The 72,089-nt window shown below is 39.4% G+C and overlaps 2 protein-coding genes across 2 annotated transcripts in view; both read left to right on the plus strand.

Annotated features, from left to right (window-relative positions):
• Positions 1-10,057: 10,057 nt before the first annotated feature.
• LOC140232419 (uncharacterized) lies at positions 10,058-58,295 on the plus strand. The gene is made up of 14 exons (XM_072312552.1): positions 10,058-10,161; positions 21,795-22,019; positions 23,042-23,132; positions 23,767-23,803; positions 43,921-43,953; positions 44,838-44,926; positions 45,742-45,853; positions 46,400-46,500; positions 47,158-47,330; positions 48,387-48,490; positions 49,264-49,428; positions 50,556-50,616; positions 51,507-53,529; positions 54,158-58,295. Exons 2-14 carry the CDS (start codon positions 21,854-21,856, stop codon positions 58,098-58,100), a joined length of 7,098 nt encoding a protein of 2,365 aa, XP_072168653.1. The 5' UTR covers positions 10,058-10,161; positions 21,795-21,853; the 3' UTR covers positions 58,101-58,295.
• An 11,692-nt stretch (positions 58,296-69,987) lies between these two features.
• The window catches only part of LOC140231598 (cytochrome c oxidase assembly protein ctaG-like), a 6,518-nt gene continuing 4,416 nt past the window's right edge, over positions 69,988-72,089 (plus strand). The window contains exons 1-2 of the mRNA XM_072311747.1: positions 69,988-70,512; positions 71,486-71,641. Of these exons, the coding sequence (XP_072167848.1) occupies positions 69,988-70,512; positions 71,486-71,641 (681 nt within the window). The remainder of the gene's footprint in view (positions 70,513-71,485; positions 71,642-72,089) is intronic.

Genomic DNA, 72,089 nt, shown 5'->3' on the forward strand with positions numbered 1-72,089 from the left:
AACACACACAAAAGAAAAGAAAAGAAAAGAACACATTGTTTTATAGTGAGAAGGATAATAAGAATCCAAAGGGGAAAAGAGCTAGGATACCACACCCACACAGTTTCACAAGCATGAATGAACAAAACTCCTCAACCATGATCTAAAATATGTAACATTGGGAATCAATAAAAATTTGAAGAGTTTGATAGCAAAAACCGATGAGTCCATTTTTGAAGATTTTGAAGTACGGTCTCTGTTATAAAGTACAAAATAATACCTTTTAAATTATATATTGGTTACTACATATATAAAGGTACATGTTTGAAGTTATGGTCAAAAGAAGCAAATATTTTCTTATTGTTCTCTTTATATTTCTTGACCTTTAATCGCAAATATCTCCATTTGGCAAATATGGACTTATCGGTTTCTGCGAACAAACTCTTCATTTACACTTTTTTTTTAAAAGCAGAGCAACAAATTCATTAGAGTAAACTATATACAATGCAGGCCTAAAGCTGAGGTATGAATTTGCTGTCCTATAACCTGCCTATGACAATTATATGTTGTTAGCATTTGTCATTTTGTTCACCAAATTTGCCAACAGTCTTTTAAACACCACCACCACGTACATGTACATTTTGTATTTCTGCAAAAGCAATATAAACTGGTGACAAGAGGTGCATCAGTGCTTTGAAATAAATTACATAATCTTCAATTCTCTACACAATATGTAATGCCTGCGTGGGTATAAATGCAATAAGTTCTACCAGTCTAGGTGCAAACTTTAAAAGTGTGCAGAAATCGACCACACAATGACTGGAGAAGTATAAAGAGCATTTTCCGTTTGTGCTTTTTAAGTTTAGGACTATGAATGACTCCACTTCTCAGATTAGCATCTGGTCTGATCTCATTACGTCTACTAACCCCCCCCCCCCCCAATACAGTTGATTCAAAGCTGTTAAATACAAATTATAGGAAAACATTATCACTGGTACATTGCAAGTTGCAAATACTGTATTGGGATCGTAACAAAACATATGTGACCCTCCATCACACAAACCAACAAAAAGTCGCCAGAAATGAATATTTGGTTGACGGCAGATTGAGATTCTGAAAGAGCAGCTATAAAATACACTATAAGTCAATGCAAACGGACTTACCTACCCTATATCTACATATTTCTCAAAGGTTTTCTCTGGCAGCATCAGTGTTTTTTCTTTGACTCAGCTCATTCTTGGCTAGCGTAGGTTTCTGGTCGATGCTGTCAACGGGCTATCGGGCTAAAATTGTCATTCTGATCTATGTATTCTTTTGGTCACCCAGCTCATTCTTGACTAGCCCATCGGTTCTATTTGATGCTGTCAACGGGCTATCACAGGCTGTCATTCTGATCGATGTATCGTCTTAGCCACACAGCTCATTCTTGACTAGCCCAGGGTTCTGGCTGATGCTGCAAATGGGCTATCCCGGGCTCTTATTCTGATCGATGAATTCTTGTGGCCACCCACCTCATTCTTCGCTGATGTTAAGCCTACGGTTCTGGCCGATGTTGTCAACGGTCTGTCACGGGCTGTCTCTCTGATCAATGTAGAGTCTCCCTTTTTCCCTAACCGCACCAGCGACCCGAACACGTACGTACTGCTTCATCGTCCCGGCCAGAGTTACTTGTTTCCTGGTTTCTGTGCATGTTGGTGTGTCCACTTCCCTGATATATGAATTGAAAGATACAATAGACCTACACCGCGTTAATAAAACAATGTCATTGCTATAATTCGATAAACAGAACACGGCATTACATGACGTGACTCGTCACTTAGAACAAGCCGGAAAACATACTGCAAAGAGATTTTGACCTAACAGTTAGGCCTACTGGGCTGTAGACAGACCTCTATTGGCTCTAACGTTAACACTGACAGTTATAGGGAGTATAAAGTTAACGTTAGAACAAATTTCCTTCAATGCATGTCGACGGTATAGACCTTACCCCGGGGCGCTCCTTGTACACAGTTATCTTTGCGTTCGGCGTTTGGGCTATGTTTCGGAGTCAGTAGACTCTATTTTTAATAGGCATAGAAATGTGTAAACGTTACATGCATAACTAGCTAAGTAACTTAGCCCTGCCCAGTCCCTGTGAAAACGTGACAGCCATGCTCCGGCCCCGCACGGCGTCTGTTCGGGCTAACTAGCCCATGAGCCATTGCTACCGGTACGCCAAATTTCTAATTGGGAGAAGTGTCAGGCCTAACATGTTATTTTTAGATCTGGATCTACTGTACCTGGTAAACATTACACAAGATAGCAGCTTCGATCAAATTAGATCTAACAGTTAGGTTAACATTAGGATCTAGCTAACCGTTCAGGTTAATCATTGACTGAAAACGAAAACTGAGTGATGAATCTAACACGTAACATTCTAACTTGATTTTAACGAATGTCATCTAAAAATGAGATAAAACCACATTAAAATTAAAAATCTTACCTCTTCTCCTAAATTAGTGATGACTGCCATGGCGAAAATGGAATTGACAGTGACACGTTTCCAGTCCACTAACGTTACCGGGTGCCGCTCGTTATGTATTGCAGGTTTGGGTGTGATGTGTTATGTGTACACTAGCCGTCTGCTGCTGCATGCTAGCCTATGCATGGGTATTGCATTGGCACTCTGCTACATATACCTACACCGCACCACCGCTGTGCGGTGGCCAGGCTAGGCAGGCAGCTAGCACAGGGCTACATAGCCGCGGCGCATGCCGCCGCGGTTACATTTTATAGTCCTACAGTGCAGTACTAGTACGTGTACGTTTACGCGTACGCATATCTGATCGAGCGCTAAAATTGGATGGTGGCAGCTGTCAGTTGGCACGCAGCCAAGAGAAGTCATTAGTCTACGACAAAAACAATATGTACTTTTTATTATCACAGCAGTAGAAACACATACAATATCTTTGTACCAATACCACAGTTCTGGTGACTCTTACATCTGGCATTCGAATATACAGCAAGGGGAAAAATGAAAGTGGACCTAAAAACATTGTTTGACCTGCAGGAGTACCACAAATAACACTCGGGGACTGGATCGCATACTAGCAAATGGTGACGAACGGAACCATTTCGATTGGGAACCATTTATAGGTGCTCATCGGAACCATTTTGCGAGAACCATCTGATGAGAACCATTTTGGAGCCGACGAGAACCATTTGAGAACCTTTTTTTCTTAGAGTGTACAAGAACTAAATCTGTTTGTATGATTCAAAGGATTCAAGTGATTATGACCTTATTTCCATATTAAGTCATACAAAGTATACACATAACGCTTACATGAGTACATAATATTTTAAGGAACATTGAATCACAAAAGTTTCAACAAAACATGTAATCGGGTGAACTAACAGACTCCATTTCTCCCTGTCTCCCCTCCCGTCTCCCCCTCCCCCCCCCCTTTTTTTTGGGGGGGGGGGGAGGGGGGTGAGCGATCCACTTACAATTTGCTTAGATAGGCGTATATAGTCCGTTATGTTTGTAACTTCAACATTTTTACAATATCTTTTCCATGAGACTATAAAGCGAGCCATTATAATAGCTCATAGCACCTCACGACACAAACAAGAAAAGTTCCGAAGAATATCAGCGTATGGAAGGAGATTCCCATGCGCAGGCTTACGGTTCTATGGCCAATAACAACGCACTACCATTAACTTTTTTTTTTTTAATGCCTATTCGCAAGATGTCCAATTTATATAACACTGAGTTCAAACTTAAATTCATGTGTGTTTGACTTTGTTTGTGGGTTACAATTCGTTCTTCCGAAGATTCGTTCATTCGAGACTCAACGTTATGGTTATTACGAAGGTTCGGTAATTCGAAGGCGATCTATAAGTTCAATGTAAAATTAATTCTGAAGTTCGATCGTTATGATATAATATGCCTACGCATCATGATTACTTTCATTTCCGGAATCTTCCGAATTTTAATCTTTTTCATGTTCGGATTGTTAGTACCTAATTTGAATCTTTGGAATGAACGAACTTTATTCTATTTTTCGGATTAGGCCTGCAGTGAATTATATTTTTCGGAATAACGAACCTTCGGAATCTAAAGCGTCACAAAATATTTGAATGATTATATAGGGAATCATGTGTTTCTGAAGAACAACACACTAATTTTCGGATTAATGAACCACCCCTTTATGTGTGTATGGATTGTTACTTTAACAGTGTTGAGTACAAAGACGAAACAAAAGGAAATGTCAATAGTAGTGGTTGTGTGCACTGACTCTAAGTAACACAGTGCGCCACTTACGTTGGTTCACTTTATTTGCAGGGTGGGGGTGGGGGGATTGACATGGGGGACACATAGTGTTGCAGCTTCGTTAGTCCCGACGTTCCTTGTCACTCCTACATGGCCGGCGGAACCGTGGGGGCCGTGGGGGCTCGGGCCCCCACACTTTTTGTTCACCATACAAAGGAATACGGGTATAGGTGTCATCACTTTGGGCCCCACACTTTTTTAACCCGGAAGTATACGTAAGTGGTACTAAATGATAGAAATAGATAGAGATCTTGAAATGTGAGCGCGGTAAGGTTATGTTTTTCCACTCAAAGACCTTTTGTTTGTTTGTTTGTTTGTTTTTGCTTGTCAGCTGAAGAAACCCGGAAGTGGAAGGGGAGAGAGGAGCTCTGAGGACCTTTTTTTGTGTGTGTGTGCTTGTTAGCTCATGAAACCCGCCGAAGTGGGCCCCCACACTTTTGAAAACGTTCCGCCGGCCCTGTCCTATACACCCTGAACCCAATTTCAACTAAATTTGATGACTTTTCCTAAAATTGTATTTCGAACATGTTCATATGATTTAGCTGTCGGATGTTGTTGGTTGCCATGGCAACCGTAAACTGACAACTATATGAGTCAGATTTTCCGTGCATGTTCTTCTGCTCCAATTTCATTCAAAAATATGATAGTGGATAGATTGTGGTCTTCTTGACTGTAATTTGCCGGATAGGACAAAAATATGATGTAATTATGATTGTGAATGGCCCTGAAATTGTTTTCTTATTTCTTTTATTTTTCATGATGCATAGGTATCAAATTATTAACAGATATAATTGAGATGATTGAAAAAACAGTATTTTCTGAAGATTAACCTTTTTATGATATTATTTGTCCTATGTATATTTCTCATGTTGATTTATCATCCATCTGAAAATTTATGAAAATATGAAATGTGAACGTAACAGTGAAATGCTATCCCAAGCAATGCACCATTATGAAAAAAGGGTGTTATATATTTCTTTATATTCTAACAAATAGCGGACACATTATTGTGATGACCTTCAGAAATTTCAACCGTAACAAAGAGTGAAATTGATCTGGTATACCTTTTATAAACAAATATTAAAACGACTGGCATGGTCTTTAATAAATTAAGGCATGTATAATCATATTATACTGGGGATACATTGTATAATAAAAAAAAAACATGATTCTATTGCATATTATGTATTTCTCTTTTTATAGTGCCCTCAGTGGGTGGCCTTGAGAAAGTTCAAATGTAGGGTCATGTAGAGTTTGAGTTACTCTGCACAGGTGCCATAAATGACGGTGATGCATCGAATAATGAAGAAGTTTATAGGCCCTTGAGGCGCACATGATTATCATAAGGACAATCAAAAGTCAAAATAGTTGGACTTTAGGGATATAAATCTCCGTATATCGATATAAAGTGTACGGCCAAAACGTATTCTCTGGATCCAACCCAAATTCTTACTTAATTCTATCAGCGAATTCTGATTCTCATCATTGTTTCTGTTATGTGTGTGTGTGGTGTGTGGTGTTGACGGGAGGGGGGTCAAGGTCAAAAGACCCCCCCCCCCCGATAGAAGGGAATAATCTAAGGGCGGAACTATTGGAAACTGAAATTCATGGTGCACTGTTGTATCTTTCTTTCCCTATATATTTGCAGCCCCTTCCAATTACCCCCCTCCCTTCCACGGCCCTTGAGACACTGCATCATTATCATGAGACACTGCATCATCATCAATAAAGTACGGCTACGAGAGGGACAATGAATAGATGGAAAGACTGTCTCGAAAAGGTGGACACACGACAAAGGGTATAATGTTCAACTTCGGCTCTGGTGGTAAAAAACATCGGTATACGTGAGGGCCATTGTATAACCAGGGAGGTGGAAGATAGCTCTCTGGGTATATAATCGTGAAGAGTGTCTCAGGCTGCTTAAAAAGATTGTATTTGCGTTGGCTTTCGATCGACTCTTAACCAAATTCGGGCCAACCTCGCGCGAATTGTAATTTCCCATATTATATAGGGTATACTGCATACCGATAGTGAATGATGAGCACAGCCTTCTTCAATGTTAATTATTTTGGGACAGTGTGGCGCCATTTATACATCGACACAGCCTTCATAGGCCCTATTTAGCTCGGCGACGACATGTGTTTCCCGCGCGGAATTATATCGTATAAGTAAAAGGAAGCACTAAACTATACAGACTGAAACCAAAATTGATAAACTATTTTTTTGGGTCAAGTTTCAAGTTCATTAGTTTCATGTTTATCATCAATATTAACGATTAAAACCCCGAAGGAGTGAACAAGGGCACAACAATATAGATGAATATTAATGTCAGCCAACGATCACACACCACAGAGGTATCTGATATACGGAACACACTGATCTCTAACATACATTGTTAATGACAGTATTATAACCCATATCACCCAAGTAATGACAGGTTAGTACATTACAATGCAGAAAAGGCATGAATAAATTGGGATGTATATGTCAGAGGTAAAATGTGACAGGTATATGTGGCAGGTATAGAATAGGCCTTAAAAATTAATGGAAGAGGTGAAACTGTCAAGAGGTAAATAATGACAGAAGTATTATGGCCTTGCATAATGTAAGTGATGCAAAATGTCTGAAGTAACGTGTCCGTCATGAATGGTTTTCAAGAGACCCTTATCGGATGCAATGACTTCTATGTCATTTCATTTAAATTTCCTGCGTATCAACTGGAAATCACCTTTGCTATTATATACGAAGTGGTGATCGTCGTTCGAAATACCACAGACATTTGATTTGTGATGGAACCTCTGCAGAGCGCGCTCTTCTCTGGATTGTGTTGCGCGGTTAAATCCTTTGATTTAACATCAATAATGTAGCTGGTTCTATTCAATGTGCTTTGTTTCACTCATTCGATAGAGTACTTTGTACTTGCATTTTTGGTTGTATCACTTTCTGTTTCTTTTTAATTTTTCCACCTTCTTGCATACCAGTTTCATGATTGTTGCTTGTTCTAAGTTGTTCCTGTTGCTATTTCATTCTTTTCCTATTATTTACTTTTCTTTTGTTCCTCATAGCTTGTTTGATGTTGCCTCCCTATTCATCTTTATCCTTCACAGGTTGCCGGCCAGATTCTTGGGATCATCACTGGCCCATCTCTGCTTTTTCTCTGTTCGCACCCCAACTTTAATCCCCCTTTCCTATATACAGAGCTTCCCTCCCTGCCTTTGACTTCTACAACCCCTTTTGTTTTCACTGTTACTGTGCCTATGTCCCTATAGAAATATATAGCCCTCCTCAGACTTTGTTTGTTGTGCGTATATAGTTATAGTCCAGACATGCTATATAGGGCCTATTGCTTCACCTATATATACGGCCCCTGCGTATGTCATTTTTGCCTCTGACGGAGATTAAAGGCCCCTTTTGACTCCATTTCACTTCATTGGCTCGCCACTATATTGGAGAGGCGATTTTCATGGGCTTTTTTTTTTAGCGTCTATATACATAATGAAATAATTCACACAATGTTGAAACCAGCTATGTACCAAAAACAAAGCAAAACAAAAAGAGAGAAAAGCAGAAGAACAACAGCAGTTGAAGAAGAGGAATTATAGGGCCTATAAGAAGAAGAGAGAAGGTGAGATTGAGATGCATAAATGGCACCAGCAATCAACTTTCAGATTCTGAGAGTGTAATAAACCTTCATCTGACATAAAATTATGAAGTAAGACCGTACATACTTTATACAGTGAAAAATAATACATAATTATGAACAGATTACTCCATGATACGTTCACGAAATATACATGTTGTTCAAAAGCTAATGACCAATATTACTATTGACAGAATTTACCAGATTTAAAAGAATCTGATCTGTTTTCTGACTTTTTGTGGCACAATGACGGATTAAAGAGTTGATTTCAAGGAGCTAATGAAGAGCTTGCTTCCAAAAGGCGCTGAATCCACTGAAAATGATGTATTTAGCGCCTTTTGGAAGCTATAGCTCTTCATAAGATTATTTGCGAAGGACGAGAAAAGCAAAATCCAACATTATTATTTATTATTATTATTTATTTTTTATTTATTTATTTATTATTTTTTTTTTTTGTCTGCAAAAGCTCGCCGAAAGATCGCGGGGGTTCGGAAGTATTTTCGTCAATTGCTCGCGGATGTCGTTTTCACTTCGGCAAGAATTTAAAGAAAAATGATCCCCCCCCCCCCCCGCACACTGGGTCGTGTGGATGTATGCTTAGTACGATTTTATAGAAAACGTAGGCCTACATGCGGATTCGCCCCCAAACATTGCGCCAAACGTTCGTGAGAATGTCTCAAAAGATACGCGAACAATTTGTAGTTAAAGAGACTAAACAGTTCTGGTTGAGGTGAGGATTTAGTAAACGTTTTGCGAGATATTCAGAAACCAATCTATGAGGTGTCAAAGAGCATGTCATATTAAGGGGTATCAAGAGTTTATTTGATGAAAATCGGTTTTGAAATGGCTGAGTAAGGTGAAACAAAGAGATCCTTAATAAAAGGCGTGGCCTGTCGCCTTTTATTATTATCACTTTTTTTTTGGATATCTCAGCCATTTGATAACCAATTTTCATCAAACATTGAACCCTTCTTAAAATTACATGCTCTTTCATATTTCATAAGAGGTTTCTCATTTTATTTATGCGTCACTTAGGAATGTTATAAACTTGAATCCTCACTTCAACCAGTCATACTGTACAAAATGATCGGAAGAACTTTCGCGAAACATGCGCGAGACATTCTGAAGAGTTTCGGGGTCTGTTCGAGAACAAAATCACGAGCAAATCACGACCCAGTGTGCGGAAAAGGTTCGCAAAAATGTCATTTTTTCATATCTCGCCGAAGTAAAAACGACATCCACGAACAATCGACGACGCTTCCGAATGTTGGATTTTGCCATTCGCGTCTTTATTCGCAAATCGCTCGTGTGCTACGTGAAATCAGCCCTTTAGAGGGCGTACTTGCACAAACTTTACTGAACTTTGACTTCACCATGTACCACAAAACCTTGCTTGTGCAGCCAACACACACGCCACTTTTTAGTACCTAGGCCTGTGCATACAATCAAACGTCTACATGCTGCACGCTTGCGATCAAATTGTGAAACCCGTTTGTCGCCATTGTATGTACGTGATAGCAGAATCGAGTTTTCGGACGTCGTTGTCGAGTCGGGTGTGTATAAGAAATACGTACAATGTATGCGTAGATTGCCTACGGATGCTCTATGACGCGACGGTTTTTGTGAGAAGACAGATGATGAGCTGTGGTGCTTGTGTTGTTGTAGGTCCGATTACCGCTCAGGAAGACCTTATACATTGTTATGGCATTTCATTTCCATCAGCTAACATTGTACTTCTAGAATATTCCAGTTGAAAATATGTGACTCTTGCAAGATATGAGAACGTGGAGCTCGGAGGAGCACGGATTGCATTCTTGCATTGCATTGCATTCGCTCGGACTGCATTCTTGCTGGTTGGACCTTTTTGTCTTTCGACTCGGCTCAGGCGATGATAAAACCTTGTCGTGAACCCTTCGACATGAGACAAGAAAGCATTGCTGCCTATTGACTTGGACAACTTGATTACTGTAAATTACAGTTGTAGTTGCTTACGTTGATGTTTGTTCGTGTAACTGACACATGACTCGACATTTTGTATATTTTGGGAGTGTAGTGCTGGCGGATCAGGTGTTGCTTATCTCCTAACGATTGGGTACAGGTCAATCAGTAGACTTGGGCGGTAGGCCTAGTCTTGTCTAGTCGCACTCACGAGGCAAGACCAGTAGAATTCTACAGCATTGGGATTGGCATTTGCCTGAGTGAACCTCCAGAAAGTGGAGTCAACCCAGCGGTAAGTGTCTAGACGGTGAAGACCAAAATGCTAAAATTGGCAAAGGCAATGTCGGTCTCGGAAACCCGCTCCATTCTCATGTATGTCATACAGTGTTAGCCTAACGTTAACTGTTAGAGCCCGTTTACACCGACTTTTGGGCCGGCCTAAAAGTCGGTGTAAACGCACGCTGGCCTAAGGCTGCTTTCACATAGAAGTATTCGCTATTCGCTATTCGAGCACCGAATACACCATCACCCGCACCGTCAACTCACCATCCCATGTAGTGAGGATTTCTTCCTCCTACATCGCAGCAAATCGTATTAACAATTTCTAAACTGCATCAGAATGTCGCTTACCGGTCATAACGTCCCCACGTCAAAACGTCCCCAAGCCAAAACGTCCTCGGGTACGACCAAAACGTCCTCGGGTACGACCAAAACGTCCCCGGGCCCAGCTGGCGCTGGCACCAAAACGTCCTCGGGTCAAAATGTTCTAGGCCCCTATATCATAAATTTTTATAAAATCTAAGTAGGGCCCCTATCACTTATCAATTCATAACGGTAAATGTGAAGAAATTTTGTTATTTAGAGCAGCATTTAGGTGGCTCGCTGCTAGCTAGCTGTGCTGCCGTGCGCGCTGTCTGCTCCTATGCAACGCGAATTCGATGCAACGCAGTGATCACCGAGCGAGTAGTTGCGATCAAGATTATTCCCATAAGTAGATAAGTGACAAAAAAAAAAAAAATGCTGAAAATTCCATTTCTACTGGACTCGAATCTCATTCAGATGCAAGTATTTAGGTTACTGGATAACTAAACTAGGGTGAGTTTATGCGCCAGAGTGTATTTTCTTCATGCATTTCTATCGAGTCCGCTGGATTATGCGCCATATAGAATCGCCGCTGCAAGGCGAGACCCTCCGCCCGTTGGCCTGGGCCTGCCTAGCCTTTTGTCAAGGCCCTCTCGCTGTATGGTGAAGAGAGCCCAGCTGAGTGGGGTTGCGCGAGGGCCTTTTGAGATCTGCTTCGCATCCTTTTGTTAGCCCTTTGAATTACCGACTTTTGCTCCCCGATTTCGGGAGCAAAAGTTGGGGTCCAATCAGCGTGTCTGTCTGCTCGAACCCGATTTGAATAGAGCAAATGCACGCCGCTGCCGCAGACCTCACAGAACTCTACACACAGAGTGTGTAGAGTTCCGTGGCAGACCTCCTCAGGTGGTCAGTGATGCATGCGAACAGGCATGACCACCAAGGCTGAGGATGCGGGGAGCGCGCCATTCCATTGGTTGACCGGAAGCCATTAAAATGAGTATTCAGAAGGGTTCACGTGTCATGAATAATAATGTGTGAAGCAGATCTCAAAAGGCCCTCGTGCTGGCGCGCTCGGCTGGGCTCGCTTCGCTCGCCCATTACAGCGAGAGGGCCTTGACAAAAGGCTAGGGCCTGCCTGGCATGCAAGCGGAGGCAGGGCGGGGATTGGACTGACGTTTTGACCCACAGAGCGCGCGCGGACAAAAGCGGGGACGTTCTGGTACTTGACCCGGGGACGTTTTGGTTGGAACACGGCGGGGACGTTTTGACCGGATTCGAGAATGTCGGTCTACATGCTTATATTTGCTAATGGGCAAATCCAAAAGTGTCATTATTTCATAAACAAGAGACGGTATACGCTGCAAGAAAATCGAACAAGCTCGATTCCCACTTTGCTATACTTTTCGCAGGTATTCGGTGCTTTCGAATAGTGCCCTCTTATGTGAACCGGTGTGAGGAAATCCTATCGTTCGATTCAAGCTATTCGCGTGCCCTCGAAAAACGAGCCCGAATACCCGAATAGTATACTTCTATGTGAAAGCAGCCTAAATGTGGTACCCAAATTTGGACCCGCATTTGGACAAGCTCCGGAGGTTGTCTCGGGCGGGCCCTGGGCCGACCTATTCTCGGTGTAAACGCAAGCTGGCCCAAATGCGGTAATTTACCAAATGCGAGTCCCGCTTCCTTTCCGCAGCGATCATGACATAATTGCGTAATGTTATGAGTGCTTACATATCGTGCATGCTGTCTTGTCTTGTCATGAAGGAGCGGAGAATTCTGTCCTGCAATGTCTCACAATGTTTCATCTCTTTAATTTTTTTTTTTCCTCCAGAAAATTTGTGCATTTGGGCCATAGAGTGGTCTAGGTAGAAAGGTCCAAGGATGGTGAGAAACTATGAAATTGATTTTTGTTGGGTAGTGGCGGTGATGTGACGTTATTTGTGATTTGAATTATCTCAAAATCCTGCAATTTTGATGGCAAAATTCGCATTAAAGTCGGTGTCCAAATTCTGGAGGCCGGCCAAAAACTGGGGGTATCACTCTAATTTAAGAAAAAATAAAGTTCTATAAAAATTTTAAGTTGAATAATCATACAGAGCACTGTCTAAAGTACACATAGCATGAATGATATCTTTATTTTTTGATTAAGGTCATTATTGTGCATTTATATATTTGCATAGATTATGCAGAAAATAGATTGTATTAAAGAGGCATTCAAGACGATTTTCATGAATTCATATCATGTAGTACATAAATCAACAGCTCCATGTATAGATTTGTAGAATTTATTGTGGTTCTTAAGAAGAGAAACAATACTTTGAAAAACCTTGGATTACACTGAACAAGGATGATGACATACAAACAAGGATGCTCACATACTTCAGAAATGTACACTAGTAGCTGAGTAATTCCATTACAATACCGCTTTTTTACGAGCTCACCTGTGTATGATCTACAGATGTACTGTATGCATGCCTTCTTTTATTGTGCTGCTTCCGTGAGTCCCAACCCGTGCATTCTTATGACAATGGGAATTGGGAAGCTGCACCTCATCTATCCAAATATTTGCCAGCAAATTAATTTTAGCAATGAAAGAATTGATAAAGATACAGTACCAGTATCTGAGAACAAGGGCATCATTATTTAAAGTGTTACTCACTGCTAACAAATGGCCATGTGTGTAAAAGACAGCATAACAAAACCAACCTGTCCTATGCGTCTTCATTGTTTAAATATTCTATATACATGCTACTCATTTAAAAGAAATATTTCTGCAGTAAACACAAACTTCATATGAAATTGCAAATGTTTTAAAACGTTTTATGAACTTCAAAAATATTAAAAGTTTAGGTCTTTTCTTGTGTCTTTACTTCCAAAATCGGCTAAACTAAATTTTCACATCAGGTAAAACCATTGATAGCTGAAACTATGAATTATTAGCTAATTAGGTGATCCAAGTATCCTCTCGGATCACCTTCTGTTTTTGTACGGATTCTTTCTTCTTCTTCTTCTTCTTCTTTTTCTTCTTATTTCTCCCCAAAAGTTGTGCATCGATTAGCTCAGAAAGTCCTCTTCCTATCAATTTCAAACTTATACCATATATGTATCGTCTCCCAAAGACGGCAATCGAACTAAAATCAAAGTGATCAGTCGACCGTGACGTCACTATGACGTCATTATATGAAAACACATTCTCAATCATATCTCATTAATGGAATAGAATTTTTCAATGAAATTTACGTCACATATATTTCAAGTCAAGCGCATTCTACTCATATTCTCAAAATTCATCTATACCTTAAAACGTGTGCGTACGCGCGCGTTGAAATATTTGTATGCTCAAATCGAGCTCAAATTTTTTTTGCACACGTTTCAGACCATTTAGAGCATTTTTTGAAAAATTGAAAAAAAATTTACGGACGCGTACGCGCGCGTGCATATACGCACGCACAGCTCATATGCAATAGAAATTTCCCGTTTTTTCACACTTATCGCCTGCCTGAAATGTCATGGAATACGTCTACCAAGTTTCAAGTCAATCCGACTCAATATGACGTCATACGGGCCCGTCAAAGTTGAAATTCCGCGCGCGCGTCAATGGCGATATACAGTGCAACAATGCCAAAAAAACCGCCAATTTTAAATCCGATTTTACTCGTCGGGATGAACGGTGACCTCCCATTTTCTTTACATATTCTGAAAGCTGATGAGTTGTACATGTCATTTCATGGGTTGACGATGCTGGAAAAATGATTAAAAGATATCAAATTTCTTAATAAAGTAAAAAAAGTAAATTTTCAAAATGACGTCATCAAATTACAAGTTCACTCGAGCGTATCTCACTTATCCTTTGCCAATTTTCACCCAGATTTCAGTATGTTGTAGCTTACGAAATGCTCTTTCATTAATATAATAACATTTTGATTAGGTGACGGCATCACCTCGTAATATTGGATTGAATGTAATCTTGTCAAATTTGACCAGTTTACGTGTTATCTTAATGGGAGTGCAGTTTTTCTGGAAATGAAAATTGACATGACTATCTTTTTCGAGCACTAGCTCACCTATGCTTCGGTGAATTTCTCTAAGATTTTAATATGTTGTAGCTGAGACTTTGGGCTATCGTGAACGTGCCCTTCATTTTTTCATACGGTATCGGGATCACGTCCAAAAACTTGGTTGAAATCAAAGCCTATCTTCGATGTATTTCCATATTTCTTTCTTTTTCCAACTTTCTTTGCAATAACTCAAGAAAAACATACTTTATCACCACCATATTTTGCACATGTTTAGTTCATGTCATATACATTATTTCATAAAATAACAACTACTTCATCAGACGCCATCTTGGGTATGTAAATTAGGGTCAAAGGTCATAAATGTTTCATCCTGTATCTTGGTGAATACATGTTCTATCTTCCCCATATTTTGCACACGTAAAGACAGTGTTGCAAGGATCATTTCACAAAATAACCACTTTTTGCTCAGATGACATCTTCTCTGTGCAGATCGGGGTCAAAGGTCATATACTTCTTTCTTTATCTTCGTTATGACGTGTTACCTCTATGGGAGGGAATTTTTATAGATGTGAAAATTGACATGATTGTCTTTATCGAGCACTAGCTCACTTACCCTTCGGTGAATTTCTCCCAGATTTTAATATGTTGTAGCTGAGACTTTGCGCTATCGTACGTGTTCCCTTTGTATTTCATATGGTGTCGGGATCACGTCAAAAAACGTGGTTGAAATTAAAGGTTATCTTCGATGTATTTTCATATTTCTTTCTTTTTCCAATTTTCTTTGCAATAACTCAAGAAAAATAACCCCTATCAACCCCATATTTTGCACATGTTTATTTAATGTTACGTACATTATTTCATAAAATAACAACTACTTGACCAGACACCATCTTGGGTATGTAAATTAGGGTCAAAGGTCATAAATGTTTCATCCTGTATCTTGGTGAATACATGTCTTATCTTTCCCATATTTTGCACACGCAAAGACCATGTTACAAGAATCATTTCACAAAATAACCACTTTTTGCTCAGATGCCATCTTGGGGGTGCAAAGTGGGGTCAAAGGTCAAATATACTTCATTCTGCATCTTTGATAGTGTACATCGTATACGGAATTCGGTACCCAAGATGGCAGGTCTGACTCCATTATCAAAATGAGAATCCAAACATCACACGACCAATGTCCCTAATCTCAGGTGAAAACTCGAATCATTGATTTTAAAAAAAATCGGATCACCTAATTTGTCAGTCTTGACAAATTCCGGGTCTAGTTTAGTACAGGTTTTCTATCATTTCTGGTGACATGTTCTTCGAACCAGCCATTCACTCATCAACAAGAGGTCATAAATACAAGCTCTTCACCAAACGTTCGAGATTAGAACTGCGAAGTACATTTTTCAGCCAGAGAGTAGTTGCCGACTGGAACAGATTGCCGCCTAGTGTTGTTGAAGCTTCCTCGATTAATAATTTCAAAGATTTATTAGATAGACATTGGAGGGGGGAAAAATTCAAAACCTCTGCTCCTCAACGCACATAAAGCAAAAAGTTGAAGATAATTCGGAATGTTGAGACCGGAATACTACAGGACCAGTCCTGTACTTCCATATCAGATGTGATGTGTGATGATCATGCAATGTTCCCAGATTTTCTTGGTCAATATCATGTCGCACACGTGACCATACATCAACACATAAAGTAGTACATCAGAGAAAAAGATTACCGGTAATACTGTTCGTTGCTCATTTCCTATTCACAAAACTTGAATGCATATCTGATAGAATCATTAACATTCTAGCTTTTAACCCTAACCACGCCGGGCTTTTTTGGTGTTCTGTGGCCGAGGGGGGATTGATTCAAACCCCCCCCCCCCCAGATCTCGGTCGTCGATCGCGTGATCACCATGAAAATTGGCACATGCATTACCTGTGGCAAAATCTACCACTCTATACAAAAAGAAATAGAAATTTTCATTATACTAATTATGCTAATATACTATATGCATACAATCATACATTTTGCTCTATTAAAATCAGAAAGTAAAGCTCCTAGAAACCTAACTTTTGGTGATAACATTCTTTGTAGCATTCTTAACAATGTACTAAAAAAAAAAATCTGGTATCAAACTTAATTTCTTATGTATTTTATTGTTTTATGAATTTCTTATATATTTCTTTGTTTTTTCGACCTTATGTTTTATCATTTTTTTCCCACAAAATTTATGACAGAACCTTTTTCAAGCATAATTATGCTGAAATTAATTGAATTCAGCCTATGAAAGTGAAAATAATATCTTTATGAATGAGGTGAGAAAACTCCATTTGCATAGACTTTATACACAAAATCACATTTTTGAGCCATTTTTGGTCTGACAGGCGTGTAAAAAGGTCGTGCAGCGTTGTAACGGTATGCACGATTTTTGCGAAAATGGCATCAAAAGATGCGCAAGACTTGAAAGTAAAAAGTCGGTGAACAGCACGGTCAAAAAATTTCACCTGGCGGAATAGTCGCGAAAAATGTTGAGGGGGAGGGGGTTGATTCAACCCCCGGCCTTTTTAGGGTTAAGAATTCACAGAGTTTGTAAGTCAAGTCTTGATCATGAGAGACCTCTTTCCGTGCGAGGTCACACTCGTGACTGACCTTATTTGACCTCTGACCCTTAACCAACATAATGTACATTTCAAATTGTCACCAAAATTGGGTGTCCATTTTTGGACAAAATGCGTGCCCATTGCTCAACACACATTGAACGTATCTGGTGGTCGTAAGTTTATTTGAAAGTATGTGCGCTTTGGCAACCAAAATGTGACTTTCGTGATATGTATAAAAAACGATCAGCAATTTTTTTAGTAGTTCATGCTCTGTAGATGTAGAGACCTAGGTCAAAGATGACTTGTGTACTCCTGACTTGTGTGTGAATACTTGAAGGGGATGACAAAGTGCCTCATGCTACCAATGCCCTAGACTTAGTTTCATTGGAGAACTCAAAATATGTGGATTTCTAATGATCACATGAGTTAACCAAGCAAACAGATGAATATACAGTGTACACTGTAGAATCTATGTTTGAGAATCGCAGCTGTTTAACATTGCAAAAGAACACTAGTGGTGCACAAGGCAATTTCTACCATACGTGAGAATGATACAGCTGAACAGCAAATTGTGAGTATGTACATGTACAATAGCGTAAATGAATGAATACCAATTTTTGTGACTGAACTTCAACTTCAATTTTTTTAAAAGATTGTGATAGGCTCTTTGGCATTAAATGTGTATTCGAATAGTGGTAATGTAGCATCAGTCCCAAGCCTGTACATAATCATGTGAGCTGCTGCTGGACCATGTGCTCATTGTGCAGTGACTGGCAGACCTGACAAAGCTTACAGCGTGCTTGCTTTCCCCTCACTTGCAATGCAACCGTATTGGCGCCCGCAGTGTTAAGCTGCGTTCACATAGAAGTATAGACCGATTCAATTTCGATGACCTATTCACCTACCGCCGCTAGCGGCGCTATAACGGTCGCCATAACTGGGGGCCAACGGGGGCTTCCAGCGAGCTAGCTACCCAGCGAGTTGCACTTGCAGCTCAGCAGCCTAGCGTACCCATCGCGCATAGTTAGCCGGGCGCGGCCGCTGCGCCGCGGCCGGCGACCGCCGGCGCCGCGCTAATATTGTGATTGTTTACTCACTGTGGAAAAGTAATTCGGCGGCTTTTAATGCCTTTCTTTTGGACAAATTGAGTGATTCAGACATATTGATCTACTTTGAAAGCTTCAAAGGAAGGATCAGGAAAACAGATTGTGCAGTTGTTGGGTGCACAAATAACAGAAAAAAAAAAATGGAAATGGAAGCTTCACGGCAGTGTGTGAAATTCAGACACCGCTGAGGCATGATAAAATAAGGCAACATTAAAGACAATTAAGTGAAATACGACGGTATAAAAATGCACAGATTTCGAAACAAACTAGATTGTCTACTAGATTCTCTATTCAATTAGCTTATCACTGCATATTCGGAAAATACAGGTATGTTGTTCATCTTAGAAGACAAGTTTAGATCAAAGAATTTGATAATTCACTGATTTTTTTTTTTTTTAAATCCTTGGTGTCCTACTTGCCAAAGTTTGCACTTCCTGGCTAGACTTTATTATTATGACAAACGTATTTTACAGCATATACACTACAGCTAAATAAAATGTTTCAAGATGCGTTAAATTCTTTTCACTTCTTCAATGTTCAGCACTGAATTGACCATAGGCCTATTCAATTTTGGCCTGGAACTCTGAATTTGACTTTTGATAAAGTGATACTTATTAAATATTAAACCATGGATGATGGCAAACATCCATTTCATAATCATAATTAACAAAGTATGATTTGAAAATCACTTTTGTAGATCATAATAGGCGTAAGCGTGATGTTACGCAAGGTTACTTAGACTTAATAGTACAGAGTAGTTTTGGTTGTTGACATCAGGCAACGTAAATTAAGTTTATACGGCTAAGAAACGCCTAGATTTGTATTCCTTTTGGTTTACTTAGGCTTGCCTGGTGCGACAACCGAAAATGATATAGGATGTAGGGTTCTAGAAGTCAATAGGTCTAGATCTAGTCTGGACTCTTGCCTAGATTTCTAGACAAGATCTAACGTTAGACAGATTCTACCCTGCTGGCCCGACACTCCCGAGTAAAGGCAAAAGCCTGCCCTAAAAAGGTTAAGTTAACTGATAGCTTGCAATTCATTGCGCCATATCTAGCTCAAGATTCTTATTCATTATTTGTATTTAATTATATCAGTTAACTTGTCAACAGCCTAGGCTTATTAGCAAGACGTCTGCCTGTGCCTAGCAATAATTCTCCCCAGCGGTTTTTATTCTCTTACACAAATGTAAATATACGGGGCTTACACGCGAGTACCCAAGTCATCGCCAAAGAAATAGAGTCCACAAACATTAACGGATCGTACCGATATTTACCTTGAAATTCAAGTTTTGGCTACAGCCGTATGTCCTCTACCCATTCGCTCATAGTCGGTAAAAGTTGTTTAATTTTATTTATTTTTAATCAGCTAGCGAAAAAAAAAAATGTAGATTCTAGTTGTCACAAAGCCAGTTGCGTCGATCGCTGCCAGCGCCAGAGATAGCTAGCTAGCCGGCTGGCGCCGGGTGGTAAAAGAATTGGCTGCCGCTGGCACCCTTGCAACGCACGCAGGGCGCTTGCCGACCCGGCCTGTTTGGCCCCCAGTTATGGCGTCGCCTTAAGAGGGCGCACTTCCATGAACAGTCGCTTGAATCGGTCTATACTATTCGGGTATTTGGTGCTCGTTTTCGAGGGCACGCGAATAGCTTGAATCGAACGATAGGATTTCCTAACACCTGTTCACATAGGAGGGCACTATTCGAAAATATCGAATAGCTGCGAATTGTATAGCATAGTGGGAATCGAGCTTGTTCAATTTTCGAGCAGCGTATACATCTTTCGTTTATTAAATGATGAACATTTTGGTCTGGATTTGCCCTGTAGCAAAAATAAGCGTGTAGACTGACATTCTGATGCAGTTTAGGAATTGTTATTGCTGGGATGATTGTGTAGGAGGAAGAAGTAGGGAGTTGATGGTGCGGGTGATGGTGTACTGGGTCGACTTCACGGCGCATAGCGAATAGCGAATACCGAATACCGAATACTTCTATGTGAACGCAGCCTTAGGGTTGCAGTAGTGGTAGTGAAACTTGCCATCAAATGAGGAATGGCACAGAGCCCATTGGACTGCAAATGTGAACAACTGTTTGTGGAAGGGTAGCAAGTGAGAGTGTACGCATACACACACAGCACATGCAGTGTAATTGTATGATCATACAATGGGGAGTGGCTTGTGCACTGGTACGGTACTTGTTACAGTATGAACTAATTGCTCTATGATCATCCAATTGCTTGAGATCCACACGTGTATGCAGCTTTTCAGCATTGTGTGCAAACATGATTTGGATACCTTTTTGCTCATATTTGGCAAAAACAGTTGTAATATTGAAGTGATATGAAAGGTAACTTTATTGAGATACAAACATCATTTCATTGTGTAATTTGAAACATGTCTTGACAATGTACATAATTCTCTTTCATATGAAAAAGCTCATGATTTGCTTTTCATAGAATTTTCAAAAATTACAAAAATATTCCACCAGACACCCTACCAATAAGGGAGTTCATGGTTAGCGCATGTCTCATTTGACCCCTACACCAGACTTTCAAATAACATGGAAAGGACCTGTGACAGAGCATTTTTTGTTGAAGCATGCCACCTTTGTAATCAATGTCAATGAAGTGCGTGTGCAGCTTTTGTTAAACATTATTGATGAATCACTTTCACCTGTGCGTTCTAACAAGGTGAAACACACAACTTAACATTCCAAATCCTCATTTGCCTGAGGATTCTTTTCGTTTGAAAGTCAATGGCAAATACACAAACATTCTCATTTGACCTTTATTTTGCACATGCGCAAATCGCAACCGTTTACTCCCTTATTTCATTGTGTCTCCTTTCCTACTGTACCAGTCATGAGTAAATTATGAACATTCATGAGTACGGCACATGCACAGTGCCACACAATGTTCATATGAAAATGAACAACGGAAAGGAGATAAACACGCACACACATACACACAAAATACATTGTACTTGTAACGTAAAGGTATGTTTGCCAAGTTTTGTGATCTCTCAAGGGGAACCCAGTAAATTCTCTCCTATTACCTACTTTTGCAGCTTGCAAGCTCAGGAGTGCATGAAACTGATGAAATTTAATTTTTCTATATTACAAAGCTATCTTCATAAACTGAAAATCAGCGTATTATTGATGTCACCTTTATCTTGAGGTCAAATGTGTGTGTGTGTGTGTGTGTGTGTGTGCGTGCTGTGTGTATGTATGTATGTATGTATGTGTGTATACATGTTGTACATGTGTTGAGCAAAATTATCCCTGCCTGCTAAAGCCAGCTGTGAGACACAATTTTGTATTGCAAGAAAATTTGCAATCTTTACAGTCTCGCTATGTGCAAACAGTGCCTCAATCTGGATGAAGTATGAGCAGGGGTGGAGCTAATTACCTTTGAACACCAAACTTTTCAGGAACTGTGAGATAACAAGTACCGGTACTGGGGAAGCAGCAGCATTTCTTTCTCAATATGTGTAATATAAATTCATTGTGTAGAATTATACACTAGATGTGTTTGCAGCAGTTGGAATAAGTTAAAGATTGTTTACATTTGAGGCGACTCTATTTTCCAACCTCATCATAGACTTATGTGCTTTCAATCTATACTTATATCTACACAGGATTTTCCAACCTTCATCACTTCGGAGTACCAGGAGGACGCTAATCAGCATCTACCATCATGTCTTCTGTCCACTACAAGTTCAAAAGTAGTATCGACTATGATACTGTTACTTTTGATGGGCTCCACATATCACTGGCAGACCTTAAAAAGGCCATCATGGAGCAGAAGAAAATTGGCCGAGCAGAATTTGACCTTCAAGTGACTAATGCACAAACATCAGAAGGTGAGTGCAGTAATTGATGGTGTTTTATTTATTTTGTTTGATATACATTTCCAGATGCATAATCTCGTGGATACAAGCTCTGGCATTGCAGGCAGGTTTAGTAGAGGGCTGGCCCATTCACAATTCGGGCCCATGCCTTGTTCATACTTTGGATAGTTAACAGTTCCATGAACATTAAAGGGGATGGCTAGTAACTGATCAGTGGGAATGCTGGGGGATGATTGTTCCAATTCTTGTAGGTTTCATTTAAGAGTACATTATATATCTATTGTTGTGTGAAAGTTATTTGCTTCAGAACGGTCTCATATTTAGGTAATGTGCAGTTTAATGCCCCGTCACTGTACAGGCATGCTAACCTGGAAACATTAGACTGCACAGTACTTGAATATGAGACCATTCTGAAGCAAATAATTTTTACACCACAATAGATATATAATGTACTCTAAAATGAATCCCACAAGAATTGGAACAATCATCCCCCAGCATTCCCACTGATCAGTTACTAGCCATCCCCTTTAAGATAAGGCTTCCACTAGTTGGCTCATTAAAAAATAGGGGTAGTGTGGTCACACAAACTTCTGTAGGTAGAAACATGATGTACAAATTTGTACAGTATGAAGAGAAATACAATGTAAAGAGACATGTTGCCATGCAAGTGCAACATCCAAGGGTGTTGTTTATCAATGGCAATATACATGATGTACAGGAGCTGTGCATTTCTTGTAATCCTCACAATTCTGTGAGATGGTATGCAAATCACTCCAGGTGCCACTTGATAGGCATACAACTGTACTTGCATATAATTCTTAAATGTTTGATATGGACTTGTGTTATGTGTGTGTGTGTGTGTATATGTGTGTGTGTGTGTGTGTGTGTGTGTTTATTTATCAATAAGGATCTCAAAGTGTGTCAGGAACGCATTTCTTTTAGCTTGCTGTAGTTTATTACAAATTTTTTATCCAGTTATTTGTATATGTGTCCTATCATAACCCCTTTGATTTTGCCTTTTATCTCTTTGATAGAATACAAGAATGAGGAGGATCTAATCCCAAGGAATGCTTCAGTGCAGGTCAAGAGGGTCCCAATAGGTGGCATGCGGCCTAACCTTGTTGCGTAAGTTCACATAGTAATCTGTATTGTCTAGTATTGTTCTAGTAATCTGTATTTAGAACTGCTGCTTCCATAAAATGTGCATATCAAGCCTGTTCAAAATGAAATGCGTACACATTGTGGCCATAAACAATGTTAACTTAATACTGTACACAGAATTGATCCTGGTATAGTGTCACAACAGGAACTACCATTAATGAAAGGAAGTGTACGGTTTACCATTTCTACTGAGCACAGTGTCTGATAGTTGACATGCTGTCAGTTGTATGAAACATATTTCTGTTCCTTGTGTTTCGATGTCAATGTAGAGCACGGCTCAAATAATCTCTGCTGTTGAGTTGTCGCACACAACTAAAGTGCACTGATCACCATACTGTAGTGAATTTGACACCGTGTTCTCACAAGTGATACATGTATGGGTTACCTGCAAAACTGTTACTGGCATCGAGAAAATTTTGACAAGTGGAGAGATAGAAGTGATTCAGAATTAACATTTTGTTAAACAGCAACATAAAATGATACAACGTTTAAAACCTCAGAAGGAACCATGCAAGACTTTCCCCTCTCAATCACATTAGATCAGTGATCATCATAGATGTTTAAAACTGTAAAATGTTTATCTTATATCTCCATACAGGGCACCAACAAAAATGGAAGATGGCTCATCTAAAGCAGTACGTAATCAGACCTGGTGGTATCATTCCCTTTTCCTTATTCACGAAAAGAATTGCAAGTATTGAATGTATATCATTCTGTCAGGTGAGGTGCACATTGTGTTTGTTCTGCAATTTGTCTTCCTAGCTAATGGAATTAACTTTTTTCCTTTTTTTTTTGATGACTCATCTTGATTTGACCCCAATACTTCTTTTGTTTTTATGAATTTTTCCAGTTTCCCCCCATAGTGTCATGCTGTTTACTAATATATTCAACAAGTGGAAAGGCACATTTGACCTTCTATGTGTGTATCATTAGAGTTGGATTGTTCTTTCAGTCCATTTATTTCACTTGTAGGGAACTAAGTGAGTGAGTGCAATTTCTGTCGCATTCAGGACCATTCACACAATGATTAGCCTACAGATTGTGACTTATCATGACTTCTATTTGCACATTCAAAGAATGACTTTTTTTTTTTTTTTTTTTTTACTACTATTGTAAAAAGTTACTAGTTGTGTACTCTTGCAAACTTCACTCAGTGAACAAGTGTTCATGGATATGATTTATAATGATAGGTTTGATGTGGAATTATGTAGGAGTTTTGTGACTGAATATTACACTTTTGTGTGTAATGGTGCAAATCTCTGCATTTCTGTGAATAAATTGCTTTGAAAGCATGTAGTGTTTTTGCTAAAATCTGCCGTTGAAGGCAGATTAACTGTCAAGATCTTCCAGGTTATGGAAAGTATTTGTATCACTGTTTTAGGTGAATCCATTTACAAGGTTTTTTTGTCACTCTGTTCAGTCATTTAATATTCTACAATTGGCTATGTTATAAATGCCATTATGTATACATTTCTTCTTCTTTTTTTTTTTTTAAGTACTGATTTATTAAGGAAAAGGGAGGGTTTTTTTTTCAGTGTCCATATCATATCCCATTTTCAGCGTGATATTGGCTCTTTGATGTATTTAAATTAAATGATAGACAAACCTTTTTTTTAGCAACTTATGTATACCACCAATATTTTGGGGAATACATTCAAAGTTTTGTAAGTTTTTTGAATTTTTTAAGTAAGATCAAAACAAAATTAGTGAAAAGTGAACAAGATGGGATGTACTGTGCCAGCATTTTTGAGATCATTAAATGGCTCAACATGGAGGACATTCTTGAAAACATAAAAATGCTCTTTTTGAAGCAATCTGTGAATATTTGTAGTAGAAGAGACAATGTATTATTGATAATGGATTTTAAGAAAGAGGTAAAAGTTGATATGTGAAGTGACAAACTACCGTGTGGCTCATAAACCAAGAACTGTTTTGGTCTGTGGATTGCAGGTACTTTTATTCTTCCTGCATGTTGTGTTTTTACTGGTGGTGAGAACATGCAATTTGTTATGAATACTATCTTGTGTGTAAAAGCAGTAGAGTGACAGATGGAAGCCATTTTGTTATGTTCAGATGTGGGTCTGTATAATGTGTGGGTGTGCCTGTCTGTCTGTCTGGTTGTATGTATGTATGTATGTATGTATTTTAAATACCAACACCCTGCAAGTGATGCCAAAGGCAATGTGTGTTCAGTTTATTATCCGTCTTACCACGATCACTTGATAACTGGGGCATGATAATGAAGTTTAGCATTACGTTTATTTCATGGTAAGACATGAAGTCTGCTGTGAGGACAAAGCCATGTTTTGTTTTTTTTTTTTTTTCATGATTAAAGTGATAAAAGGGATCATTGCTCTGAGATAAAGAAGTCTTGGTACAATAATTGGCCATGCAGGACTTAATCTCTTTGATTTCAGATTATACATGTACTAGCCCATCCCAGGAGGCAAAGACTGCCAGTGCAATATGAATTCTGACAGGCAGCAGTTTTTGTCATTAAAATATATGAAGATACAAGAAATACAGTGCACACCTGTTATAAAGAACAGTTAGATAACGAAATTCCGGTTACAATAAAGTAAAAATTCATGCCACAACATTATCCACTCTATTTTTTTTTTTTTTAATTGTTCAGTTTTTCTGCTATCTCGATAAAATGAAAGAAAACTGACAGAAAATTGACAGTCCCAAGGAATTTGTGAGTCCACTGTAGTCCACTGTACTGTAAACATGGAAATTTTTGTGCATTTTATGTGACATCAAACTTGCTCAAAAGCAGGTGAAATTTTGTTCTTGTTTTATGTTATGCTGTTTTGTAGATGGATTATTCAGAAATTCAAACAAGCGAAATTCATTTAAAGCTGGCTAAGAGTGAAAAATTACCAAAAAAAAAAAAAAAAAAAAATCTACTTTTGCATTATAGGCCAACGAATGTCTGTGTATGATGCTGGGATTATCTTGCCAAGACCGGTTGCCATTAGCTCAAATTCATGGAACAGTTTTACATTAATTTTTTTTTTCTTTGTTTTTGTGATTTTTTTTTTTTTTTAAATGTCGCATGAATGTATCATTAAAAGAGCAGCTGACGGACTCCTGTAATCACACTTTGATCAAATGGAACAGTTGTACAGAGAGGATAGTGTGGTATGTGGAGACACTGTGTTGATGCAGAGGTGTCGAGTGTGTTGCAGTACTTCAAATCATTTGTTTCTTTTTTTTATTTATCTTCATATTCTTGATGCATTGTATTATGTGCATTCTGTATCACTATCTGTATGTCACATTTGTAAAAAGAGCATGATCAGATAACTCATGAAAATGTAATGTTTTGTGGAGAAGCCAGATTGATACATGGTTTGATGGAAATATTTTGTTAACACTCTCTTGTGGACTGCATTTGAGATGTGTTAAAATGATGTACAATGTATTAAGTGCTTGCCTTGGACCATCGCATGAAGTTCACTGAAAAGGATGAATACTGAGTTCCTGATGAATATGTGATCATTTCTAAGGACTGAGAATGAAGCACTACATAAACATGATGATGCCATGGATCATTATATAGTGATGGGACATTGCAACACATGGACCACTTTTATTAATTTCTTCAATGTCTGCCCTTGCTTCCATTACTTGCATAGTTCATCTCTTCAACAAATCATGTACAGATATCCTTGGGGATATTGGATTGAGGGGAAAAAATGACTTCATGAAATATAAATGAAAGCTGCTACAGTGCATCTGTGTGAAGATTATTTTATCATGACTGTGTGTATAGATTAAGATACTAATGTTCAGACTCTTTGTGTGCAATGTGGAAAGTACAGATGGCCACAACTGTTTGTGCACATGAAAAAGAGAATATTTTGAGTTTACAGTTTCTACTCCAGTGTACTGATATCAATTGAACATGTTTTTTTGTTGTTGTTGTTGCTAGAAGTATAATGGAAACACCCCCCCCCCCCTTTAGCACGAAAATGGAAGAAGTGAAATTCAAGTGTGGACTTAGTGTAGAGTAATGTTAACATATTTTTATAAAGTAAAGAAATAAAAATTCTAAACACAAATTATTATGTAGGTTGTTTATACGACAAGTGTACTGAAAGCTTGAAGCTACATCAGTGTAAAATGAACATGGACACACACACCCACATACATTCCTCTTTCAGTCTTCTGCACTTTTAACTGGCAATGGAAAATGTAAATTGCTGGCATTCAGAGTTGTGTCATGGAAATACAGTTCAACCTTGATTAACTGGCCATGGTGGCGACTCGATAAGAGAGATATGCTCAAAAAATACAGTGATAGGTATCGTTTTGGTTGAAATGGGGCTTGAGGTTTTCAACTTTTTTGTGAGATCATGAGAAACTCTTATGAAGTATAAAAATATGTATGATTCAAAGAGGAGTTTGAAGGTTATTTTATGAAAAATGGTTGTGAAATGGCTGAGATATCTTAAGAATACACAGAAATTACATGAAAACATTTTTAAAAAGTCAGCCAGTTGATTTCAAGATAGAGAATCGTGTGAGTGGATGGCCTTATGATTGAGGTCGGACTGTATAATACTTCATGATGTCACATATTAGCAACTTACTCGTGACATATTTTGAATGGCTGCAACATGCAGTTGTAGTACAACTTACAATAGTGTACTGTTGTACACTGCTGTTCATACAAAACTGTTGTACATGGCTATACATTTTGTATGTTGATTTATACTCCATCTATACAGTACATTGTGCCATGAATTCAACTGATATAAGGAGCGTTCATGTAGATCTAAACAGGCATGTCTGATTTGATAACTCCAAGCTGAACATTCAGACAAGATAAGTGTAACACTCAACCTGGCCTTGAAACAGACATTGTCAGTGAATATCTTCCTGCACTTGTAAAACTTCTGGCATGCCCCCATCTTGAAAATGTGTTTATGCATGTTTATGATTACTTCCATTTCTATCATGTTAGAGAAGGGCAAATTATTGGAAAAATGTTCAAAGCCTGCAGTTATGATCAGATTTCTACACTGCAAACTTTCCTGTATGTTCATCTGCACATTTCATGGCGTACATCTGTAGTTTACAATGTACAAAGTATATGGTGTAAATTGTAAACATAAAAATCCAAGTTGTAAACATACATGTAAGATGTATAATTTACAGTTGGTTGATTTTTGTGCTCAAGCAGTATTTGATATTTGATCAGTGGAAGATGAATGTTGCATACATTTATACGTAGGTGGGAATTCTAAATGGCCATAATTGATCAATGATGATTGATTGACTTGAGATGAAAGATGTGAGCTAAAGCATTGTTAGGGATTTTCATTAAATTATTAAATCATTTTTTTTTTAAATCAACCTTTTTCTCATTAAACCAGTGCACCAATGTATGTACAGATGAATATGTTGCCAAATGCTACACATTATACTGGCCCTTTTTCCTGGCCCAATAATAGTAAAAGGAAAATTTTGTATCACAAAGTAATAATCAGATTAATAACAATGAGAAATGACAGTATACATGTAGGCATTTTCACATCAGCCCGATGTTTCGAAATAGGGCGCTATTTTCTGACTCGGGGAAATTAACCCGATCACGAAATAGCGCGCTATTTGATAATGTGAATACAAATTAGCGCGCTAATTGATCAAGAAAACTTCTCGAATCCAACATGGGAAATTTCCGAAATAGCAGGATAGTTAATGCGAACTAGTGTGCTATTTGATAATGTTCGGGCTGATGTGAATAGGAAATGAAATAGCACGCTAATTTGCGATTGCGAAAAATATCTCGAGCTTGGATTTTTATCGGGCTGATGTGAAAACGCCTAATGTGAGAGTCACATGCAAACATATCAAGCATTTCAGCAGGTATAATCTTTCGAACAATTACCCTCACAGCAACTTTCTATAAGGGCATGATCTCGGCAATAGTTAGACTCCTATTATAAGAAAGTCCTTGGGACCGGCAGTTTTCTTTCATTTTTCAGAACTGAACAGTAAAGTATACAAAGAGAAATACATGATAATTTTTGGATCTGAATTTTTTCTTTGTTGCAACAAGAATTTTGTTATAACTGTGTTCGTTATAATGGGATTACACAGTAAACTGCATTATGCTTCAAGTCATTGTTTTTAACCTTAGTTCCATTCTTTACTGTGTGTGAGTACTAGTACTATATCATGAAGAAGAGTCTGTTTTACTTCCAAGGGTTATACAGCCTGTACAATTTGTACATTATTAAAGAGATGTACAGTGTACGCACTACACAAATATCTTTTTTTGGTGTAGATCAGATTGGTTTCTGATGTATACAGCCATAGACAGCTTGGAGGTTGGTTATTTTTTACGCAAAGAATCAAAATTTGGGCATGACCATTTTTGACATTTGATTTTTTTTTTTTTTTTTTTTTACTGCTTTGGCTAATACACTGTAAAAGCAGAAATGTTCACATGCATTTAATTTCATGAATTTTGCAAGAGTCGATATTCACGAAATAAAAAGGCATGTAAAAATTTCTTACATGCATTGAGTGCCAGTGGCAATTCACGAATTCAGTGCCATGATGATATCGTGCTTTCAAGGACACACAATGTACCATGCAAAGTCCTAGCCATCTCCGTGAACACAAGTGCACAGAAAGTTTGGCTCAAATCAGAAATGCAGAATATTAAACCAGCTTATGTGTTTAATTAGTGTATTATGTTAAATGCTTCTACAAGTATCTGCTGTTAATGCTCATGTTTGTCAGCAGGTAAGCAGATTTTGATATTATGATGTGAGTGGTTGTCCTTGTAATAAAAACTGCTGTGGACTGTTGTTAGGTGAAAATGAGTTGCATTTTTGTTTTCTCTTTAAGATTTTTATATGATGAATAATAAATGATAATTACAGTGACCATGCATTATGTGTATTTGTGTCTTATCATTTACCAACCTACGCTGCATCACTTAATTTATTTTTCTATCATTGAAATTGATAGCAAAGATGATTGTTCAGAACAGGTCTATAGTATAAGGTTAAGGATGGTTTTCAGCTTTAACCACCTGAAATAGCAAACATATGGAATAACCTAGCCTCTCCAAAAGCTATTTTTTATCATAATTACTTTACGAGCTGATATTTTTTTGTGAAATGTCTCTTGTCCAACATTTCTGTGTCTTAATTTCATTATTGCAAGGGTCTAGGAATCGTTACTTCACCTTTCACAAAATAAAAATGAATATCAAACAAGTAACAATGCTAGTACTGAATATTTTTGCGTGGTGATCCTCTGTACATAAACAAGTAGTGTATTTCGCATGTAAAAGTACTGGACTAATGAGTTACGCCCCAGATATTGCTATGTCATAGCCCACACAGTGTGCTCGACCTACTGTTGTACAGTTAGTTAATAAATTCACTTGACTCCATTGCTAGCATGGCTTGATATATATATATATTTTTTTTTTGTGGAAATTGTTTGCCCACTCTTATATTCTTTTGTCATTTTCAAGGTTCAAAGGAGATTTGCAGAATTCATGAAAATGAAACCTCTGCAAAAGTTTCAGTTTATACAGTGTTCATATCACCAATTTGATTACTATCACCATTACTGGTCATTAAGACAAAAGTGTTTAGCAAGCAAATTTTGTATCTAACACTGGTCCTTTTGGACAGACAGATGACTTAATAGATTTTTACCCCATGTCCAATTTGACCTCTAGAGAGGTTGTCCAATTTTATTTGTCTCTTCTATCCTCTTTTTCCCCGTTACCATTAAGTTCTGTGTAAAGAGTGCTCAACAAATATTGAGACTGACTTAAGGAGTTGGCACACACACACACAAAAAGTACAAATGATGGAAATTTCCACCAAAATCTTGTGTGGACTTGCACACAAGACATAAATATGCGTACTGTGTTCATGCCACATTGCACATAGTTTCCTTATTTTTCCTCTTTTCCTTTTTAATTCACCTGAGCAGTAGGCTCAGATGAGCTACTACGATCACTCTTAGTCTGGCATGTGTTGTTCATAAACTTTTTATATTTTCATCTTCTTTTTGGAAACCCAATGACAATGATTTCTACCGAATTTACCAAGGAGGGATTGGGGGATAGGATATCAATTTGTTAATTAAATGGGTACTACTTCATGGGCACCACAGGTACTATTTAACTCGAAGGAGGGGGGGGGGGGGGCGTAAACCCCCCCCCCCCCCACAACAAAATTAAGGAATCTTTAAAAATCTTCTCTAGAACCAGAAGCAAGCGATAGAACTAAGTTAATGCTTTGAATATGTTTGTCGATGGCCGTCGTTACAAGTTTGTTCATGACGGTTCCAGGGGTAACAATCTAGGCACGTTATCCACATTGTTATTGTGGTGTTCATTCTGTTTGGACTATTACGCATGCATGTTACATGTATGTGCATCTGATGAATCTTACTGCGAGAGCATCTTTAAACAGAAGGGTTGTGGGAACATGGCTGTAATATTGAGGCAATTTCAGGGTAAGTGCCCTAGCTGGCTTTGGGTAGAATTTGTCAAAAGTCAACAGTGACAACGTCCAAGTAACATTCTGCATGGTGTGTCTGAACAGGCAAGGTAAAAAGAAAATTGTCTGGACATTGTCATGGTAACTCTGCTTCAAATGGTTCTATCAAAATGGGCTCAAATGTGGTACCACATTGATGATCAAAATACATTTTCTGTGAACCCCCCGCAAAAAAAAAAAATACATACAATGAATAATAATGAAGAAAATGCTAGGTTTGCTCCTCTTTTCAGCATAAGTGTTAGCTGTATATCGTGTACTCCAAGGCTTGTTCTACGGTTTCTGTTTTTATCCTTCTGCAAGCAAACTTTAATGCCTTACAAAGCCAAAAGTGACAAAATTAAAGTTAGAGGCGTACCTCAGAAATTAAGAATCAGTGGTGTAAATACACAAATTTGCAACTCCCAGTATGGCATTTTGAGCCGGCCCAGCAGTGTAAACGGAGTCATGCTGATTTTTTTTTTTTTTTTTTGATTTTTTTTTCCATTTGGAATGGTGGGGAGTGAAATCAATATTTGCTTTGCAGCAGCTATGGAAGGTTTGATTAGAAGCACCCAACCATCTCGGGGATTAGATCATATGGCCTAATTTTCACATTTTTAGCATTTAAAAAAAAAAAAAAAAAGGAAAAAAATTTCACCAAACTTAGCAGGCAATGTCACCAGTGTGAATACAAATTGGCATGCCCCTAATTCCTGAGGGACCCCAGGAGGTCCCAGGACCCCCTATTTTAGATAATCTCCTCCCCCTCCCCCCCCCCCCCAAAAAAAAAGAAACAGAAGAAATGAAAGGAAACTACATTGAAACCAGAGATATGATGAGTTGTAAGTTGATGTACTTTCAAGGTTATTTATGGTAGCTCCAGGATGGCTCCATTTGGGCAGGGAATGAATTGGGGCCAGATTTTACATTTGATCTTCTGTTTATACCTCCACCACTAGGGCCTGTGTTCTGCTAAAAACTTGTACCAGGTTTAAAGGGGATGGCTAGTAACTGATCAGTGGGAATCAGTGGGAATGCTGGGGGATGATTGTTCCAATCCTTGTGGGATTTATTTAACCCTAACTAGGCCGGGGGGGGGGCCTCTGAGGCCCCCCCCCCTCGACGTTCCGCGCGATGTATCGCTAACGTGAAAAGCTATCGCCGCGACGTTTCATGACTTTTTTCTGTCGAGTCTCCCGCATCTTCTGACACCAAATTTGCGATGCCCAGGCGCGGGGTTCCGAAGTTTCGCATAAATATGTACATGCATGTCAGACCAAAAATTGCACAAAGACGTGAATTCGTGTACGATTTCAATGGAAACTGTGCTTACAGTCAAATTTCATAAAAGCATGATTATTTTGGGGTTTTATTGATTAAAATCAATTAATAACATATTTTCTTGTTCGGAACAATGTCGCGGACAAGTTTCATCGAAAAAACAATGAAAAACATAAAGTCGAAAAAACAACGAAATACATAAGAAATTCAAAAAAACAATAAGATACTTAAGAAATTTTTTCGGATAGCTCAATTTTTTCTCTTATATTTGCTTAGGACACTAAAAAGAATATTTACACAAAAAAATGTGCCCATTTTGAGCTTTATTTAGTGATTTATACCAAGTTTGTCCGATTTCATGCATCATTATGCATAAATTAGCATAATTTAGCATAAAACTAATGACAATTTTTTTTTTAATCTAACTTCGTAGTACTTTAGATTACATCATAGGCAATGTGTGTGCCAATTTTCGTCGCGATCGCGCGGTCGACGGCCGAGATCTGGAGGGGGGGGGGCCTGGGAGGCCCCGCCAATAAAATACATAAATTCACAAAACAATAAAGAACAGAAGAAATTGAATTTGATTGTGCTATTTTTTGACACAAAAATTGTTTGACGTGTCTTGAGGAATTCTGACACAAAAATTTAGCAATCCTTCAGTCTTTTTAAGGGAGTTACAGGCGAAAATGTGATTTCAAGCATGCATTTACATAATTTACTAAAAATAGATAATCAATATTTTTCGATTGTACGATCATATAATCTTTTAGTTGACATCCGGCTCTATGTTCGGGCAAAATTTTGCAGCAATTGCACCATCAGTGGCCGAAATCTGGGGGGGGGGGGGGAAATTGACCCCCCTCATTAAAAACTTGGTCTCAAATAGCCCAGTTAGAGTAGGGTTAAATTTGAAATAGCCTTGGGTTTGACTAAACCTCGCTAGCAGAAAACAAAATTAAACTTCAGGTCTAGCTAAATTGCAGATGATTCTAAAACTTGGTTTAAACCTTGGTCTACAGTAGCAACAAGCCGAAGTGTCACCAGAAGCATTATGTTTCCGAGTTGTCCATCCATCCTGTCCATCCATCCGTCCGTCTGTCCATCTGTCCTTAAATCAATTTTGTGGACAGCGTAACTTAAAATAGTTTGAAGTATCCTATCTAAACTTGGCATATGTATGATTGGACAAAGCTCTGCGTATCACCTTTTTGGTAGACATGCTGAAGGTCAATGTCAATGTCAATTTTATTTTTGTATTTCTCGAAAAATACATGATATATAACAAAATATGATAATACAGAGTGTCCAGCTTGGATACATACATAATGAAATAGGAATACAAACGTAATACATGGCGGTCGATGTGTCATTTTTAATCAAAGTAAAGGATGCAAAGATAAATACGATGGAACCTACTAAAAAGGTCAAAGGTCCAGGTCAAGTTCTCAAAATTTCACTATTTCTTCCACATCTATGCTGTGTCTGAATTTATTTTCTTGAAATATAGTGTATACACATACATGTATTACCCGATAAAGACTCCGTAAGGAAAGTTATGAGAAATGGGGTCAAAGGTCAAGTGAAAGCTGAAAATGTTAGTTTTTTCTCCATATCTTGGAAATGGCGCAAGGGATCTTCATGAAACTTAGTCCGTATGCATCCACTGCCAGTCAGTGTTTCTCTTTGGACTTTTGGGGTCAAAGGTCAAGGTCAAATTCTCAAGATTTCACTAATCCCCCTATATTCATGCAATGCTGGAAGATTTTTCCTTTAAACTTAGTGTATTACCAGATAAAGATTCTCTAGGAAAATTTTAGGCCATAAGTTCAAAGGTCAAGTAAAAATGATAAAATGTCACTTTTTTTTTCCATGTCTTGGAAGTGGCTCAAGGTAGGCCCTATTAATGTATTATGAAATTTTGTGCTTATGCATGCACTGCCTGAAAGTGATTCTCTTCTGCACTTTGGGGTCATGGGGTCAAAGTTTAGGTTAAAATGCTGACATTCTACAATTTAATGCTGAATTGACACTTTTGTCCATACCTTGGAGATTATCCAATGCATAAACTTAACACTAGGTGAAATACATGCATTACTGCACAATGATTCTGTTGGGAAAGATTTTGGCTATGGTGTCAGAGGTCAAGAGAAAATGTTCAAAAGTCAGAATTTTTGTCCCGTATTCTGAAAATAGCTTGAAGTATTGTCATGAGAATGTATGTTACCAGTTAGTGATTAGTTGAAGAATTGCTGGCCATGGGGTCAATAGGGCAAGGGTCAAAGGTCAAGTGAAACTGCTCAAATACCTGCTCTTTCAAACAGTTTAGCCACTATGATACATCCAAATGAAGCCTAGTTCAAGGAAAGTAAACGCTCTTGAAACATTTGTGACAAATGGGTCATTATACCCCCGCCAAACGAAGTTTGAAGGGGGTATATAGGAATCAGCGGGCGGGCGGGCGGGCGGTCGGTCCGTTGCAAATCTTGCGTCGCGAACTACTTCCTCAGTTTTCAACCGATTCCCATAAAACTTGGCACAGATGTGTGCCTTGGGTTGTAGATGTGCAAGACGTATTTTTTGACAGTACCCAAAAGTACGTTGCCATGGTAACGGCATATTATGGGCAAAAATGGGTACAAATCTTGCGTCGCGAACTCCTCCCACAGTTTTTGATCAATTTTTATGAAATTAGGTACAGATGTTCATCTGAATATGTTAATGTGCAAGACACATATTTCCGCAGTGGCAAAAAGTGCGTTGCCATGGTAACGGCATGTTATTGGTAAAATATAGGGCAAAATGCTTCATGGCAAAACTGCTTCATCAGTGTTCTTCCAATTCTCATGGAATTCATATTGAATGTTTGTCTTAGGATATAGGTCAGCATGACACATTTCTTGACAGTGACAAAAAGTATGTTGCCATGGTAACAGCTCACATATTATGAGCCAAAATGATGGAAAATTTTGTGTTGCAAACTACTTCCTCAGTTTTTGCCCAATTTCCATGAAACTTGGTACAGATGTGTGCCTTTGGTTGTAGATGTGCAAGACGCATTTTTCGACAGTACCCGAAAGTACGTTGCCATGGTAACGGCATATTAATGGCAGAAGATCAAGGAAAGATCTTGCGGATTTAACTACTTCCTCAGTTTTTTGACCAAAGCTTATGAAATGTTGTTTGGCGGGGGTATAACCAGTCGCTGAAGCGACATTTCTAGTTTAGATTTTTGCCATTTATGTGAAACTGTCATTCCACATTGTCAAGAAATACTCTCTACCTATTGAGAGAATCATGCAATGTGGCGGAGACATACCAGTCACGATAGCGACATTTCTAATTTTGAAAATGCTGTCAAATGTTGTACAAATTTAGCAGATATTCCTGCCAGTGCAAGAGAATACACAAATAGAAACAATGCCTCATGAAGGACTTCAAACCTGCACTCCTCTCATCAAGTTTTCTCTGCTCTTTATCTTAGCTAGTAGCTTGCAAGAATGTGTGGAAGGTGAATTTGAGTTAGTACAAGAACCACCCCTCCCCCCCCCCCAAAAAAAAAAAAAAAAACCAAACAAACAAGCAAACAAAACCCTTCAACATCAAATGGTTACCACAGAGTGATAAGCCATTGTTGCGCAGATTTAATACAATTGTAGTACTAATGTTGTGCTAGCATTTCAGTGTATCATGGATAGCGTGTAGATGCGACTCCGCATCACACACCCAACAGCAGGTACAGGAACGGTCTGGAAAAGTCTGTGCTACAACTTGCCATCCAGCAGTAATTGCAGTATATTTATATTTATTTATATTTATATTTGCAGTAAGGGCTTTATTGGGGGTTGCTGTTAGAGTACACTCAAAAGAACACAGACGACTTCTGAGCGTGCTGGATTGTAATTAGTCTCCTCTGTATATACAGTGTTATAGACAATATTGTATCAGCATAAAGAACTATCCAATACAGTTCTATTTATGAAACAGTTCCTTACTTCTGAGAACTGATTGAGCCCGAAAATTGATTTCAATTCATACTCAATTCATGCATTCATTCAGTAATTAAATTGTTTGAAAATACAGCATCAAATGTATACAAAGTGTCAACAGGTACAATGCAGTACGGCTTGCAAAGATAATTCATTCCCTTGAATTATTGAATAGAAATTAACTATGAACACATTTAAATTTACACTTCAAAATACTAAACTAGAAAAGCACTTGAAGAGCGCAGACCTCTGCGAAGCCAGCAATTCATTTCCACTTATACACATATGTAATTTCTGAAAGTAAAAGCTTTTTGTCCCCGCCGAACGAGTTCGAGCAGGGGACTATGAAACGGGCTCCGTACGTGTGTGTGTCCGTCCGTCCGTCCGTGTGTCCGTCCGTGTGTCCGTGTGTCCGTGTGTGCGTCCGTGTGTGATCAAAATCTTCAATTTGCTACTTCTCTGTCATTTATGAGCCAATTTTGATTCTGTTTGCTTTATATGATAGCACTACATGGGAGCTTTGAAACTTGTACACAGAATTTCAGTCGTGACCTTTGACCTTGACCTTTGACCTATATTGTACATTTTGCTACAAAATGCTACTCCTTCGCCATTTCTAACCCGATTTCGATTCCGTTTGCTTTATATGATGGCACTAGGTGAGGGCTTCAAAACTTCTACACAGAATTTTGACCTTTGACTTCTTTGACCTTTGACCTTGATTTTTGACCTATATTGTACATTTTGCTACAAAATGCTACTCCTTCGCCATTTCTAACCCGATTTCGATTCCGTTTGCTTTATGTGATGGCACTAGGTGAGGGCTTCAAAACTTCTACACAGAATTTTGACCTTTGCCTTCTTTGACCTTTGACCTTGATTTTTGACCTATATTGTACATTTTGCTACAAAATGCTACTCCTTCGCCATTTCTAACCCGATTTCGATTCCGTTTGCTTTATGTGATGGCACTAGGTGAGGGCTTCAAACTTCTACACAGAATTTTGACCTTTGCCTTCTTTGACCTTTGACCTTGATTTTTGACCTATATTGTACATATTGCTACAAAATGCTACTCCTTCGCCATTTCTAACCCGATTTCGATTCCGTTTGCTTTATGTGATGGCACTAGGTGAGGGCTTTAAAACTTCTACACAGAATTTTGACCTTTGCCTTCTTTGACCTTTGACCTTGATTTTTGACCTGTAGGCCCTATTGTACATTGGCTACAAAATGCTACTCCGCCATTTTTAACCCGATTTCGATTCCGTGTGCTTTATGTGATGGCACTAGGTGAGGGCTTCAAAACTTTACACAGAATTTTGACCTTTGCCTTCTTTGACCTTTGACCTTGATTTTTGACCTGTATTGTACATGGTCTATAAAATGCTTCTCCTTCGCCATTTCTAACCCGATTTCGATTCCGTTTGCTTTATGTGATGGCACTAGGTGAGGGCTTCAAAACTTTTACACAGAATTTTGACCTTTGACTTCTTTGACCTTTGACCTTGATTTTTTACCTATATTGCACATTTTGCTACAAAATGCTACTTCCGGCGGGGACATATATTACGCACCGCGTAATTTCTACTTTTCCTTGTTGTTTACATCATTAGTTTCCATTTGCGCTGCATGGTGCCTTGCCCGGGCAGAGCACGCGCTTTAGTGCGTGCATGTAAAACTCCAGTGTCATCGACTTTTCCTGCGAGTTTCATTCAAATGCATTCACAATTTTTTGATTCATTTTGCAAACGGACAAACCAATGCTGATGATCACTTAACCTCCTCCTGCTTCCTTGGTGGAAGTAGTTATAAAAGATACCGGGAAACATGGAGAAAATAAAATGTATTGAGACAGGCGCACACACAAAACGAAATAAAAGCAAACTAAAGAAGCACTCTGAAAGCGCAGACCTCCGCCTAGCATGCAGCTCATTTCCACCACTGATCTTGTTCTTCCATAGAGATATCAGTGATTTCCACCCATACGTACTTAGTAGCATTGTGTGCTGAAAGCCGCCCGATTTCCTAATATAGAAGCCTTTGTTACGTCATAAACCCTCAGCTGCATGGCGCACCTCGCCCTAGCAGAAACTAGAGCACGTACTTTAGTGCGCGCATGCAAACCTCAAATGCGCGTAGCCTGAACTCCCAGTTCATTGACCCTACCTTCCAAAATATCAAAAATCCTTCATAAATTCCCCCCAAATTCTGGGATCACTACCAAAAGTTAATCGTTTGTTAGTTGTGTCATTCTCAACCTTTCCTGCAAGTTTCATCCCAATCCGTGGACTACTTTTTAAGTTATTTTGCACACGGCCAAACTAACGAATAAACGAACAAACGGACAAACGAACGAATGAACAAACAAACCAATGGTAACGAAAACATAACCTCCTCCCTTGGCGGAGGTAATAAACCAAGACTGAGTTCAGGGGGGTGTTTCATCAACGAGTTCATCGGAGGTTTTCACCGACAAATCTGCTATCAGCCAATCAGACGCAAGGATTTCAGTAGCTTTTAACAGTTGTCGGTGTTAATCACTGACAAAAAGTTTCATGAAACACCCCCCAGGACTTTTGTTGCTGCCCTACGTGTTTACCGACATGATAGGCAGTAATGCTATGTTCCCACTATCCCACTGTCGTGCGATCTGTTGCGAACGCCACAATGACTTTGTAGCTGATTGTAGAATTGTTGTGTGTGTCTTTTACAATTTGTGAAAATTTGTGGTGTTGTATCAGATCTACTGGTCAGTCATGGCAATTGTGTTGATTGTAGACAAGTTTTGGATGGATCAAACATTGTCTACGGTCAATGCGATTACCACAATTGACTATAGATCTGATCCAACCACCACAACTACCATAATTTCTAAAGTGATGTAAATTCTAATACACAGGTACAACAATTTTATGATCACCTACTATTGGTCAGTCGTGGCATATACGATGTAACAAATTGCATGATAGTGGGAATGTAGCCTTAAAAACTAGAGAAGCACTCAGAGAGCAGACCTCCCCCAGCAGCTCATTTCTACCTGTACACGTATGCTGAAAAATTGCCCAATTTTCTAATGATGAAGAAGCCTGTGCATTTGTTTACCTCCTCAGTTTCCTGCATGCTGCGCAACGTCTTGAGCAGAGCATGTGCTTTAGTGCGTGTATCGGAGCTTCAAGTTTGTGCAGCTTAAACCCCCTACCAAGGTCATTGACCCTATTTGCCAAAAGATGAAAAAGACCTTTAAAAAATTCATAAAAATTCCTGGATCACTACCAAAATTTAATCATCGGTTCCTTGTGTCAGCAGCTTTTCCTGCAAGTTTCATCCAAATCTGGTCACAACTTTTTGATTTATTTTGCACACAGACAAACCAACACCGACAAAAAACAAACATACCCTCCGTGGTGGAGGTAACAAAACATGACTACAAATATGTGTTAACAGTACATGAAAGCATTAGGCCTACCAATTGAAGCACATGTTGAAGATATAAAAATAAGAATTACTGTTATTCTAAACATACATAGCATACTCACATTCACACACACACACAAACATGTATACACATATGATGGAGAAAATTTATGCAAGAAAAATGGAAAAAGAACTGTTTATGAAGTAAATAGAAATCTACAAGTACTTGATTTTCCAAGAAGAGATGGGCATGGGCTTGGACTTGGGGAAAATAAGTTTTCTTCCCCAGCATTCTGCAACATCTCTTCAGTCACGATGTAGTAGCAAATGTGAGGACAGATTTACTTGTGCACGTTCTACTGAGTATTGTGCAATGATGTTAACTGAGAAAGTTCCCGAAAGCTTTTGTGCAAGAGTGAGAAAGGGTATATGATGTGGAAGTGCGACTGTAAATGTCGATATTTTCGCACAATTAATTTTTCGCGCTGAGTGGCGTAAGAACATATTCGCGGGTTCATGAATTTGCCCTGTGAAATTGCTTACTCAAACATTTTCATTCAATTCACAGAAAAGACAGAATTTGATTAGACATTTCCTTGCATGAAAGTTGAAGTGCCGTCCAATCCATTTTGATGTACAGCCTTCTCAGGAAGTACTGCATACACAAATACGCAAAATATATATGTAAAAAAAATATATATACATGTGCGTACGCGTACACACACGCTCGTACATGATTCAACTCATTCAAGATATGCATAGAAAATCATGAAGATTTCTTTTAGCCTTTTTTTTTTTATTTGCACTAGCCAAAAGTAGCGCGAAAGCGGTGGAAATTAATGTTGCACAATAATTTCTGCGTTTACAGACTTAGTTGTATTTTTACCCCCTGCATGTTATGTGGATCATACGCCTGTCACATCACAGGCATGAATATCTACCATAGGCCTGTAAGAGTCATGGGGACTACTTGGCGTGGATTTATGCTGCCATTACACCTTCAAATATTTCTGACATAACACAGCTTTGACAAAACAAACTCCAAATCCAGGAAAGCAAAATTATCAATATACATCTATTTTCATTGGAACTATGGCAACCAAGATCCGAATGCTGAATGATCTTCCACTGAAAAAAGAGGAGAGCATTTGGAAATTTAATTGAGTCCCTTCCCCATCACAATGAAATAACTGCATGTATAATGACGTGGAGAATGCACAACTTATTTGTATTGTTTTTTTATGTTCCCAGACATACAGTTTCTGGCCTGTTCTTTTCAAAGTTCGTAATAGAGTAATAACCTTAAATCATTTTGTTTTCTGTTTAACAACAACAATGAGAGAATGATGAATGAAAATATGAAAACTGCAGCCTATTTTGGATTTGGTCACCAATTTTATTCTTGGTTAACGTGTGGTAGTGTATGGAAGATTGGTAAGAGCCCACATCCAAAAGCGTTATTGCATAACTTGTGCGTGAGATGATGTGATGTGATGATACCACTCTTGGTCCTTCAAGAAGATGTCTTACCTACGTGGATGCCACTCTCATCAGCTGAGCACCTTTAAGCACCCTCGCATCTTCGAGAACCTAGTTGCATCTTCTATTGGATCTTCCACAGTAGATGCATATTCTAGGAAATGCCAATATCAGAATATGTAGTAGTGCTGCTTCTATACATAATGAGTTTACTCTCCTCTCCTGAACCCCCTAGCCTACCCTCTTCAAAACAAATAAACAAACAAACATACATAAACACATGTACATACAAAAGGAAAGACAGAATAGTTTCCCATCAGATAAAAGAGAGGAACTGGTTCTGCTCATGTCTCCTGTATTGTTCTTTTGAGAAGTGGAGCCTTTATACAATTATTTGGGTGGATATCTAATACATATTCATTTTGTTAATCTCATTTTCCTATGATACTTTTTTTTTAAACCTGTATAATAATACAATTTATTATTTCTTCTTTTTTTTTTCTGAAGGATAAGATTGTAGGACAGTTGACAGAAGCAACTTATTTTCAGTACATTTGCACATGCCATCAAACTTTTGCACTGTTTTCATTTCCCTTCCTCTCAGTTTAAAACTTGATTGAGAAGTGATAGTTGTGTTTTAGTGTTGCTTTCCTTCAATGCTAATCCACTTTTTTTCCCCTCAAGTCTTCCATCAAAATGTAATGCAAATGTCTGTCCAAGCAGAATGATGAAAGTAACATACAAATCTCGAAATTTGAGGGCAAGAAAAATCCCCAAAGAAAGGCCCAGCTTTAGTTACGTCCATCACATTCAAAAGAAGCCATCTTGTTGATAGATTAAGAAGATCAAAGAAATTGCTTTTCAATCTTCTGTGTAGATATGTTATTTAGATCTAAGAAAATGCAGTATCTCCTCGTAGATACGTTATTTTACACAATGACCATGAGTGAAGACTATTCAACCAACCATCACAGTGATGACCAAGGCACAATATGTGCCATACTGCGAACACATTGCCAACTTCACCACTTGCAATTGGGCCAACTTGCAGTATGTAGATACACTTACATGTATAAAGTCTCTCTGTTTTGCTGCATACGGATTAAGAGCACTTCCTACGCTATCGTCTTAACGGTCAAATTTGGGGTCGAACCAAAATGGGCTCTAGTGGCATTTCAAAGTTGTGTGAAAGTATACGCGTAGTTACCCTTTCATCACATCCTAATTGCAGTCCATGTATGCAATGTGGCCCCTCAACTCAAACGGTGCTACAGAAAACGACGGTCCCACCAGAATGAACCATCGTCATTGTGGCAGAAGTATTCACACTACAAGCAAGTAGTCTTCACTCAAGGCTTGCTCATTTGGAAACATCTTTGGCAATTTATTGTTCAAGCTTTTCTGTGCGGTGCATTGAAGAACTGAAATGTATCTATGTCTATCTATATGTTCCGTGGGATGCCATGGATTTTACTTCTCCACCGCTGATGAGTGTTCCAGCTGCATTAGCTCCTTAGGGCTTTGGTGGGGGTAGGGAACCTGTTTGTGCATCAAATATTGCATTTGAATTGAAAGCCTGAAAAATAAACATAGAAAATTTTTCCCCCTCTTGACAATGAATTGGGCAGAAACTTTTCAATAAAAGTTGTAATCATAATGCTGAAAAGCAAGGCCAAAATCTTCCTTAAATCTTCTAAAAGCAGGGCATAGATTTTAGGGGAAAAATGTTTGGCTTTACAAATGACTTTTATTTTATCAGGCATGAAAACAACTTGCGTTTATTATGGTCCAAAAGAATATCACTTATATTTGGCAAGTTTGATTTTGAAATGAGAGAGAATTTGATGTAGAGAAGAGACAAAGCAACATTGAGCTAGGAAGCCATTAATAATGCTGGATGGATATAGGGACTTTGGAATCCATCTTCTCTTTCGTTAGCTCTATCAAATACATCTTTGCACACATCTTCAATTCATTTCAGTTTTCTGTTTTGTTTCTCTTTTATGTCATCATAATTTTTGTATGTCTTTAACGAAAAACTTTATTTGGTCCATGCAGGGTCACAAGCTAGCTATTGCAGAATTGAGCAAGGTGAGTGTTCCTGCTTGACGCTTTTCATTTGTTATGCGGCAGTGAGTTTGTTTCATTTCTCGGGTTGTTGGAATGTGTCTGTGTACTTGGAGTGAGAAGAAGGTGGAAGGTTCTCAAAACCAAAGTTCTTATCTTGTTGATAAATCACAACAAACCAGATGTTGATCAAAATAGAGCACTGCAAAGAACACAAGACTGACATCAACACATACAAGGAGGCCAAAATCAGATTTAGTATTTTAATCATGTGCTTTATAGTATACCATCGCAAGAATATGTTACCATATCATGAGTAATGATTATACTATTTGTGTTTAGGGCTGTTGGGTGTAGCTATCATGTAGTTAACTCGCATATTATTGGCTTATAGGCAGATGTAGTGACGCATGGTTCATTCATAAAATCTTGGTTATCAAAGATCAGAAGGGAAAACTTTAACTGATCTCAGTTGATTTAGTTGAGAGATAATAGTCACAATTGGATGATGTGGGCATCGGACACATAATGACCTTTAAAAAAAGATTAAAAAAAAAAAAGATAATTCAAAAGATGAAGTGATTTTAAAGTAACTGGAAGATAATACAAATCTGTTACACCGTTCTTGTGACAGGGTCAATTCCTGTTGAGATATTCCTTTTCTCTGGCTTTTATATTTGCTGACTTTATTCAAAGTCATTTTACTTTTTTTTTTTTTTTTTTGTGGATAAGTGCTTTGTCTTTAAACTTTATCTCTGTCTTTTAACAATACCATAAGATGACAAGGCAAAGTAGGATACCAAGGTTTGACTTGACAAAGCTTTTTGACTCGACAAAGCTTATTGACAAGGCTTTAACTTGACGTGTTAACCATTGAAATGCTTTTTAAAATGCCCTTGTTGCTACAGAGAGCTGATCTCGTGACAGCCAATGCCCCTGAAGAAGACAAGATAGCTGCCATGGTGCTTCAAGCTGGACAGGAGTATGACCCATCAAGGTAGGATAGAGTGGTCTTCAATGGTCAGAGGGTAGCCTTGGTTCCAGGCATTCCTGTAATACAGGACCAGTAGCTGTATTCGTTTATCATGGTAGAGTGGAATCCTAGAACCGTGAGAAGCTCTTGCACTGGCCTTGTTTTGACTTGTTTGAAGATATGATGGATATGATGACACTGTACATACATACATGGATGGATGGATATATAGATACATTGATAGATGGGATAGGTAATTTCTATCATTTTTTACATGTGGATATATAGATGAATGCATTCATAGATGAACATATGGGTAGAGGGGAGAGGAGAATGAAAGGGGGAGGAGGGGAGGGGAGAGAATATGGATTAGAGCATTTCTGTGTGTCCTAGAGTCGATCAGGGAGATGGGATGAGACCCCACCTCCCTGTGTCGGATCATATAAATTTCAATATACATGGGAAGCGGTCTCGCCAGAACCTGCCACCCAAACCACAAGGACCAGTGCTGAGGGAATACTATCAGCAAAGAAGAAGTTCACCCCATGTAATCTCTTGTGTTGATTTGAGTCATTAGGCCCTTTGAATGCTAAAATTGTGTACCTTCCCTCTGAAGTGCTGGTCATATGAAGCACTCGGTACCATGAGCTATTAATTGACTTCCTGGTGGGATGCTGTTATTACTAGTATGTATTCTAGCAATCTTCCTTTCACTTGTATTTGTTTTGAATAAGACTGGAAAGATTTTGATGCTACATTGAATCGATTGATTTGGTCATTTAACAGCTCTTGTGTAGCAATGCATGAGAATTGATACATTATGCTTCTCCTTCGTTTAGATACATCGACACTAGACGCATGAATCGCAATGCTGCACCTCCACGAAACTACACATGCCACCGATGTGGGAAGCCAGGACACTACAAGCAGAAATGCCCCTTTATTGGAGACGTGAGTGTTGGATTTAGATCATTGGCATGTTATCCCTATTGTGTTTGGTTGTAGTTTGCCTCTGTTTGGGTTCAGTTGCAAACAAGATAACAATTACAGTGTTGTCTAACTTACAACAAAAAGGTCCTACCTAAAATGTTATAGCATTGTTTTATATCATTGCTTTAGTTTGCAGATAGCTTCTTTTTTTTTTTCTTTGATACTGTAGTACATAAGACTATTATCAGGGCTTGACACTAACTTTTTTTTTGCTGGTGGCCCGAGCTACTGATATCTTGAGTTTGAAATTTTCTTGGGCAGAAAAAGACTTGTAGTGGCCCAAAATGTTAGGAAATATAAAAATTAATTTTGAATTGTAGTTGCCCAATCAAGCCACGAGAAGGTGCCATTTTGAAATTTGTTGGCCTGACCACAATTCTAGTGGCCATGGGCCTCCAGGCCTCCATTAATTTTGAGCTCTGCTATAATCCTTGATTACTTTGCCAACGTTGATTGACACTTGTCACATCTTCTTCTCTCAAACTGTCCAATGTTGTCTGTATCTAGGAAGAGGATCAGAAGCAGAGGTATGCTGGATTCCAAATGAAGAACAAAGCAGGCATCCCCAAATCATATCTGTCAGTTCTGAACATACCCAAGATGGATCTGTAAGTTCACTTATTATTTTCATTTCTATTACAGCCTGTAAGAAAAGTAAAGATTTTATTGTAGTATGATTTATGATAAAGTCTGATGAGTTCATATTTTCTCTTTTGCTATTGCGTTAGAAAGTTGTTGCAGTATTACATGATAATGCTGAAATGCAGTCTAGTAGTGTTAATAGTTTTTACCTTGCGACTCCACTTATTCAAATGTTAAAGTGCTGTAGTTAAGATTGATGTGCAGTTATGCCAAATGCAGTGTGAAAATGGGAGTGTTTCTTGTAGATTTACAGCTTGACATAGCCAGTAACTTCGAGATATGTACGAAATTGATCACACTTATGATCAATTCATTTTGGGACTGCAGGTCTTTAGTCTGTTTTGTTTTTATTTCTCATTTGGTTAGATATGCATTTCATTAGAACCAGTTTTCATGCTTGTCAGATAGTTTTGTGTGCTCTATATGTCAAGTCACTTTCAAGAAGAAAGAAGTAATAGAGTTTCATCATCAGCAAAAGTATGAGTGAAATGTGACAGATGGTAAAAAAAACAAAAACATAATATTTTGGTTTGACTGTCCGTAATCACTGTGTGAAATGGCAAACCTTTCCATCAGTGTATTCCATACCATATCCTTTTTCTACCCATCATGACTGCCTCCAGACAAGCAATCCTCATCGGGAAGAAGGAGAGACCACCATTCGTGAAGGGGAACTCCCCAGAACCGGTGGAAGAGGAGCCAGAGATACCAGAGGAACTGGTGTGTAAGATTTGTAAAAACCTGATGACAGAAGCAGTCCTCATTCCCTGCTGTGGAAACAGCTTCTGTGATGACTGTAAGTATCTTCCATAACCTCATCAATTCTTTCCTTGTATCCAGAGAAGACCACTCTATATGTTTATGAATCTCACTGGGGGGCCTTTCACCAAGCATTTTGTCAGACATTCTTTCTGAAAAATTGGCTCTCAGCCTGTCGGGTGCAAGGATTTCAGTAGCTGAGAACAGCATGTCAAAATGAAATATCTGACAAAGTACTTGATGAAATGCCCCACTTCTAGCTTAATCGCAGAACACCTCTTTACTCTGTAACAGTAGAAACATTGGGCTGGATCAGTTTAAGAGGTCTAAGTTTATTTTATACGCATAGGAATGAGAGTGTTTTGGTACAAATCCAAAATCTCCCAAAGTATTTGCACATTTTGTGCAACAGTCTGTGGCACACAAAATTCATGTTTACAATATTACAAAGTTGTCTTGGCGGAGACAGACAATTTGGCCACTACAAAGTAAGGAAAAACTGTGTTGTTACAAGAAGAGATTATATATTTTTAATTAGGCAAAAATACCTTTCCCATTCAGTCCCACGTCCCTTCATTTATGTTAGTGTGCACCTCATCTTCACTTACTTGACTCTTCAGTCCAAAACATTATTCAGAGGAGTCATCGCTGAGATAATAATAAACCGTATTTGTATAGCGCATATCACAAAAATAGATTAATGTTTCTATGCAGATGTAGTTTCATTTTCAAAGAGAAAGGAAGAAAAACAAAAATGAAAAAAAATATTAGAATTGAAAAATGATAAAAGGAGGGAAATGAACTTTTAAAAAAAATGTCTCACACCTTTTCCAAATGGAAAATGAAATCACCATCTGACCACAATTGTTTTCTAGATATGATTCATCAGAAAATCTGCTCATATGAATACAGTACATTTTTTTTTTTTTTTGTTAATGAGATGAATATTAATTTGATTTCTAAACAAATAGCAGTTTGGTGAAAAATTAGATTATTATTGTCTTTTGTTCCAGATTAAAATTACATTAGAAATTTTGTATAGTAACAGGATCAACTTACATCATTTTCACCCACTTTGTCCCTGTGTATTCAGGCATCCGCAATGCTCTGCTTGAGACAGACGACCACGAGTGTCCCAACTGCCATGAACAGGATGTCTCGCCAAACTCCCTTGTGCCAAATCAACAACTGCGGAAGGTCAGTATCTTATCAGAGCATTCTGTCTCATCAGGAGACACATAGGATAGCAAGCCACCCATAGTTTGACCATAATGCCGTCCAAAATTCAACAACCTGCTGCATGCAGAAACCTATGCTTTTGCATGCTGTTGAATTTTGGCATGGGAGGTTGAACCGTGATGCAGGGTTTTTTTTTTAGACCATTTCTGTAATGTACGAGTGATCATATCCTATGTCTGCTTTGTTTATAGTAGATTGCTCTAAAGCCTCAGTAGCATGGGCAAACGTGGGTGATCCAATAGAATTTGCTGCCCACAAGGGGCATTCAAAAACCTCAAATGTTTTTTTTTTTTTTTTTTAATTATTACACTATTTCAGAGTAGTCCAGAGGAATCCAGTCTATTTGGCAACATATTATCATTTGCACAAGACATGTATGAGAGAGAAAGAGCATGAATATACTGTAGATGCTGAACATTTTGTGGGGCATTTATTTTTGTGAATTTCTTTAGTCAATAAAATTTGCAAATTTATCAACCTGTCAAAACATCACCCTCCAGTGTGTGAGTACTAGTACATGCAACATGGGCAGGCAGCAGCTGCACACAGATACCTAGCCTACTATGTACATATTCATGCCTATATGCCGAGGGCATGCAAGAAGTATGATCTTTGCATTCCCGATTGCAAACTGAAAATCGTCGTACAAGTCCTGATTTGTGAAATGTGCCTGCGAAATAATTGATATCGGACAGTTTGCTAATGAGATTCTCAATCTGTTCTGTACACAGTATGTGCTAAACTTCCAGAGTGAGACAAACTATGTAAGGAGATCAAAGCCAAAGTCCGTCCCTCAGGAACCAATGTCAGAGCCAGCGGCCCCACCCCAGCCACCGGTATCATCTCAACCTGACCCCACCCACAGGAGTGATCATCGAGAGCATTGGGAACAGAGGGTATGATCATTGTGTGACTTCATCCTCTTTAATGAGATTGAATAGAATATAAAACAGTGCAATCATTGTAAATGTCATATACGGTGGTTCACATTTGTGTGTTGTAATTCAAATTGCATTAATTTCGTACAACAAAAAAAAAAAAGTTATATTTTCTGGCCACTATGACAATATCATTTTATTTGATAGCAACTTCAGTACACAGTGGATTTTTCTAACATTTCGCACATATAGAATATGATGACTGTTCAAAGTGTTGTATGATCTTCCTTCTATTTTTTCAATTTTAGCCAAAAGAAAAAGAGCAAGGCAACAGAGGATTTGTAGTTGTGTTTGTCCTTCCCCCACTTTGATTAAGGGTAGATGAGAGTGTGTGTACTCAAGTCACCTGAAAAGAATTTTTTGTAATCACTATCGTGTACATTTCTTTGCAGTATGATTGTGTATTTTGGACACACACCAAACCTCTTGATTATGTTTCCCCACAGAAGTTGAACTGACTGCAAATTTTGGTTTGCAATGAGATATCTAAGATCCATAATTTTCAGTGAGAGGTAGTTCCTTTCATCAAAAACTTCTATTTACTTTCTTGATGATTAAAGGGATGGTACAGTATTGGTGGAGATGAGAATTGGGCTTTAAACTTTTTGCGAGATACCAAGAAAACACTTATGGTATAGTACAGAGCATACCATTTTAAGAGAAATTCAAAGTTTATTTGATGAGAATCAGGTTTGGAACGACTGAAACATCCAAAAACAAAGTAAAACAAAGCGATCATATATTAGAATCGCTCTTTTTTGGATATCTTAGCCATTTCAAAACCAATTTTCATCAAATAAACGTTGAATTCCTCATAGAATTACATGCTGTTTCATATTTCATAAGAGGTTTCTCATTATCTCAGCAAACAATGTTAGAAAACTGAAATTAGGTCTCAACCAAAACTATACGATCCCTTTAATATCTTAGTCACAAGTAAGAGCATACCATAACATGCACAGATATGTGGATGTAGGTGGTATACGTATCTACTTCAAATTCATGTCAAAATAAATCTTGACATGCATCTTATGTGGAACTAGTGTGAATTTACAGTTGTGTCTCTTTTATATCTTTTAAAACAGACAAGAACCTTGCCAACCTTGGAACAATCACGCGAATATCATGACAACCAGAGATATCAAGGTAAGTTCAATGCATACTTCCAGATTGACAAAAGAAATAAGGGTTGTTACCATAGAAATGCTTCTGACAATTTTCACATTTTCACTTAATATATGTTAAATTTGTACACACATACTTCTGTCAAAAACAATGCAGTGAACTTCAAAATCCCCACAGAACCAAATGTCATATGTGTTTGTGATTCTCCCTTGTGGCCCTTTGATAATTGAACTTTTCATAGACCATTGTTGTGAAAAACAATTTTGATAGAGCTTTTGAAAATTGACGTGTGCAAGCAATATTCCAAAAATGCTAACATTTAGGCTGTTAGTCCCCATTTTGGTGTCTGTTCCTGGTACATTGGGGTAGATGGTGTCTTCTCCCCCTCCCCTTTTTCATCTGTATACCTCAGCAAAGGGCAGTGTTTTAAGATTACAGTTTACCTGTTGAAGTTGTGTCCTTTATTTTATGGCTTTCTCATTTTCTTTACCTTCACTTGTTATCTTTGACACTTGTGCATATTTCCTTGCTCTCTTCATTTTTCTCTCTTACCTTTCCCTTCTATTTTCTTTTTTTTTTCCTTCGTAGTCTATTATCTCCATTATCAATCATCTTAATCTTCATTATCAATCATTCAGTTGTTGTTGCTTTTTATGATTATGTAGTCTTACATTTTAATTGAAGTATGATTATGTATGTTATTACCCAATGGAAATGTACAAACTCTGCAATTCAGCCATCTGCATGGCTGCAAACAAATTTTCAGTAAATCGTTACTACAACATACTACTAGGATTCTTTTAACTTCTCTCTGTGAAGTTTTCTTGATTACCTTCAAGTACAGATGTTAGGCCGCTACAGGTGTACCTTCTGTGGTTTGTCATTTAGCTCTCTTCTCTTTCCCCTTTTAGGTGGTTTTTCATATCGGGGAAGAGGCTCATACAGGCCTTATCAGTCCAGATACCACTCGTCACGCAACTACAATGATTACAGTGACTATGACAGTCACAGCTACAAACGTGAAAGCAGAGATGAACACTCAAATCATTACGGGCACCGCTCTCACTCTAATTTTGAGTCAAATGTCCGGCAACAGGAACACCAGCAACAGCGTGGCATGCATGGGCCTCCGTCATCACAACCACATTCCCAAGAGCAGCAGTCGTACCACCCACCACCACCTGCTAACAACCAACAACAACAAGCACCAAGTTATCAGCAGCCACTACAGGTACAAGGTGCACACCATGGGTATCAGCAAGCCCAGCATAGTAGCCAGCAACCTCCAGGACATCAAGTTGTTCATCAACAGCCACCTCCTAACAGTCATCATCCTCCGCAAGGATATCAGCAGGTTTCACAAAGTCAGCAGCAGCCACCACCTGTTCAACATCCACCCCCGCCTGTTCATCAGCAACCGATGCAGATGCCCAATTTGCCACAAGGCAGTCAACATCCACAGCAACCACCCCAACCATTACATCCAGGACATCAGCAGCACCAACAGGTAAACCAGCACCAGCAAGTACACCAGCAGCCACCTCCGCAGGTACACCAACCACCACAGCAGACACATCAATCAGCAGTGCAAGTACACCACTCGCAGCCACCACAAGTGCAACAGCAGCAACCTCCAGTCCACACTCAGCCACCCCGGGTGCAACAGCAGCAACCTCCAGTCAACCCACAACAACCTCGGGTGCAACAGCAGCAACATCCAGTGCACACACAGCAAACACATATGCAACAGCAGCCACCCCCAGTACACTCACAACAACCTCAGGTGCAACAGCAGCAACCTCCTGTGCACACACAACAACCACAAGTGCAACAACAGCCACCCCCAGTGCACTCGCAACAACCACAAGTGCAACATCAGCCACCCCCAGTACACCCACAACAACCACAAGTTCAACAGCAGCGGCCACCAGTTAACCTACAACAACCACAGGAACAACAACGGCAACCACCGGGTCACCCACAGCAACCACATGTGCAGCAGCAGCAACCTCCTCACCCACAACAGTCCCAAGTCCATCAGCAACAAGTTCAGCAGCAGCAGCAACCACCACAAGTACATCCAGGACACCAGAATCAGCTTGCTGGCCAGCAGCCATCAATGGTTCATGCTGGACATTCTCATCCACCAGTATCAACAGCTACAAATACACCTCCAGTACACCAGCCTGCATCAGTACCTTCCCAGACCCTGCATCAATCCTCTCCTCAGTCAGTTGCCAATGTTACTTCTATCTCACAGCAGCAACAAGTGCCTAGTTCAGGAGTGACATCGATGGCTAGTGAGCAGCCAGTATCTACAGCTCATTCTCATCCGGTGCCGGTAGCTCCTGTGCATGCCAGTCAAGGGCAGCATGTTCCAACAGCACCAACCCAAGTGGCTAGCTCTGTTCCATCATCAACCCATATGGCAGTAACACATCTTGTCTCATCCTCATCGAGCCAAGCTGCTGGTCCTCAAGAAAACTCTTCAAAGTTGCACCAGCCACACATTGGTCAAGCTCACAGTGCCTCACAGGATGCTGTGCATACAACCACTCAGTCTTCCTCACAAGCTCCAGGTCATGCACCTCCTCAAGTTCCACAGCAGGCCCAACCAGGCTTGAACATTGATTTCAGCCAACCACCACCCTCATTAAACACCCCATTGCCCCAAGTCATCAGTGGTCCACAGCCGTCCTCGTCTGCAGCTGGGTCGGTGTCTGCCCAACCGCCCACTTCTCAGGCTCACCCTGGACAGGAGTCTGGTGTTCGTCCAACTCCAGACCCTATAGCGCAGGCACAATCTGATGCACCTACATCACACCCAGGGACATCATCTACAGGATCAACAGTACTGCCTCCTGCCACCTTGCCTCCAGGACTACCTCCACATGGCATGCCTTCGGGTCCTACTGGCCCTCCAGGTGTTGGAACGTAAGTCCATGCCACCTCAACTGAGTAAAGTAGAGTGAGCTTAATTCAAGGCACTCGATCTTTTTATTGTGCATCTTATCATGCATCTCTCTCTGGCTATTTTTAAGACAACTGAAGATGTGTATACAATGCCCCACATAATTTCACAAGAACTTGCATTATTTGGCAAGCTGGAATCTCTCTCTCTCTCTCTCTCTCTTGTGACAAGATTTAAGATATGGAATCTCTCAAACTGATGTAGGAAAAAAATATTGATGGCTCTACAAGATGACAAGGGACTTTGCACACATCGCCAATAAACTTATTAATAATCCAAGTGAGCATGTGAATGTAAAGTACTTACATTTAATTCACTGCATTATTAGCAGTGACATCTGCTGCAAAGCACATGACTTACCAATATTTCAATAAGAAATGAGTTCATCAGATTTCAATACTCATTCTGCATGGGTGCATTGTACTGTAACTCTTGAAAGGGGTAAAAATCAGCCACCAATTTTTATTCATTCCTTGCACTACAGGGTCATTCAACAATGGCATCATTATACTTAGATGAACATCATCATTTTGTGTAATTGCTTCAGTGACTAATAAAAATGTGCTCTTCATGTTATGTCTTTTTCTACAGGTATCATTCACATGATAAGGAAGCAGATGATGTTGCTCAGGAAATGGAAAAATTTTGCCAAGATCAGAAAAGGGTGTTGCAATCACCACACAGCTCATACTCCTACTCAAGAAGCTCGCGCTCATGGACCAGCAGCACTGGATCCTGGTCCCGCTCCCGGTCTCGTTCGAGGTCCAGGTCTGGATCTAGTTATACTTCATGGTCAGGGTCCAGGTCAAGATCGCGGTCTCGTTCTCCATATTCAAGATCCTGGTCCAGATCCAGGAGAATTAGACCAGACTCGCGAGATCGGTCTTTTTCACCAAGGCGGCGACGGTCACGTGACAGGTTTGATCCACGGGGCAGACAGTTTCCCCCGAGGAGAGGTCACTCTCAGTCTCCACCACCAGATTTCAGGCGAAGGGGTAGAGGAGGGTACTACAACCAACGTCACTTTCAACCCCGTGGCCATCCCCGATATGGTCCAAGGTTCTCAAGATATGAACCGAGGCATAGACCCTTTGATCACTTTGATCAGAGGTATGGTGAGCCACCACAGTATGCCTCATTCAACAATCCTCCTAGTGGACCACCAGGAGGCCCACCCAATGCCCAAGCAGGAGGCCCCCCTGGGCAAGGCATGGTTCCTCCTCACCTACCACCTGGACCGCACAATATTCCACCACCCCACAATATTCCACCCAATATTCCACCACCACACAATATGCCTCCCCATGGCCCTCCCCATGGCCCACCTCCAAACTTTCCTCCTTTTGACCCAAACTCTCCAAACTTTGCCCCCCAAGGACCACCTCCACCACGAATGGATATGGCCTATGGCCAAACATATGAGGGACACAGGGACAATGCCCCGTACTGGGGTCCGTCCCAGGGTCCCAGGTTCTCCCAGCCAGGGTCACGCTTTCCCCCTCAAGGTAGTGAGGGTGGTCCTCCACCTCTGTTTCCGGAAGGAGAATACCCTGGTGAAGACTACAGAGGGCGTCCAGGGTGGAACCGGAGAGGAAGGGATCATGACAGAGAGAGGACAAGAGATCGGGATCAGAACACGGATCGAAAGGCCAGAGAGTCAGACACGAAAATGTACAGAGAGAGGAACAGGGACAGTAGGGACAAAGAGAAACACAAGTCTGGACCAAATGAGGAAAATGCTATCAAGAATACTGATGCAGATGTGAAAGAATCAAGTAAGAGTGACAATAAGGAGAAAGATAAAGATGCGAAAGAAAAAGACAAAGAGGAGGATGGAAGGAAAAAGACTTCTCAAGAAAAAGAAGATGATAAACCAAAGGACCGGCAAAGGAGGAAGGAGAATGTAAAAGATAATGAATATGACCGTGACAGAAGTCGGGAGAATGACCGTGATAACAGTCGCGAGACTGACCGTGACAGGCCAAGGGAAGACAATCGTGAGAGAGGTCATGAGGTTGACCGGGACAGAGGTCGGGATGCTGATCGTGATCGCGCTCGAGAGTCAGACCATGACAGAAGTCGGGACACTGAGCGTGAAAGAGGTGGAAACACTGATCGTGACAGAGGCAGCAACACTGACCGTGACAGAGGCGGCAACACTGACCATGACAGAAGTCGGGACACTGACCATGACAGAGGTGGGAATATGGACCGAGACAGGGGTCGGGAATATAACAGAGAAAGAGGAAGGGATAGTGACAGAGATCGCTATGAACGAGAAAGATTGCAAGAAGTCTCGTGGGAGCGTTACGACAGGGAGAGATACAGGCACGATCCTGACAGGGATAGATTCTATGACAGGGACAGGGAAAGATATGAAAGGGAACGGGAGAGATATGAAGCAGAACGGGCTTACAACAGAGACAGAGACAGGCACCCAGACAGGGAACGGGACCTTGGCAGAAATAGAGATCGTTACCGCGAAAGAGACTATGAAAGAGAACGAGAAAGGCACTACGATGACAGAATCGACCGAGAGAGGGACAGGAACTATGAGAGAAACTTTGAGCAGGAAAGATATGAAAGAGAAAGGGATCGCGACAGAGAATACGCAAGGGACAGGGACGATGATCGGGACCGAGAAAGACATCAAGATCGTGAAAGGGAGCCAGAGAGGGACAGAGAACGGGACTATGACAGAGACAAGGAAAGGGAAATTGGTCACGATCAAGCACGAGATTCAGGAAGAGAGAGAGGGAGAAGCAGAGAATACGACAAGGATGACGACAGAGAATCCTCAAAGAAGCGAGAGGAAGATAGTAGAAGCAAACGGAGAAGAAAGGAAGAAAACGACAATGACCGCGAAGAGCGGATGCGTCAGGAGAGAATTGGAGATGAGAAATACAAAGAAGAGAGGGAAAGAGACAAAGAAACAAAACACAAAGACAGGGATACAAAACACAAGCCGAAGCGAAGGCACAGTGAAAAGAGAAACGAGGAAAGGGAGTCATCAGTGGGTGGAGAGGAGAAAGAAGATCAGAATGTACGTAACAGATCTCGAAGCCCCGGGGAAGACCAACATGAACAACAGCAGTCTAGTAATGAGGAGGTCTTGAAATCTTCCAATGCAGAGACAAGTGTCAAGAAAGCAAAGAAGAAGAAGAAGCAAAAGGAAATCAAGGAAAAAACAAGAAAGGTCAAAAAACGCAAACCTAAAGCTGAAGAAGACAACAGCCAGGAGTCGGGTGTCGAAGTGGAGGAAGGAGATAAAAATGATGAAAAGTTTGAAAAGGACAAAAAGAAAATCAAGAAATCCAAGGATGTTGAGCCTGAGATCAGTGACCAGAAAGTAAAGAAGGTGAAGAAGAAGAAGCCTAAATCTGTCGCTGTTGAAGTCATCCATGATGATGTCTTCTCATCTGGTGGACCCTTGAAAAGCCCGCTGAAATCCACAATCAACATAGTAGATTATTCAAGCACTAGTTCTGCAGGGCTGAGTCCAAAATCCAAGATGGCAAAGATGATTGATTCACCACTCCCCAAAGGATCAAAATTAGAAGGCAGACTTGGTGCGACGGTCACTGACAGTAGACGGGTTGTGGTTGCAAGGTCACCAGACGGGCCCCGTGACAGGTCCCCTTCTAGAAAAGGTGAACCAAAAACATACAAGAGGACAGTCAGGCAGATTGATTCCAAGCCAGTAAAGGTCAAGTCTGAAAAGTCGGAGCGACTCAAACACGACAAGCATAAAGACGGTGGTGAGGAGGGCACACATAAAAAAGAAAAAGGGAAGAAGAAGGTGAAAAAAGTGAAAGTTAAAAAGGAAAAGTCTTTGAAGCGAAAGAGCAGTGGAGATGCCGAGAAGGATCATATCAAGAAAATTAAAGTGGAAAGGCAGAGTGATGATGAAGATGGTGAAAAACCTGTGGAGACGGAAGAAAAACCCATGGAGACAGATGAAAAAATAGAAGAACCTAAACATAGTGAAGTTGAAAATAAAGAAAAAGAATCTAATGATGAAACTAGTGACATGAAAGTGAAGAAAGAGTCTGCACAACCCAATGACCCGGCAGATGAAGGATCCAAGTCGGTCCAAGATGACCAAGATGCAAAAGAGGGCAAGACAGCAAGGCTGTCGGTCGACTTGGGTCATGATGAGGAGCAATTCAATCCGGACTATGAGGAAGATGCAGAGGACTTGGACACTCATCATGAGGCAACAAAGAAAGCACGTTCCAGCGCTGGTGATGAAGAATCTGACCATTCTACTGAAGAAGAGGAGGAGGAGGAAGAGGAAGAAGAGGAGGAGGATGACAGGAGTGCATCTGTCAGCCCCACAAGGACCGATGGTAGTTCTGAGCAGGAGAAGAGTCACAGAAAGCATCGCAAACACAAGAAGCACCACAAGAAGCACAAGAAAAAGAGCAGCAGCAGCAAGAAGCGTGATGAAAGTGAAAAGAGTTCTTCATCCCACAGACACAAGCATAAAAAGTCCAAAAAGTCAAAGAAGAGCAGTAAACATAAAGACAAATAGCATACAGACAATAGGGATAGCAAACAACTAGCTATGGAAAGGCAAAGTATCAGTATTTTAAGTGTGCCAGCAATATTCAGAAAATAGGTGTTAGTATGATTTCTCATTTTTGCAGGATCCGGGGGGTGTTTCATCAACGTTTGTCAGCGCTGACAACTTGAATCACCATAGTAACAGTCAGTGACCAGAGCATCTCAGCCAATCAAAACAAAGGATTTTGCTGAAATCGGTCAGCGCTGACAAACAATGAAACACCCCCTGAAGTGAGGGCAAAGTATGTCGTCGCAAAATCTGTTTTTACAAATGATGAGTTTGTCTTTTGTCCTCTGACCTGTTTTGAACAAGTCAGCTAGAAGCATTTGTTATCACCTTTATGCTTGTTGAAGCAACAAAAACAAAAATGGTACACATATCAATCTAGTTGCCCAATGAGAGTTACAAAAGTATGTTTTGCTCTTAGTTTATGAACATAAGGAAATCAAGAATGCTTTGAGTGCCATGTGTCAGATTTCACCCTGGCAGTAATGTACATGTAATTTGACTGTCAATAATTTTATTTTTCCTCAAAGTTTGAAAAGTGCTCGTGGATGTGTACAATGTGGTGTAGTCTCATACACTTTTTACTTGTGGGATGAAATTAGAACCTGCTCAGAAGTGATAATTGTTTTCTGGTATTGATCAAGTTCTGGTAGGAAAACTGTTTTATTTATGTGCTATTAGAAATTAAAGAAAAATGTGATTCACAAGGTGATGGATATTTTATGTTAGGTAATGTAAAACAAAAACAAAAACAGCAGACTTTGTGTGTATATTTGTTTTTGTTATTATTCTGAATCACTTTGGAGGGAAGGAGGTTGGGTTTACCTCACAACCTTTCTGTGTGATGTGCTGATACAGGCATCAGGAAAACTCACCCAAAAAAACAAAAAATGAGAACTTTGCCAAAAAAAGAAAGAAAGAAAGAAAGAAAAGAAATAACAGAGTTATTCAAGTATTTTTGGTTTTTCTCTCAAGTGTTTGGCATAGATAGTCTCTCTTTTATAATACTTGTATGTGAATTTATCAACATACTATTTTGTTTCTAAAGAAACAGATTGTGGAGTCTGCTACCCTGATGAAAAGAAGCCATGGCCATGTGGTTTATACACTATGATACCTGTGCAAATAAGGAAGATAAAGTTTGGCTCAAGTTGATGGTGACACTGAACATTTGATGTTTACAGTCTTCAAGGCTTGTATGAATTCCTTTTAAGTGGATGAGTTTGGATCACATAATTTGCTTTTGCAATCATGTTTTGTTTGGTTCCAGTGTTGGTAGTATTTTTGTTGATTTTTTCCCTCACTCTTTAAGGGAGGAGGTGGATGACAATAATTCTTTAGCAGCAGGAACCTCCCTGCTCAATTAGAAGGGTATACTGCACACTTGTTTGTACAATGCTTAGGTTGTTATACCTGTATTGATGAAAAAAAATGATAATAATGTTCTTTGTGTGACGTAACTCTTCAAAATGTGACTTTTGAAGATGACATTGATCACAGCGGTTTGCATAAGGCAGTAAGTGTAACTTCACCAAATTTTGTCCCAAGAAGAAAGTAAGCTGCTTGTTACCTGTGACAAAATTTATCAAAGTATCTGTCTGAAGAAATTGTATAGTCCACATCTAGCAGTAGTTAAAATGAGGGGATAGGAATTTTGAATTTTGATCCTCAGCAGTGCCCAAGATCTTTTGTCTTTATTGCAACTGGTTGACAACTTGTCCTACATTGACATAGATTAGCACTAAATTTATCAGTGTTTAGTTGTAGCCATGATAAAAAATCATGGGCATACAGACTCGCGCTGGATACGAACCCACAACCTCTTGACCACCGGACAGGTGTCACATCCACTAGACCACCAAGCTACCACTTGACAGCCAGTGCTACTTCTAGTAATCTCTAAAGCATGCAGCAGGTACTGCATGTCTATTCATGCTTCTATTGTCTTGTGTATTTGTTATCAGGAGAGCATACTCGGACTGTATCTCACATTACAGAGGAGTTCCTGTATTGAAGACTTGAAGTTGTCTTTACCTCTTCTTTTTTCTTATAGCAAACCTCCTTAAATTTTACTTGCACACAATCAGGTCTGTGTGACATGTTGATGATGAGAGGACCAGTTTAAGTTAGAAGTCATTCTCTGAGTACAAGTCAGAAAAAATGTTTTGAAGGCAGAGGGTCTGCTTTATACCATTTAGAAGCAAGTTGTAATGGTTACTCTGCTTGGGGGGATGGGGGGGGGGGGGGTGTTCATGTGGTGTACACTGACTGCACAGGCTAGAACAGGATGGTGCTTAGTGATTCCTGACTGCAGTTTATGAAACTTGAGATCCTATGCTGCTAGCTCATGTAAGCATCAATGCAGTCATTGATGCTTTGTCTGTTTTTGTTTGTGTGTCTGTGTCTGTGTTAGTGTTTGTGTTTGTTTTTGCTTGTTTTTGTGTGTGATGTGTGTCTGTTTATGTGTTCACGTGTGTTTGACATCACAGGCTGTGACACAGCATGTAAGACACTGAAAAGCTTATTGTAGCGATTACATGCGTGATCTACTCGAACCTTGTGCTAGTTTGTGTGTTCTGATATCACCAACAAAGTGATTGCAAGTGTAGTTACATACAACATGTGACAGTTTATATCATGGGTCTCATGACACCGTTCCATGCAAAGTCAGATTTGCTCACCTTGCTTCTGGAAAAGGCAGTCACTGAGATAGAAGATTTGATGATTATTTAATGAATGAATCTTTGTTGTTTTAGTTGCTTAACCAGAACACACTTTTAGATCCAATGTAGCATGTGCTAATTCTTATGCTGTTTGACTTTCCTATAGTGTTTCTTTAAAAATTTGTAGCTTCATGGAGAGTGCTACTGCCCCTGGAAGTTTTAAAGATAACAGCAGTTAAGAAGTGTCAGTTTGGTTGCTGACAGCAGTAAAATTGTTTTGGTATATTTTGTTTTGTTTTGTTTTTAGTATTGCAGATATATGTCGGGTTCATTTCTTGTTTTGTATGGCGGCCTAATGTGGCGAGGTTCTCGCATTTGTTTCTGTATGTGCAATGTACAAAAGTGATATACATGTACATGTATATCTCAAAGCTGTCCTTTGTTACGTGTATTTGTGTGATTGTTTTTGAACGTGATGGTAGTGAGTTATGGGAGTTATGGTGTTTGCACAAGAAGAAATATTCAAGTGCATCTTCTATTTTCTGAAATGCTCTGTGATTGGTGCAAAGTGACAAATTAACAATTATGCCTTATTTAAACTTTATGTGTATAATATATTCATATGATTTGCTTCCAAAGGAAAAGAAAATGAAAGTTTGAAGATTGTTCCTTTTTCAGCGCAATCATTTACAAGATTGATGCTGAGATGAGATGTAACTGTACTGTGTAAATACCACAAAGGATTGTAAATATCAGTGAAGATTATGTGATATTGTTAATAAAATATTATAAAAATGAACATGTTTTTAGTGTGCACTTTTTTATGTCGGCCCCCAAAAAGAATACTTTGAAAGTTAGTATGCTGTTTGTTTGTGAATGCATATCTTATGTGTTTGAGTGTACTGCAAAGATTTGGATAAGTCACTTACATGTCTTCTTGTGTCAAAATTTACAATGAAAGAGTTTCCGCATGCATTTTTAAATGAAACAGATTACTCAACAGTCGCTCATGAACCAACAGAGCTGTTTTACATGTAACAGCTGTTATAGTTAGGAGGTGATAAATGCTAGTGCAGATATGTATATACACCCTTGCATAGAATAATGTATTTGTGTGTGTGTGTGTGAATATGTATATATATATATATATATATATATATATATATACATATACATATGTGTGTGTGTGTGTGTGTGTGTGTGTGTGTGTGTGTGTATAAACATTGTATATATAATTGAAAGACTATAATAAAAGCATTCACACAAGTGGTTTGAATTTTAATTTTGAAAATTTCAAATTTCAATATGATTTTGATCCTAAGTCTTTTGTGAAATTACTGCATAATGACCAATCACTGCACTGTTTATGGAGGCCTATGGATACATGGGCGTAAATCCCGGGGGGATGGGGGGGGGGGATATATCCCCCCCTGAAATGGAGGAGGGGGGGATGGCCTGTACAATCATCCCCCCCCCCCCCCCCTGAATTTTGAGGGGAAAAAATGGAGGAAGCAGAAATGTGATCGTATAAATTTTGGCATATTGCATGACGTTTGTACGCCGGCCTTCAGACAGGTAACAGAGCTGAACAGTATTCTATCTTGTAGGAAAATGTATAATTTTCTCAAGCGCTCGCTCGCTCGCGAAGAAAGTAACATCGACATACACTGTAAGGTATGGCTCAGGTGTTGACAACGTCAAATAGTATAGGTCTACATATAAACATGCTATGGCGCGAGTAACTGGAGACCATCTGCAAAATATGTACGAACACATACAAACAAACAATAACAACAACTTTATCGCCATAATTGAATCCCCTCCATTTCCTGAATCATTCCTGAGAAAGGACAGTGACTGATGACTCAGTCAGGATACATCTATGGGCATACCAAGGGAAGATCAGGGACGTCGAATCTATGGGGGCAAAGGGGCATTTGCCCCGCCTCAAAGGAAGTGTTTAGACAGACAAATCATTTATCCCCCAAGCGATTCCCGAGATGAGGACAAATCTCGAACTTTCTTAATGGAAATGTCCAAATATCGCCAGAACTATGCACCAGATCGTTGTATTGCAATCATGAACATGCAAAAAGTCCGCTATACACGATAAGGGATAAACTTTGTACACTTTTGACATAGACGTATATTCCCTAATTTATCAAAGAGTGTGCAGCAGATCTTTCACTTAACAAAAGCAACCTTATGTATAGAGGCGTCGATGGGGGGGGGGGGGATGGTTCTCAAATAAAAGTGGGACAAACAAAAGCGAAAAATATAGCTACAAACGGCAGTTTTTGGAGTGTAAAATTTTAAAATTTTAAAGCTCGCTCGCTCCGCTCGCTCGCATTTAACCGCTATGCCATTCTCCTGATGTTGCTGCCAGTGATTGACAGCAGGTGCACCCGGTGCGCCCCCCTTAATTTCTAAAGCGAAAATATAGCTACAAACGACTGTTTTTAGGACTGGAAAATGTCAAAATTTTCAAGCTCACTCGCTTCGCTCGCTAGCATTTAATCAGTATGCCATTCTCCTGATGTTGCTGCCAGTAATTGCCGGCAGTTGCGCCCGGTGTGCCCCCTTAATTTCCAAAGCGAAAATATACAGCCACAAACGGCAGTCTTTGGACTGTAAAATGTCAAAATTTTCAAGCTCGCTCGCTCCGCTCGCTCGCATTAACCGCTATGCCATTCTCCTGATGTTGCTGCCAGTAATTGCCGGCAGTTGCACTCGGTGTGCCCCCTAAATTTCCAAAGCGAAAAAGTATAGCTACAAACGGCAGTTTTTAGACTGTAAAATGTCAAAATTTTCAAGCTCGCTCGCTCCGCTCGCTCGCATTTAATCGCTATGCCATTCTCCTGATGTTGCTGCCAGTGATTGTGAGCAGGTGCGCCCCCCTTAATTTCCAAAGCGAAAAATATAGCTACAAACGGCAGTTTGGGGACGGTAAAATGTCAAATTTTTGAAGCTCGCTCACTCGCATTTAATTATTATTCCATTCTCCTGATGTTGCTGCCAGTAATTGCCAGCAGTTTTCGCCCCGTGCGCCCCCTTAATTTCCAAAGCGAAAAATATAGCCACAAACGGCAGTTTTTGGACTGTCAAATGTCAAAATTTTGAAGCTCGCTCGCTTCGCTCGCTCGCATTTAATCATTATGCCATTCTCCTGATGTTGCTGCCAGTAATTGCCAACAGTTTTTACCCGGTGCGCCCCCTTAATTTCCAAAGCGAAAAAATACAGCCACAAACGACAGTTTTTGGGACTGGAAAATGTCAAAATTGTCAAGCTCATTCGCTTCGCTCGCTCGCATTTAATCATTATGCCATTCTCCTGATGTTGCTGCCAGTAATTGCCAGCAGTTTTCGCCCGGTGCGCCCCCCCCCCCCCTTAATTTCCAAAGCGAAAAAATACTAGGACAGCCACAAAGGACATGTGGGACTGTAAAATATCAAAATTTTTAAGCTCACTCGCTTCGCTCGCTCGCATTTAATCGTTATGCCATTCTGATGTTGCTGCCCGATTGCCGACAGTTGCGCCCGGTGTGCCCCCATAATTTCCAAAGCGAAAAAATACAGCCACAAAAGGCAGTCTTTGGACTGTAAAATGTCACAATTTTCAAGCTCGCTCGCCCCGCTCGCTCGCATGTAACTGCTATACCATTCTCCTGATGTTGCTGCCAGTAATTGCCAGCAGTTGCGCCTGATGCAGCCCCCCTTAATTTCCAAAGCGAAAAAGTATAGCTACAAACGGCAGTTTTTAGACTGTAAAATGTTAAAATTTTCATGCTCGCTCGCTCCGCTCGCTCGCATTTAATCGCTATGCCATTCTCCTGACGTTGCTGCCAGTGATTGACAGCAGTTGCGCCTGGTGTGCCCCCCTTAATTTCCAAAGCGAAGAATATAGTTACAAACGGCAGTTTTTGGACTGAAAAATGTCAAAATTTTCAACGCAAAGAGATTTCACCGTAGGAGGGGGAAACCCCCCTACCATACCCTCCCCCCTCGCTTGATTCGTTCCCTCACATAACCGCTCCTCCTAAGATCAAATCCTGTCTACGCTGATGATAGGCCCCATTATTTAGTAGGCCTTCACAGTGATGTCGCACAGCAAGAGCTGAAATACCACGATTTTGTCATTCACCAATTGTGAATATTTCATTTTCTTATTGTTTTTTTAAAGAAAAGAAAAGAAAATTTTCACCACAAGTGAGCACCAGATCGCTGAATTTCAGGTCTGAAAATGCAAAATCTTCCTCGTGTGGGAGAGGGATACCCCCCCCCCCCCCCATACACACCCTTCCCCCGTTCGGTCGTTCCGCTCCCTTTCACAGATATTTCCACACACACACACACACAAAAAATGTTTTCATACTTTTAAGGTCTGATTTTCCGCCGAAAGTCGTCTGACAAGCAAAAAAAAAAAAAAGTAACAAGAACAAAAAGTCTTTATGTTGTTGCTGCCACTTTTCTCCCACTTTATATTTCATGCAAAAGAGTGGGGCATCCGATCCCTGTAAAGTGTGTGTGTGTGGGGGGGGGGGGGAGGGAGGGGGGCACAAAGCTTCTCCCCCCCCCAAAAAAAAAAAAAAAAACAAAACAAAACAAAACAAAACAAAACAAAAAAAAGGCTGCGCCGGTCCCGTTATGGGCTTGTAATCGTGGTGATGGTGACCATCCCCCCACTCCTCAGTATGGATTTACGCCGTTGTATGGATATACATGTATGACGTTTAAATGCAAAACTTATTATATTTCATCAAAATGAGATGTGAGATTAAATCTTAACAGAAAACTGTCAAAAATGTATATGATGATTTTGATAATGTCTTGATCATTGAAAAGATTTTATTTCTAGTCCATGATGACTTAAAAATAAAAATGGCATATACAAGTACGTGTATTGCTTTTTGTATTCAATCTTCATATATATATACGTACATACGTACAACATATATGTACAATGCACTCCCATTATAACGAACACAGTTATAATGAAATTCTGGTTACAATTAAGTAAAAATTCAGGCCACATTATTTGCTCTATGTCTTTTTATTTATTTGTTCGGTTATAACGAAATTTTGATACAGTGTATAATGAAAAAAAAAAAAACTGCCGGTCTCAAGGACTTTGTTATAATGGGAGTCCACTGTATCTGTGTGTGTGTGTGTGTGTTTGTGTGTGTGTGTGTGTGTGTGTGTGTGCGTGTGTGCATATACATTGTATCTGAATCGGTACAGACACAAAAATACAGGGTATACCAAAAACTTGAAGAAAAGCTAGAGAGGACATGATATGTGTGTATATACATGTACTCTATACCCGCGCTGTGATAGCCTATGACTGACACACCATGTATGCATACAGAAAATTAGTAGCAATACATTTTGTACTACCTGTTCAGCTAGAGAAACGTGTACATTCCACTCGTACATTTCCAGGTGGTTTCTAGCAGCAGACATATACCATGTACATGTACCATACAGCATATTGAAATAGAACATAATCTCCTCTATGTCACATTATTTCCTGGCCTGTCAGTATGAAAAGATGAATTCATAGACATGCAGCCCTTCTTTTCATCTTTAGAGTGCAAAAACAACAAAAGAAAGAAAAAACCCTTGAAATGCCACACATTTACTGAGTAGGTTTCTTACTGCTACTTTTGTTCTGAAGTGTTAGTGTTAATTGATGTATTTAATTACATGAACTCTTTGAGCATCACATTTTCTTTGAAAGGCATTATCTAATTTATGAAGTCCAAGAATACAAGTCTGTCAAGAGTGGTTTGGAGCTGTAGGGGCCCCTATGTTTTTATAATATTAAACATTCCCCCTTAGTGTCACATAAAGCAGAATAAAAACTTTTCCTTCTTTGAAACCTATCAATAATTGGTCATATACAATGATTCATTGTAGTTGCAGAATTATCAAAAACCTAAAATTTCCAAATTTCATAACTGATTCTTACATAGGCAACATGTAGGCCTAATAAAAGTTCAAAACATGTTTTTTTCTATAATTTGTCAATTTTTGTAGATTAACATTTCTTGCAGTAAGATACAGAATATATAATAGCCACATAAACGAGCTGAGGAGGGATACTCGTACTAGTAGGATTTCATTGCATAATACATTTGACACGCATGCGTACTTCAGCAATCACGCTGTTACATCAACGCCAACATTGTACGTGTACGCATACGGTGTACGTGCACCTTATACACGCTACATTAAACTCTGTACATGTACTGCACTGTAACCGTGAGAGTCTAGACCAATACCGTCTGCTCCTCGAGTGGTGACTTTCATCTTGTCTTCGTGTCTTGTCAGCGAAGGGGAATATTTGTAAGTACTTGAGAATAAATGTGTACAATTACGGGAATATAAGTTTGTGAAACGGGAATGTGAACGGGCATGGCCCATATATTCTATAAAAATGGGATCGATGGGGCGGTGAAGGGCTCAGTCCCACATATGAAGAAATTTTTCAGTGTGATATTGGCAATGCAGCTATGCAGTGTCCTCCGCTCTGTATTCTGACATACAGTATTTTATTGAACACGCCTTGCCCTGGTTTGTCTTGTATTTTAGTTGTACCTTCGAGTTACATGCCACAGAAATTGCAACCTTCGACTAAAATCTGAACTATCTTCGTAATGCAATACATGTCATTTGATGAATGACTTGTGCAATTGTACTAAAATTAGCTGCTCTGCGACTAGCCCGACCAGACGCTGTTAATACGCTACGCGAATACAGCGTCAGACCAACGAGCGGGCACCTACAAAGTGGGGAACCACAACACAACTACAAAACTTATGAAAATTTATACGTTCTTTATAAACAATGTACACGTTACCAAACGTTACTCACCTTAAAGGCATAATTTACCATTTGCAGATGAAACTAAAACCCAGCATTAGTGCTTTCAAATAGTTCTAAAATGTGAGTTAGGGATAGAAACAATCACTGTAAAAATTTGAATCCATATAATCGATGTTAAGTATTGTTAAATACACAAAATGTGAACAATAGTTATAATAAGAACGCTTCTAGACTAAACCGTCTACAGTTATGGTTTATTGAGAAAAATACTGATATATCCTTATATTTTAGTATTTATTGCGAAAATTTTATATTTTAGGATGTTTTGTGATACAACAGATGTACATATATGCATCAAAGGTGATATCTTGAAAATTTTTTAAATCACTGTTCCCGAACGTAAACTGGACCTTTAAGTGTATGCTTGTATTACAGAAGGTTCGTAAGTCCATTGAGAGCCCTCGTGATAAGTCCGTGGTACCAAAAAATGATACTTTCTGGCGGATTCCCTAACACCGTCAGGGTTCATCGTTGCAGAATTCAAAATGGCGCCTTGATCTCTGCGGAAATCTTTTGCGTGCGTGCGATGCGCTGCTTGAGTGTTGGTGTAGCAGCACGGTCGACAGCGCGACCTTTTGAAAGGGCATTCAGATCATGTGACCTCGGATATTGGAAATGGCCTGGCGTGAAAGACGATGTACCGTTCGTGAACCGTTCACACATGCTGCATATAGCCATCATTTTAGGTAAGTTATCAAATCTAAATTTCAATATTCATAGCATAGATATGAAGTCTCATTATCATTTTGTTCGTCAGATGAGTTTGAAGTGACAAAAAAATGATCTAAAGTATCAAAATTCAATCCGATCGCATGCGATCGTTGGACCCTCTTCGTGTTTGGAGCTTCGTTGGTACAGCCCTGTCGCGCTACGTATGTACAGCGGCGACTGGGCTGTGTATAGTTACTCTGCGACTAGAAATGCGTTGTTGGGGCTACGCATTGTAGGATTCTGGATCTGGAAAGGTGTAGTATCGCGGTTAAATTTAACCTTAATTACTAAAATATGCGTCAATATGAATACTTACCGATGTATTCCAATTATTGACAAGAGGATATGGGGAACGTAATAGTCCGATAACATAGTCCATTTCTGTCTAAATCAATGACTTTAAATGATTCGGTCAGCAGGGATCTCCGAGATTGACAACTGCTCACGAAGATGGGATTTGAAATCTATGCGCTTGCACCAGTTGGTAGCACTGTAACCTTTTTGTTTTTGACAAGGCACTCTTGCTGTGCGACATCGTGTGGCGATGTACAGAAATACCAGTAGATTTACATTTTATACCATTCAGAACAAACAGACAGAATACCGGTATCTCTCCTTCTACTTGAATAGACCTTTGTGATGAATTCTTTACTAGCTCTTTAATTCTGTAATCAAATCAGTGATGCCTTATTAATCAATTGCTTACTTGGATTTACTTGGATGCGTAGAGACGAGACATAGAGCAGTGCTCCTCCAGGTTTCACTATTCCTCTGTAATGAGCTGCATTTTAAGGGATGGCTGTTCCAGTGTTTTTCAGTAATTGATAGCCTTAAACTGATGAACATTTGATGTGCTAACTGCTATGTCTGGTAAGGAGTTCCAGTTGTTGCAACTTCTATTAAGGAGAGAGAATTCTGACGAGACATCTATTTCAATATACTGTAAAACATGATATTTTCGCAGCATGAAATTTTTGCAAATTGGAGCGGACTTCCTTTTTTTACGGCATGAAATTTTCGCGAGTTGCCTCTAACATTCATTGCATAAAGTGTAGTCAAGAGCTTTCGCGTGCATTTTAATTTCATGAATCTTGGCTCGCAAAATTTGTGAAATTATATGCATGCGAGCATTCCTCGTTTACAGTACTAAGTTTTTATCACTCTCATGCTCTGGCCTTTGATTCTGGAACTGCCTGCTAATTGGAATCATTTATTTTTTATATATAGAGGTGCTTGGTCCCTTTCAGTAGCTTTTAAATTTTGTAAATCTGCTCTTTGTCTCCTTTATCTAAGTGTCTTCATATCCAGAACTTTCAGTTTTTCAATCCGTTTACCAAATGTGATTTTAAAGAAAACTTAATCTGTAAATTTTATAGCCTAAAATCTGTTTTAGTCACTTAGTGCACTCCTTAAATACATTTTGCATGTCCAGCATATTATGATAAACAATGATTCCTGAACATTTGTAATCTTTGTCTAATATACTGATTTACTGAGATGACATAGCTCTTAGCATTTACTGATATCAGTGCTATTTCAGTGTGTACCATTCATTTATCTCCATGCCTATGTCTTGTTCTGCAGGAGCAATGCTTCTACATTATCCCTCACATGTGGCAAGTCTCACCAGAGCCTTAGTCAGACATGGCCAAAGGAGTGCAAACTTGAAGACTTGGTGCTGTGTCAATAGAGCTTTGACTTTTCCCAGAATAACTGGCTTTCCCACAGGGACTAGGTCAGTGACTCATCTTTCTTGTGTGAAACCAGCTCCTGCATTACCATGGAAACAGAGTTCACTGATATCCTCCTCTGTGTCACTGGAAAATTGTTGTATGAGGCATATCAGATATTTACAATCGTCAGCCGTGCAGACGCTCCCCATCTCAACCTCTTATGCCTTCCAGAGACTAACCTCCAGACTTCCCCTAAAGGACTGCCTCAATAGGACTGCATTTATGCCCAGTGGAACGTTGATTCGACACATGAGCACTGGAGGTCCCCAGAATCCTTGGCAACACAGGAATAGATCGGTCATGCTCTATGTCATTGCCGGGGCAGTGCTTGTTGTTGGCTTTTCCTATGCAGCCGTACCACTCTACACAGTCTTTTGCCAGGTGAGTGTGGGAATAGATGCTATTGGTTGGCATCACAAAGCCACCTCAAGGTGACTCTGTGAAATATTAAAGCTGATTCATGCTTCTTAGTCAATTTCTTTATAAAGATGTAGTGTGGCTTTAAAGGCTAGTATTGTTCATTTTCTCCAGTATCGTTGGAATGGTATTATCACTATCATTGTCATTGAATGTTTCAAGAAACTTCTACAGAGAGAGACAAATGTGTTTGGAAGAAAAGAGCTCAGTGTGTTAGCCATACATGTTTGTTGAGGACAACTCCTAGACATCTGTTGGCCATGTTGCAATTCCAGCATTTGCCTTTTACTCCCGTCACAATAAGTTTCCACAATAAGTCACAATAAGCCACAATAAGTTTCCACGAATATCAATGTATCAAGATGGCATCCTCATCACTGATATTTGATTTACACTGATATTATAACTATCATCTTTAATAGCCATGTAATTGAACAAGTGCTTCATTGTAGTTTCAACCGCAGTCAACATCACATTGTAAGAAAATATATATTAAATAATAATAATAATAATACATACAATTTCTATAGCGCTGTTCTCCACTTTGATTGAATGCTCAAGGCACTTTACACCAAAACAAAAAGACTGAAGATACAAGTACATCACCGTAATAGAAGAAGATGAAGAGGCAGAAGGGGAAAAAAAAGACATGAAAGTCTGTCTTCAAAATGCACTGCTAAACAAATATTGAGTGGGATTCTGTGATGATGTTAAGATCCAGAGAAGTGCTACTATATTGGATCTACTAATTCACTCATTTTTGACAGCCTTGTAAGTCAAGTATCACATAAGGCAAAGTTTTATCTCTCTGACCAGAAATAACTGTATTTTGCATATTGCCATTTGGTCCATAGAAAGCATCTTGAAATGTTTTCTCAAGTTTGAGGAGTTTATCAAAATTGGTTATAACATGGTAGAATTTTGAACTACCCTGCAGGCTACCGGACTTGGGGGTCAAGCCACTGTGGGGCACAATGTGGAACTGGTGGAGACCATGCAACCAGTCAAGGACAGACAAATAGCAATCCGTTTCAATGCAGACACAGCTGCCAGTATGCGCTGGAACTTTCGACCACAGCAAACTGAGATTAAGGTTTGTTCTTTCACCCTATCTCTTCTCTTTTTGATGTTTGTAAATGTATTTGATCAAAGTTTAGTCACATCGTAGAAATTTAGTGAGTTAATGGCTGAGGTCAGTGGAAGAAGTGGAAGGATATGTTAAAAGTGATATACAGTGTAATTTGAAAGCCAACAAGACACAATGTAGTGCACAGGTGAATCTTTTGTAATGGAAGTAGAAACAAAAGTTGATTAAAGACAAATGTATAAACACAATATGATGGCAGTGCAGGATCTTAGCTAATCAGTTTCTAAGTAGAAAGTCACTGGTCTAATGGTGTAGTCTAATGAAATGAAAGTGCATGTTCATGTAGTATGTTTTTATGGCATTGTGTTCAAGATTAGTTTCTTATTTGTTATTTATCATATTACAGGAAGCAGAAAAAAGAACAAAATTGAGTTGATATGAGGTCTACCTTGAC

The sequence above is a fragment of the Diadema setosum genome, chromosome 8 (assembly GCF_964275005.1).
Source record: "Diadema setosum chromosome 8, eeDiaSeto1, whole genome shotgun sequence".
NCBI classification, from domain to species: Eukaryota; Metazoa; Echinodermata; class Echinoidea; order Diadematoida; family Diadematidae; genus Diadema; species Diadema setosum.

Bases quoted from the DNA above. Each gene is read 5' to 3' on its own strand.
- LOC140232419 (XM_072312552.1), top strand. From the start codon at position 21,854: ATGTCTTCTGTCCACTACAAGTTCAAAAGTAGTATCGACTATGATACT. The intron at 44,927-45,741 runs GTAGGATAGAGT...TCCTTCGTTTAG, and splicing joins CAGGAGTATGACCCATCAAG to ATACATCGACACTAGACGCA. The intron at 46,501-47,157 runs GTAAGTTCACTT...GACTGCCTCCAG, and splicing joins AACATACCCAAGATGGATCT to ACAAGCAATCCTCATCGGGA.